Raw genomic sequence first — 72,089 nt, 5'->3', positions numbered from 1 at the left:
CATAATTGAGACTTGTCAGTACATACACAGAGAGCTGGTAAGTAAAGAGAGGAAAGTCAAGGGTCTTTAAATACACTAAGTTTCTGTCTTTTGAAGGCTCAGTAAACATCAGTCTAATACAAACACAGCATAACCTGTTTGATGCATTCAAGACGCAAGCCTCAAGCTCAGAGTTCTTTGCAACCTTTCAATGTAAAGTCAATGTAACCTAATATTTTTCACACAAAAGCATTGTCACTTTTAAGAAGAGCTTAATGTTTTTAAGAAAAACACATTTGTTTTTTTTTAAAAAAAGCATTTTTACAAATCGAATCTTCTTAAAGGACATGTATTGTCTTATGGAACATGCATTTTAACTTATACATAGCCAACAGTCAAACACCTTGTTATTGTTGGCTTGTCTTTCTTAGTACACACAAACACACTTTTTCCTGATCTTCATATATCACTGGACAGGACTTCCTCAGTCCGGTTAGGCATAAGGAGGAGAAAAAGCTTTGAAAACAAACGAGGGGAAGAAAATAATTAGGCTACACACATTATACTTTTACTAACTTTAACTGCAGTCAAACAACTGCAGTTTCCCTAGGGAAGGGAATTGAGGGACTGCCATTAGTCATGTTAAGAATATGACCAATGCAATACTTGAAGGACTAACACAAGTTTGGGGGACAGGGTGGGGAGAAGGGAGCAGACATGGAGAAAAAAACAGAAAAAATAAAAAACAATCCACACTTCTTTAGTTAAAGGACAGATCAAATAACCCAGGAAATGGAGAACAGGATCTGGGCCTGGAGTCTAAAAATATAGGACAGCGTTTTTATCTAGGGATAGGAAAGAAACCAATACAAAGCCAAAAACCACTAAAGCTCACCTGGTGTTAAAGGCAAAAAGCAGCAGTTATTTTTGTGTTTCTAAATGCCCTTAATGCATTTTCTAGTGGTTCATCTTCTAGCAGTGTGCTTTTCATGCACTGTACTTCAAGTGACTCCACTTAAATAATAAGGTCTTTCAACTGACCTTGTAAAAGTCTTCCCTTAGAAATGCACAGATAGAAATGAACTTTAAAGGTCAGTCTTATAGAGAAGAAAAAAAAACACCCTGGTTTCCAAGCTGCAGCTTATATGTGCAGGTAAGGGATGACTACATTATTTGCAAATGAGAACTATAAAATGGAAGCAGATTGATTTTCACTTCAGTTAAGGAAAGCTAAACCAAAAGTCCTAATAGACTCCTTACCCTTTAGCCACAAACAGACTTTCCTAGAGAAATAATCCACTGGAAGTGCACTTTTAAGCCAAATCAGTCATTTCAGATTCACATATAGAGCTGACGTAGACTTTCATGAGAGGACACCAAAAGCACCTTCCCTCTTAAGACCTACATCTTGTCCTAAACAGGATCACTCAGGGAGTTGCCTAAAGCAATGCTTTTGCCCAACTTTTCCATAGGCAAAAGGGATGATTTTCACAAACCAGGGCTCATGACACATAGTACCAAAAAAGGTTTGCAGAGCAAATACACAGCTTTTCATCTGCTGGTTGCAGACTGTGAACAAGGGAGAGCTACAAATACCCTTCCTTGCCTCACAGCACAGCTGGCAGTAGGATCATCAGTGGCACAGAGGATGCCAGTGCAGTGGCTGGGGAGATGGGGTACCACCAAGGCCTCTTCACAACTTCCCCATTCAGTGCCACATCCGTCCTCCTCTCAAATGTCATTGGCCCAATTGAGGAGAAAAATAATTAGTTTCACTCTACTTCCTGCTAATTACAGAGTGTATAATCTGCCAAACGATGTACACGCTTGTGTTGGCTATGGCCTGCTGCCTCCCCCTGCTATCACAGGCACATTCACTCTGAAGCAGGCAGCGAATGGCTTACCAGTGACAGCTGGCAAACCAGCCTCTGGGAATAAAACATTTTAGCACTTCATAAATTTCTAACAAGGTTTCAAATTGCTTCAGTTTCCCTCCTCTCAGCTCTGTCAGCCTAGCAAAGGAGTTGAGGGGGGAAGGAGGTGAACACTAATTAAATCTGCAGCAAAAAAGTACAACTAGTAAGATAGTTCATTATTTTTAATAAGCAGCAATTAGACCACAACTCCAAGGAAAGTTGGATTCTTAGTGCGATCCACTGGCAGCATGGAAAAGCCAAAATATGCTCTTCTGCCTCAAATTTTTAACATAGGAACAAGTAAAATGCTTTAAAGTGCAGCTACATGACATGTTTAAACTTAATGGAAGGTGACACACAACGCACTAAAAACTTGAAGGGAACATGCAGCACAGTCGGCGTTAATGTTAAGGTTTCATATCACTATTCAGAGAACAAATGGTTTCCAAATTCTTCCATGAAGCTGCCATCAGGATAAAATGCTGTATTACCATTATTATTATTGATTAGACACCATACTACATTACACTGAATCTGACATCCTGTCCATAGGAATATAGCTAAAGATAATAGAATGCAAACAGTTATTGATCATATTTATAGCACACTACCTCACAGGTGTAAGCTAGCAGCTCCTCTTCAGTAGGAATATAAAAAAAACAGAGGAATCGGTTAGAAGCCAAATGTCCCAGAAAATCAAATATTTGTGCACTTGACAGTACAGAAAAGGTAGAGATTTAACACAGAAAACAGAATTATGTGAAAGAGGTAAGTAGAAGCAGGTACTACGAGAAAATAGAACAAACGTATTTAATAATAAACATCACAGCAGAATAATGGTGCCACATTATTAGAATGATACTTCTCCTTTGGCCAAAAATGTCCCTTAGTACATGTAGTATCTGTGAACAGATTGATTCATTCTCATTATATTTAGTTCCGCAAAGTCAGAATGGTGCTGCTTGCAACTTGAGAGGGGAAAAAAGGCAGAAAGGCACCAAATCTGGGCTGTACCACGTAAGAGTCTTCTGTACAATGTAAAATCCTGCAGGAGGGAACTTAAAGATAAAAAAGAATATCCAAACTCAAAACGAATGCACAGAATAGCAGATGCTTTTATTTTGCTAGAAGAAAGAATTTGCCATCGGGACCACCACTTGTTGCATCCTCTTCTCAGCAGAATCTCTAAATAGATGTGTCTCTCAGAAAATGATGTTTGCCTGAAAATATGTTTACTTTTAAAAGAAAGATGAATATTGACAGAAAAAGGCATCTCTCAAATATTGGGCATCTTCATTAGAAAAGCCTAAGGCAATGAATGTCTTCTTTGCCCCACTTTTTACTAGCAAGACCAGCCTTTAGGAATTCCAAGACCAAAAGGCCAAGGCTAAACACAGAAGCAAGGAAGATGTACCCTTGGTGAAAGAGGATCAGGTCGGGGAATACTTAAGCAAACCAAACATACATAAATCCATGGGCCCTGCTGAAGCATACCCATGAGTGCCAGGGTGATTGTCTGGCCCCACACTGTGAGGTCACACTTCATAATCTTTGACAAGTCAAAGCAATTGAGAAACACAACTGATGAAAGAAAATGTGACTACTATCCTCAAGAAGAGCCAGAAAGAGGATGCAGGGCACTACAGGTCACTTAGCCTTATCTCCATCCATAGTAAGGTGACAGAGCAGCTAATCCTGGAAAGCATTTCCAGATACAGAAGACAAGAAGGTAATGAGGAATAGTCAGCATGGATTTACCAAGGGGAAGTCTGCTTTACCAGCCCGATAATGTTCCACAGTGAAATGACTGGCCTGGTAGACAGTCGAACAGTGGATACTCTCTGCTTGGACTTCAGTAAGGCTTTTGACACTTTCTCCTGTAAGATCTTCACAGAGATGCTGATGAAGCATGCACTGGATAAGCCCACATAACAGTGCCACGGCCTCCTTTCAGGGGAAACAAACCTCAAGTTCAAGGCCGTATTCAAATTAAGTTACTGCATTTTGTCTGTAGTTTTACCTTTTTCTTACATCAGAAGCAGAAACTAAACAAACTTTTCATCTTCATTTCTAACATTTCATTTTCTATAATATAAAAACTCCCAACTCATCCAATTTTATTCTGTTGCTGCTTCATCAGAGACAGATACAAGCAGGAGAGGTCTTAACAAGCAGAGAAGAGACAGAGGGTAAGGTGAAAGATATGAGAGAGGGAGGAAAAGAGGAGGATTAAAAAAGGGGTACAAGGAAGTGAAAATGAAAACAAAGCAAGAGAGTAGTTGCTATGAAAATGCACACAGAATTTCTATCAGATTTTAATTCTAAGAGACATCAGAATTACATACTTAGGCCAACTGAACTAAATCCAAACCTTTACTTCACTGTCATTTCTCAAGTATGGACCCAAGTCCTCAAAGACATCTTCTGAAAAACATCACCACCACCAAGCATGATCACTTTGCTGTGAAAACAAACGGCAAATATATTTTAATCTCACTTTTGTTCTTAGTTTATCTTACCCAAGAGACTGCTCCAGCAATAAATATGGAGACATTCAGTACTAAGCTGTGATGGAGACCTGGCTGCTGCACTGTAAGTTTTCTAGCTCTAGGATTTCAAGCAGAGAAGGTGCTAGTCATTTCAGCCACAGTACTGAAAGTGCAAGTCAGAAGAACTCAAGAAAGAAATAAGCATTTAAAAGAAAGAAACAAAATCAAGATTTGCTAGCCATAAGAACAATGCACCAAACTGGTTACAAACCGCTAGGCTAATCGCTTGGAGTCTTTAAAAGAGTGGCTGTGCAAGTTGGGCCACTAATAATCAAGCATCAGTATTAGGCAAAAAAAATTCCAAACCCTTACCAAAAGAAAATATTTTTTTAAATGTTCATAAGACCTAAAGCTGCTCAGGGAATAAATCTTCTATATTATTAAATCATAAAAGAGACAATAACAATTTTTAAATGCTCTCTTCTTTTCCCCACATGGGGATATAAAAGAAAAAAATTTATTTTGCTTACAAGCAGGAAAAAAACAAAACACCACCAGAATATTTTTATTCTGAACTAAAGAAAAATAAAAACAAAAAAACAAAACTAGAAATCAAACCTCACAACTTTTCTACTAAAGATGGCACATTGAAACCTGCTGTCATGGTTTAACTCCGCTATCCCAGACAAAACGAGGATAACTGCTAACTTTACTCCAAAAGGATACATAAGAGTTCATCTGCATTTTTATTGCATTTATTTTAAAAGTTATATTTTTTAAAAGTCACTTTACTGAATATGTTGTTTCATTAAAACTATGTTTTTAATGTGGAAAATCATTTTTACAAAATTTTGACAAGTTACACCTCAAGCAAGTCTCAACAGCGAACGCAATTAAGTGATAGTGTATTAAGGAGGGTGGAAAAAGGACGCTTTGGGTTTGGTCCAGTAAGACCAAGATTTTCTTTCCCTCAACTTTTGCATTTGCCAAACTAAAAAACCCCATATAACCCAAAAAAAAAAAAAAACCACCCACAACAAAAAAAACCACCACAGAACAAGTAAAAAAAAAAAAAAAGGAAAAAAAAACCCCACGCTAAAAACCACAACCACCACCACAAACCACTGTACATCACAAGAGTGATCACACCACAGTGTTCTTCCAAGGTTCACTACTGAGCTTTGATGAGGCAAGCCCAAACTCCCTCTGCTTGAGTATCACACATTATGGGAAAGACAACTTCAACATTGGCAGTACTTCATGCATGTGAGAAGGTGGAGTGTATTCTCAACATTTCTCCTCATTTCTCCTTACACCTTCAGAATGGGCACCCAATCACCCCACAGCCACTCAACTCATAGCCTCCAAGTACATACACATGCCTTCTCCACTGCTCCAATTTGGGATTCCATGTTTGTGCACATTCCACATTTTCATCAGCCTCTGAGCACAGATGGTGGACACCCAGGCACTGATCCTCATCCACCATCTCCTCCATCTATCCAGCTTCATCCCCTGCAGTCAGCACTGCTGTCATGCCCTTGACCAGAGATGCAGATCTGGGCTTAGCAGATCCCAGGAAGACTGAAGCGTCACTGTGCACAACATCACATGCATCTCTCCATATTGTCAACTCACCAGAAGCTCTTGCCTGAGCTGTCACTCCATATCAGTTTAACCTAATACAAGGGTATATGCTACATATATTGGTACAACATGCGTTGCTTCTTCTCTTTATTAAAATGAAGAGGTATACAAATAGGTAACAGTTTTGTTTCAGTCTATAGACTTTTCATTTTAGAACCAAGAGGTTTTGTTCCAGAGAGCTTCTCCTCTCACAGAATAAAGTCTCACTTTGCAAATAACAAGTCAGTACAGATGTTACAGGTTAATATCAATGAAAGTCCATCTTTACCTGAATATTCCAATCACTGGTTAAGGTCACAAACTATTTATGGGTCAGTCCAAAGCCTTTTTCTTTATTCTGGAACACACACTGCTTCTAATTCCTAGTCTCATTATAGCCAACAACACATACATAGGCTTAAGTAACCTGCATTACATAATCAGAGAGATACCGTCCTAATAACTTCCTGCCGAAGCACCAAGGAAACATACCCATTAAGATGAGCAACACGCATCATCATATCATCAGAGCAAATCAAATAGTGGGACAAATGTGTAATTGGCAATATCTTATTTAGCACAGTCAGAACAAAAATATAATTGTGTCACTCTTGCCTAATCTTCCCAGGGCAAGCTGCAATCTTCTCTAGTGCAAGTCCTGTATGCTCGGGCATGACCCGAGTCTGGCAGCACTCCCGCAGCCAGTTTAACTTTCATCTTTGACAGGCAGCAGGGCTGAAGAGATTGATGGGTCTGTCTACTGGCTGCCTGGTTGCTGGTGCTGGCTGCACATCAATGTTGGCTCAAAAGGCATCTGCCCTCCCTGCATCCTTCCTCTTCCCTCCAACCCTTTACCTTCCTCTCCCACAGCCATGTATAACTGAGCCAAACAGCCACAGCCGGAACAATGCTCCGACCAGGTACATCTCACAGCTCAGCCCTGCCATGTCTCCCCAGCTGCCAATACCCCTGGACACACATTTATAGCTTAGCACAACCGTGTTGCTCAGTCCCACAGCCCCACATGGAGGTTAAGTGGAAGGAAAGGGTGGGCAAAAGGCATCCAACCTGGTCATCTGGCACATTAGCTTACAGGCAAGTAAGACTGGGGTGCTGTGCCACAGTGCTGCATTGGTGAGTACCTCACCTTTGGGTTTATGGGTATAAATTGAATTTCTCACCAGGACAGGAAAATAGTAGTGGAGGAAAGCAGTATGGCTGAGGCCAGAGCCTAATAGTAGCACACAGTACAGGTGTCAGTCTGAGATCAGTTATTGCACCTACATGGCAGAAACAAAGACTGAGGGTATCTCATGCTCGCTTTATGTGTAAACCAGTTGCTTTGCTGGTCCCAGCTTTTAAATGCCAAAATCAACGTTCATTCTTTCCCTAGGTGTTTTGCCTTTCCTATGCCCTGCCCTCATAGAATGAGGTTTTCCATCTGTTTTTTATTGCATATAATAATCTTTAATTCCTTGACCTTTCCTTAACTCAAATTTTCCAGATCCCAAATCTAATTTCTTACAAATCATTAGCTTAGAAAATTAGAGTGCATTCCCATAAAATATACTAATAGATTTTACTGCTAAACGTTAAAAACACAGCAAACTCTTCTTCAGCACGCAGATTAGGCAACAACATTTGTAGAGAGTCTCATAACATTTTGCCAAAATATAAACAAAAACAAACAAAACATCAAACAACCAAACCCTTACTTTTTCTTATATTGTTCACTAAATGAAATGCAAAAGCTTTAATTTCGTACCAGCACTGCACACAAGTTACCAGAATAAGTATGCAATGAAGTATATTTACATCAGGTTAAGTCCACTTACAGGCAGCACCCTTCTAAGAGACATGTCTGTCTCATCACCCTTGCCATTACACCTACCAAGAAGTTTAAGTCCAGATGAACCATTTGTGAGTTCCATAAGTCTACGTACCTAGGGCTTTCACTGTGCCATCAAACATTAATAAATGCTTTTAGGTTATTCCAAATGCAAAGACAATGATTTAGAAGTATAAACCTACTAAAAGATGTTCATTTAAAAAGCTTTCATTCTGAATCTTTTATTCCACATGAATTCCTGTCACTTGGAAGAACGCGGGACTGAAATACTACATGCCGATCTAAAACAGAAAACTGGGCAACCTTAAAAATGTATGCTTTAACAGTGCCTTCAAACTCCACAGGCAATTCCAGCAAAGTACTGGCCCATGGATGAACATGGCAGATGTACAGTGACATAAATTTGATTACCACAGAGAAGGACACGTATATAGGTCAATCAGAATCTCATACACCATCAGAAATAGTCATAATACACAAAATAAGCATCTGCTCGTTACACGGTTTACATATAGATGCCAAATGTTAGATACTTTACTATGGTTTACAAAGTAGTACTATACCATTATGCTTTTGCATTATGAAGGTGAGATAAGTATTTTATTTTGATACGAGTATATATTTTGCCTAACATCTTCATACAGAGTTTTAAGCATGGCCATTACTTTGAGTGTCCCGATCTCACTAATCTTTGAATAACAGAATTAACAACAAAATTTATCAAAAATTTAGCTTCAGTTTAATGTAGGATGTGGGAAAAAAAAAATGCTGGAGCAAGCTAAAAACCACCAGAAAAGAATGTACACCAATGGCTTGTCTTAAAAGAGTATACAACTTTTTATATTCATTTAAGTAGTAGTTATACATTTTTCCCTGATGTTAATGCTCAGTGCTAGCAATGTTTTACAATATTGTATTTTACTCTGATGAACACATATATTGAGGATTGATATTAAGGGAGATGTTACTATTACATTTACTACTATTTTAAAACTGAAGTTGAGACACAAGAGAACAGAGAAGGATGAGGGCATGTTTCCAAGATGTGAAATGATCTTAGCAGGGCAGCTTTTGAGTGATAATTTTACAACATAATTTTAAAATATAATTTTTTATCTTCAAGAACATTTCCATAGACTCCTGAAGCACCTGTGCCCTTCACAGGATGCAAGAAGGCAGAGAGAGGCTGTTGTAGATTCTCTCAGTGTATGACAAACAGTCATATCAGGGACAGTGCTACTACAAAATAGTAGTGGGCTGACAAAGGAACTAATGCAGCTGTAAAACTGGTAAATTTTTAGGGTAAAAATCAACCACTACCTTAACACGCACTGATGAACTGCTTATGTGATTAGAATGTCAGACAATACAGCAATATAGGCAAATTTTCCACTCTATTTCCTGAGGTTATATATTCATTCCTGCACTAAAAAGGTAAGCCCCAATGCCAGAATAAGCATTAGAATCATTACAAGGGCACTGACAGATATCTTTGGAAACCAAAACGATATATTACATACTACTAAATGAAATGTGTATTTGCCTTTGCATTTTGAAACAAATGTTTAACAAAGGATCTTAATTGTTATAAATAAAACCAAAAGGGTTGATTATTTAAAAGGTATGACTGAAAGAAAGCAGAGAACACTGTTTTATCAAACAATTTATCTTTCAATATAGAACTTAACAAAATTAAATTAAGTGTCAAAAGGTGTCAAATACAACAAAGAACTAAATAAAACCCTCGATGATTCATTTTTTTTCCTCTATGATAGTCTTTGGGAGAAAATGCATCTAATTTTCTTCAATTATGTTTGGATCTGATTTCTAATGCACACAAGTCAATGGAGATATATAAATATTGTCCTCCTCTGAGCATAATTATATCAGAGAGGTGTACACTGGAGAAGTAGGAGAGACATTTCAGTTGAAGTAGAATATTGGTAGAACAAAGCTGGCTGTGAAAATATTTGGGGTGGAAATTAGAAAACTGATTTAAATCCAAAATAGAGCAAATTGTATCCTTCCAACTAAGAGTAACAACCAACCCAACTAGTAAACTCAAGAGGGAGATTACATGATGATAATATAATGCCCTGCTGTCACAGCTGGAGATAAAGAAACAGGAGTTAGTACTAGTTTCATGTTCTCACAAATACCACAGAGTATGACACTACAGTCATAAGAGAAACAACCACTCAAATCAAATCCCTGCATCTAATGCAAACTAGAGGAACCTGTTTAAAATTCAGTAAACTCAAGTAGGCAAAGTTTTGTGTGAGTGACATAGGCTGTACTATTCTAAGTACCAAGCAAACTAGATTCAGGCAAACATTTCACTACCAGAAGAACTAAGCTATTAGTACACTGACATAATTCTCAGACAGAACACAAAGTTGAAAAACAAACAAAAGGAAATGGACAATGAATGTATTCCATTTCCAATATCCTAGAAGGTTAATGAGGACTGGCCTATGCTGAACTTGTATTTGAATATGCAATAGTATGCAATCTATCTATGCAATGCAATGATCTGTCAGGCTGCACCTAGAACCTGCTAAAGTACTCACCAGAAATCTGTCTGACATTTAACAGCCTCACATCAAAGTTGTGACTATAATTACTCAAAAGGCATTAGGAGCTCTGTTCACTGCCTATGGAAGAGTCTCAAGTTAGAAGAGTAAAAATAACCCTTCCAAGTATTTAGGATGCTGCAGGGCCTGAGACCAAGCACAGAAGGACTAATATACTAACCTTAGGTATTATTTAGTAGATAAGCATCTATGTTTCAAGGGGCCCAGAGGAAAAAACTTAGCTGTAATTTAGAGTTTTTCTCCCATACACTATTACTATTTGCTTTCCTGGGGAATATTTATCAACAACTCATTCCCTTTAGTCCAGCAGCTCCTGTGGATGCAATTGTTACAGAGAATATTCACCTTCATCTCTTAAAGTCCAATTCAGTACAATCCTACTGTAGTACTCAGAGGTTATTTTATCTCCCCATAAACAGAACACGGTCATAAGAAAAAAAAAAACCCTAAACATAATGGGGATGGAAGTTATAGCAGTGATTAGAAGCTCCATGTAGACTTTAACAAAGGTCTTTGATATCTCCAGGCACTCAAAGTTTTCTTTGTACCATCCTTGAACCACACTAAACAGATAAGGTAAGAAAATAAAAAAAGTAAAATGTTCTTGTTAGCAATTTTTTTCTCAACATCTGTAATCTCCACATCATTTTATTTATTCCTATACCTATCCCCAGCTTCCTGAGTGTTTTGATTTGATTTGGTCACATATTCCTCCATTCTGATTTCATCATTTCATTAAATGTTTCTTATAGAAAAGATTCTGGCCTAGACAACTCAGTTCATATATTTTGCTCAGAACTTTTTTGTTTCTGTTTCCATTCTCATTTCCAAGTTGCCGATCCAAGTCTAGTAGGAAGAAGAAAAAAAAAACCCGCAGATTATTCAGATTTCTGTCTTATCTGTTAGTCTAACCTAGTGTAACCAGTACTGCTGTTTTTCTTTCAGTCACCTGGAAATTTTACAATATCACAGTGTTTCTTATTAAGATTTCAATATATAGCTACAAATCTGTAGTTACACTACATTTGGAAGTGATCCTACTTGACTACATTTTCAAGACTGATGAGCATTAGTTTGTGTAAACTAGCAGCTGATGCTCATTTTTAAATAGAGCTAATACAAAATTATTATTGAACCCAAGATTGAAGAGATCAGCTCTGTATCTGGAGTACTTGTTAGGGCTGCAAACAATCCCCAGTCAGTTCAAATTCACAATAAACAGTTCAACTGCATGATTTTGCATCTTATATATTTTATATATTATATATTTTGCATCTTAAATCTTCAATGAAGATTTCTTTCTCCTTTTTCCCCATTTTCCTTCCTTCCCTCCCTCCCAAAACCCTGAAAAACCAAAAAAACCAAGCACACCCAAACAACCCTTCTCATCATGCAAACAGAAAAATTGTTATATGAGGGGAAAACTATTCCCCAGACAGTTTATCACACAATAAAAACAACATCACAGTAAAGCCTGTTGAGATGTGGGCCTTTGAACAGATGATCTGAAGTGGTACCACCACTCAAGAGAGACTTTTGCAGCTTCTCATGAACCACCTAGTAAGAGTGGCTAATATGATTGTCAGAGGACATTAAAGCAGTTGTTGAACTAGATAAAAGTACAGATTAACTTACCATAAGTGGCATTTGTTTTATTGGATACAAAACAAAATATATGTATCATTAATAGATGAACCATGAGTCTGTGATACAACCTTGGGAAAACACTAAAATCTCAGACCTCCATATAACAAAATAAGTGCTTAGAATTGAAAGCTTCAACAGATGAGAACTGAAGGACGTCGAACAGCAAAGAGCTTTATTCTTTAGCACTTCTCCTCCAGTACACCTTTAGCCTCAATTTAATTCTGAAACCTTGTTCCTCAATCCCCCTGCCTCCTACTCCCACTCCATTCCCTGTCTGATTCTTTTATAAGCTGAAAATTAGGCTTCCCAGATCTGCATAAAAATGTACTTTGAATGAAGGGAAAAAAAAAATCACAATGCTTTTCCATCAAATGCTTCATCACAAATGCATACTCACAACCTTTTCTCAGGAAATTCGGAATAGAAGAAGGTGGAAGAGGCTTATCGTATCATTAAACGTAGATGTGCACATCTGGCTTGTTGAACATCAAGACTTCCATGTACCATAAAGAGACAGTACCAGACTTAATTAAAATGGAAACTGGAATTAGCTCTTCAGTGCAGATATGGAGAGATGCAGCTGACTTCTTCAGAATGGGAGAAGACAGAAGGAGACAAGGGGAAAGAACTCAGCCACCTAAAGATCCTCACCTCATACTCTGTGAGACATCCACATCGAGGATGGAAGAACTCAGCCGCCTAAAGATCCTCACCTCATACTCTGTGAGACATCCACATCGAGGATGGAAGAACTCAGCCACCTAAAGATCCTCACCTCATACTCTGTGAGACATCCACATCGAGGATGTGGATCCACATCTGGAAAATAACTACAGAACCTGCAGGATAACTCACCCTTTTCAGGGTAACTGCTTGTGGCCAGCTGGAACATGGCACAGAACAGACATTAACCATCTATGTTTAGGCAACTGAATCCCCAATATGAGGACTACCTCAGGACAACTAGGGAGTTCCCTGGTCCTCACTGGCTATAATGGCTGTCTGTCCCCAGACTATAACCAGAGCTTGCCCACCTGACTACCAAATGGCAAGACACAGATAGATACCTAGATGTCTTTTAATTTTCATCTCAGATTAGCTCTCATCCTTTTCTAAGTGTAGGCTTAATCAAACCATCGTACCACCAAAGGGTCTACAGAAACTGGTACCTTAATTTTAAAATATGTGATCTTAAATAAAAATATATAGATGAAAATACCAAACCAGTCATCATATAGCAAACAGCAGGAAAGAGATGTCCACCCCTCTGGAAAGCAACAGAAAAACTACTGCCCATTTATCTGACGTTAAAATCCCACTAGAAGTAGACATCTGTATGCTAATCACTGACTGCCTTTAAGACAGTTGTATAAATAACTTCATCTTACTTTCCCAGGTATCATAGTTACACATGTCTTCCTGTTCAATAATGATCACCGGATGATTCTGCTTTGATTCTATCTGTTAATTTTGGTCTCCTCTTGGCATTATTCAAATTAAGTCCCAATAAAAACCTTTGTTTCACACCATATCCAATATATCTCATTTGCAACTGCCCACGGATGTAAACTTGTATGTATTTTGCGTATCTCATGATGATAGTTCATAGTGAACAGGAAAATTGCACAGTGGATACCGAAAAACAAAACAGGAGACAATTTACTGAAAGGAAAAGCAGTAATTTGAAGCAATTAAGCCATATTTTGTGCTTGAGAAAAGAGTCATCAGCATGTAGATACTACATATATCTCTTTAAACTTGAGAAAAATAAACAGAAAGGCATAAACACATAGGTCTATGGTGAAATATGGTCCTAAATGTAGCACTCTTTAAATCATTAACTGTAAGACATAGGAATAGAGGGGGGAAAAAAAATCTCCTCATCAAGGATTTGAGCATCAAGAGTTATTTTTGCAGTTACAGACAACAGACATGTTTTTCAAGGTACAAGACATTTCAGTAGAGTCAAGCAAGGTCAGGTATGTTTGGGTACTAAGAATAGCGTGCAAGGTGGTATTCACTGAGCAGAGGGGACAAAAGTCTGCTAGTTCTATGCTCTCAACAGTTCATCATGACCGAGTCCAACATAAATAGTTTCACAAGGTCAAAAATGGAAAAAAAACTCTCATCAGTAATACCAAGGAGCTAGTTAGGGCAGGAGGAAAGGGATGAATCATCTTCCATTACTCTTGAGGAAATGGGATATTATAATTAATGGGGAAAACTGCATCTATTTCATGCATATAACATGAATACCATGGGAAGCAAGACTTTTCTGACAAATTGGACATCACATACAACATACTTATTAATTAATAAATTAAAAATACGTTCTGTTACCCTAGCAAAGGAAGCTTTGCCTGTTTTTGTCTCTCTCAGTAACCTTTTTCTTTTTTAATCACCTAAGTTGTAAAAAAAAAAAAAAACACACACATTTTTGAAGGAAAATCATAAAGGACTTCACATCCATCTTGAACCATCATGCTCCTCTGCACTTCAGATTAAGCTGAAATTTCTAATTGAAATGATTTTTCATGAGTTAAACTATAAAGGAGAAATAAGTGATACATTTAAATTATTTATTAATCTTATTTATAATTAATTAGGTTTTTCTCTGTGCAAAGTCAGGCTATACTAGAGTGTTTGATTTTTAAAACCTTCTCTATCATCAGGCAACAATGGATGACTGCTTTTCTCATGTCACTCTTGTTTTAGTTTCCTCTAGAGATTCAGATGGCTCCCATCCACATCTTGGTTGACTTTAATGCATTAACCCTCTGAAGTCATAAACCACAGCCAGAACCTTTTCAGTGAGAGGCGTGAGGCAGATCCACGTGCCAGATTGCATGCGCACAAGCTGCTCTAGCTGTAGAAGTGAGGAGGGCAAAACTAGGATCAGGCACGGTTAAAAGTAAGTCTTTCCTCCTCCTCACCAGTGAAGGACAAGAGGATAAGTTTATTTTACTGTGAGAATGAGGAAGCCCTGGCACAGGCTGCCCAGAAGGGTTGTGGAGTCTCCTTCCTTGGAGGTCTTCAAGACCTGCCTGGACATGTTCCTATGTGACCTGATCTAGGTGAACCTGCTTCTGCAGGGGGGTTGGACTAGATGATCTCTAAAGGTCCCTTCCATCCCTACCATTCTATGATTTTATGGTAAGTTTGTCCCCAACACACTTCTGATTTTGACCAAGGTGAGGAATTTCTTTTCTTCACCTGAAGAGCAAGAATAAAGAAAAGGAAAACTGCTTATAAAAAGCATGAGAGGCAGGAACTTCTGAAGTAAAATAGCAAAAAGAAGGCTTTCCAGACCATTATTCTCCCAAGACAGTGATCTGGGGGCAGCTCTGTTCCACGCTGCACATGATGTGAGGAGCAGCTGAGAACTTGCCCATGGCACTGGGAGCTGCTCCTTGCAGCTGCCTACACCCAGTCACTTCCAGCACGGCCAGAGCACTGGGTACCATGCTTGTTGTCCCACTGTGTTTTTCCTAGCTGGAAGGAAACAGGGAGGAGGATGGGTTAGGTTTTTTTTGGACACTGATGTTGACAAAATAACTGGTGGGAGGGGAAATTTCATCTCAGTAAACTCATCTTAACACACCACATACAAAAAAAACAACCAAAAACCAACCACATATACACTAAACCACATTTTAAATATTTTATAAGGTTTCCAGTTTTACCTTTTGCTCTTAGTTAAAAATATTATCTTTAAATCTTAAGGGGAAAAAAAAGTATATTTTTATACTTAAAACATGAGATCACATTTATAAATTTTGTTCTCTGGCCTCAACGGTCAGAAACACTCCTCTTTTCAAACAAAGGCTGACAGGCATATGTAAAGACAGTGCTCCAGACACAGGTGGGCCTTGTCAAGTAAAACAGAACAAGAGAAATACTGAAAAAAATTAAGCACTGAAAAAAATTAAGCACCAAAAAAAATGAGGACTGGGTAACTTTCACAAGTGTGTTATACTTAAAGAAAGGTTTAGAAATTGTTAAAACTCATTTTCTCCTAAGCCATGTAGTGCAACAAAATCTGCATTTCTCCTATATAAATCACTGAACTTAGAATCTGAGGTTTCAAGAAAGCGGCAAGTATTGCAAAGTTGGTAAGACCTCAGGATGCAGTAATACCCTAGTTCTCCGGTATAGGTACTTTAAAATTATCTAACATTTATACTACTATGCATAAGTTTTACAAGTCACTTAAAAACAATCAGATTTTAATGGGAAGAATAATGGAAAGGCCTATTAAAAGCTGCACAATTGAATTGAAAGGAGAAGGAAACCAGGATTTTATGATAACCATTAAAAAACCAATAACAGCGATAGCCGTGCCTTACAGAAGCTGGAGAAGAGTCTATGGCAAGAAATACCAAGCTTTACAAAATAGCACAAGCATCTCCCACTCTAACAAAGAGGAGCAGCAGGAAGAAGTACCAAAGCTTCGCAGCTTAAAGGGTGCTCACTGAGCTGCAGTGTATCCAAAGAAGGGAAGTGAAGCCAGTGAAGGGTCTGGAGCACAAGTCTTATGAGGAGTGGCTGAGGGAGCTCGGGTTGTTCAGCCTGGAGGAGACTGAGGGGAGATACAATCACTCTCTACAGCTGCCTGAAAGGGAGTTGTAGGGAGGTGGGGGTTGATCTCTTCTCCTGAGTAAGAAGTGACAGAGCAAGAGGAAATAGGCTCAAACTGTGACAGGGAAGGTTTAGATTGGAGATTAGGAAGAATTTTTTTCACTGAGAAGGTTGTTGAGATGCTGGAACGGGCTTCCCAAAGAGATGGAGGAGACACCATCCCTGGAGATATTTAAAAGCTGTTAGATGAGGTGATGAGGGACTTGGGTTAGTGGTGGGCTTGGCAGTATTAGCTTAGTGGTTGGATTGATGATCTGAAAGGTCTTTTCCAACCAAATAATTTTATGATTCTAGGAGCTGGCACCTGCTATTTACTTCTTTGCCTCAGGAGGTGAACATGCATGCTACTGCTCTGAGGAAATAAGTCTACCAGTTATGTAGGCAAAATAAGTGTATGGGATGTGATGGAAAGCACATTACTCTGCTGCAAGCATGCAGTGAAGAGGTAGGATCCCCTAGTCAGCGAACGGGACTGTGGTACACAGGATGGTTGCACTGCTGCAAGAAAGGAGAGAGGAGGATTGAGCTTCTTGATCCTAATTAAGTTGAGCAGAGGGGAAAGAAGCGGCGTTCCCATGCACTCTCAGCTCGAGGCAGGCTGAAAGCAGGTATCCCGGTATATCTGGAAGGTGACTTTTGCAGCCCCAGAAGAGCATGCTGAGTTCTGGAGGACAGAGCTTCATGTGGGAAGTGTGGGGAAAAAAAAACTGTTTGGTTCAAGGGGCTCAGCTTCAGATTCACCCTGCTGGCAGCAAGCCCAGAGGGATCCTAGCAGTGCAAATTCAGCCAACAGCCAAAATAACCTGAGCACACCTTATGCCATCACTCTGATCCCATCAAATTACTCTGTCTGTGAGAAATTAGTTTATTTTTCCATCTGCTGGATTCAAGCATTACCTACCCACACAGATCACTTCTGCGTCAGCTCAGTGAGATCACACATCCCCAGCCTTCACCCCTGCCACATCTGACATCATTCCTGTAAGATGGCAGTGGTCCCAGTTCCTGAGCTAATAGGAAGCAATTCATGGCAAATCTCCTTCAGCTTCCTCTCTCACTGCCTGCCTCCTTCCTCACCACAGCTCACCAGCACATCAGGGCCCATAGAGGTGCTCTCCATAGGAACTCACAACTGCCAGCACCAGGGATCACTAGGTCCTCATGAGGTTTTGTTGCTGTCCACAATGGCTCACTGCATCACTGTCTCACACACATAAAAGAAAAAAATACTAAATTACAAACCTCACCTGTACCCTAATACACAGGAGAAAAAGCTCAGCTTTCTCTCATCACTTTTTCAATATAGCTCCCAAACACATATTGAAAGTAGAGTGAACCAGTTGAGTGTCAGGATGCTAAAAGTCAGCAGTCAAACCAAATATAAAATGATGGACAATGAAAAGAGACCACTTAAGATCTGGGGTCCCACCTTTCCTCCACAGTGTATATTTTACTAGCACAGCAAGCTCAGAATTTTCAGCAACCACAAAACTGTGAGGGACAACTCTGTGGGACATCACTAAATCTGAATGCAAGATGAGTAGAACACCACACTGCCATACCTGACATGCAAGTACAATTCAGTTATTCTAAAAAATAAATATGATTTTTAGCCCTTCTATGTAAAGCTGCTGTATTGCACTGTTTATTTCTAATGTGAAAGTTATATAGAATTGCATGTGGTTCTTCCTTCCCTTAGGGGGGCTTTATTTCACCTTTTGATGTGATCTTGTGTGATGTTTTCCTCACCGTATTAGAAATGTTTGCAAAAGAAGACCATCTCCTTTTGAATCTTCCTCCTAAAATAAAGGCTTATTATGGTTGATGCTTTATGTAGGTCAAGAATAGTTTTACAGATCCTCATGTAAATAAGACTTGAAGCAAACAACCCATAGGGATTCCTGTGCCCTCAGGTACTACAATGTTTAAATTCGGTTGGTTACACAAACTCTACCTTTCCAAAAAACAATTTTTTGTTTTCTTTGTTGGAAGCACAAACTTTCTTGTTCTGTGGCCTCAGGGCTTCTTTTGTTTGTTTGTTTAGTTAAAAAGCTGTGGTTTTGGCAGTCTGCCTGGTGACTGTGTACAGCACTGGAAGGATTTCAAATGCTCTCCTATCCTCTGCAGGTATTTTTATTGTCACAGATTTAGTGTTTGATTCTGAACCCCACCTTCCACTAGTAGCTGCAGGACTCACCCTGAAACACTGAAGATCATTCTTTGTTGAAGGAGAAGACTTAAGCTTCCCTCTCTCACAGTGACTCCCTGGCAGGTAGCCCAATATAGTGGATTACGGTTTTATAATGACTTGTATGCGATGTGTAATCCTGTTGGTTACAAGGGGACAACTCAATGTGATTGACCACTCCTGTTTGGCCTGTATTTTTTTTTTTTAAGTAAAATAAAGGAGGGCAGTATGGAAAGACAGGAAAAGAAGAAATTGTCTTGTGATATTGGCACCAGACTTCAGCTTATACCACATCACAGTTTTCTGTTTTTAAAAGACACTTTCAGACAGAAATAGACTAAAAAAGCTCTGTGCAACATGAGCGGTCATGAACAACTGGAGACTCCCTGCACAGTACCTTTTGTGTCCAAATAGGTGGAGGTATCTTAGATCTGGTGCCTTCTGAGTTTCAAAATGTCCGGTAAATGTTGGGGCAAGGCTCAGTTGAACTGCTATTGCAATCCTGCTGAATTTTGAGGAATGATGAAATGGATAATAGCAATAATTAACAGAACAGTGTAAATCACACTAGAAAGCAAAAAAAAAAAGTTAACACTGTTATGGAAGATTAATTTCACCTAGAGAGTTGACTTTTAAAAATACTTGAAGATGATGTGAAATTGCATCACTGTGTCTAAATATTGACCTCAGACTCTGACAGAGACAACTCTCCCAGTCGAAAAAATAAGAGGGATTTTTCCTTGGGAAAGAGGAGCAGGAGTGGAAGACAATGTCCTTTTTTTCACTGTTAACCTTTTTGTTCATGAAGTTTGCAGAACACAGGCCAGGGCTATTAAGAAACAAAAGCATCACTAGAAAGGACGGACAGCTCCCTCATGTCTGAACACCTTCACTGGAGAAGTTTAGAGGAAAACAAACCCATTTGTTTGTTTGTTTGTGGGTTGGTTTAGGTTTTTTTAATTAGATCATACAGTTGACCTGCACTACAAATAGATACAGATGGGACCACAACTGGCAGTTTTTAAATCTTCTCACTGATTTTTAAGTGTTAAAAAAAAAGAGGAAATCTGTCATACTACCTCAAACTCTATGATTATAAGGAGAAGAAAGTGTCAGAGTGAGATAAGAAGAAAATTCCCCAAAAGTCAATATATCTTCAGCTCCTTCCCCCCAAGTACATTAAAAATATCACAACATTCCCATCAGTCACTTTCCTTGCCTCTACTTATGAGCTCAAATCTCCATTGTTTTTAAGCCCAACAACAGCATTTAAAGCAAAACAGTCAAGTTTCTTCTTGATAGACGGTGTATTTGTAAGCACTTATGATGCAGTCATTCTAGTGACACCAACAGCTTCCTCAAACATTCAATCTGCCCAAGAGCCAGATTACTTGATGAAAAGAAGTACTTTTCTTTATTCACTAGGCACAACTTCCTGATTGTCCTGCGGTTTAGGATCCACCCATAAAGGCACACAACAACTGCGTGAAGACCACAAGTAAGGATCCAGAGCAATGATTTTCCATCACTCAGTAACAACTTCAGGTTACTAGAGTCAGACTGGTAATATATTAAAGCCTCCAGAAAAATTATCTATCACTTGCCCACCCTGTCATTTTGACATGATACTGCCTCTACAAATCACGTAATGTACATCTGAAACATTAAATTATTTAAATGTATAAAATGGAGACTGTTCTTCCATTGATAAATACACTTACCTCAGCAACATTAAGAGGAGCTCCAGGCAGCATAATTGAACAACATATGTAATTTGGTTTAGCCAACAGAATCAAATGTATGGTCTAGTTTTACCCCATCTTCTTCTCTCTGCAGCTATCCATATACACCTTTTTTTTGCTGCATTTTGAGACTGGGAAGTCGCAAAGAATTTTTACTGGTATAAACTTCAGAATATTTTGCCCTTTTTTTTTAAAAGTATAAAACCATCAGTAATTTAGGAAAAGATACCATTTTATTAAAAGGATATAAAGATTTCAAATAATTTTTTCCACGTCTACCAAAATACTTGTCAAACAAGCATCACACACAGGAATATGACACCAGAGACAGTGCATAATTTTGCAACATTCACATAAAAACACAATAATGTTTTAAAAATGCACAGATTTAGATATGTCCCCATTTAGTACCAGGCAAATGAAAAGTTGGAAGATGATGTTGCACAGAAGCAAAATCACAGAGTTATGCTGGTGGTAGCCATGGCTGCCGTGACCTATCTGGGAGAAGTCTCACTGTGATTTGCTTCTTGGGACAGGACCAAGTAGCCCACCTCCTTCCTCATCGCAGCACCTGCCTGTGTGCTGGGCTTGATCATCACCGACTAACCCAGTAAACTCAATCAGACAAGTCAGCTGACCAAAAGGCATCTGAGCAACTGCTTGCATGACTCGTATCACCCAGAACTGGTAAGCATGTCAGTCCTGCATTTGCTACTTAGGTGACAAATACACGGGTGCAAGTTATATTGGGTTTGTAGGTCAAAATTGATGACAGAATCATATAGCTACAGGATTAAAAACTTAAGGACCCAAAACAATGGTGCTCTCTGGAGATCTGTGCCTGTTGAGGGTGATGAACTGTCACCTTTCGTTCTCTGGACATCAAGAAGTATCACAGCTTCAAGTTCATGACCAAGTTATTCCAACTCTAAAGACTACTTTTATTCATTTCTACTGATATATAAACAAAGTTTTCTTTTTAGCTCATCCAGTGGTCTCAAATTCCATTGGAGTGTCCTCTAACTTCAACTTCAAGGTTTTATCTTTCCAGGGAAGAGGTCAAAGAGTGGAAGAAAAGCACAAAAGAAAAATAGGTCTTTTGATAAATAACAGAACTCATGAGAACTGTATTTTAAATAATAAAATCTAGTTTTATTGGAAATGTATATGTCCTGAGACAAAACTTGAAGTATAATAACTGTCAGCTCTATTACAATTGTTTACAACAGCTAACAAGAAAGCAGAATTCATCAGTAACAGATAAAGTTGCCTAGCACTTGCATATATTGCAGAGTGCCTCAAGACTTCCATATAAGTAAATAAAAAATGAGGATTAGGGTGTTTATTTTTCCTGTCAAGAAAACATTCCAGCAAGAAATAGATTCAGATATCTATTTCAAAATACCAATTTCTTCTCTATTATTTCATAACATTTGTATGCCTAAGTAGTGCAGTCAGTTATTTTATACTCTGAAAAACTGTTTTCTCCCTTTTATTTCCCCATGTTAAAAACGTTTTACTTAACTTGGCAAACTGATCAGATATGTTTGGCAAATGTACTCATTTTGCATCTCCCAAAGCCTTCTACTTTTTCAATTAAATAAACTGTTGAGCTATATTAAGGTCTATCGGAGGCTACTGTTCTCATAAGCTGTTGCTACTGATTAATTATATTAAACATACATTAACTGCACAGGTGATAAGTCAAAAAGCGAGTAAATCTTAGTACTGGTGTTTCTGCGCAAAGAAATATCTAGATTCTGTAAAGAGTTTATAAACCTCAATAAACATCACTGGGTTCAAACTTGACAGACCACCAAGCTCAAGTCAACCATGAATTCTCTCATTGTCGAATTTAATAGAATCTCAGCAACGGGAGAATCCTCATTCTGTGCTGCAAACATTCAAAGTCACAGCCTGCTGCTCATTTCTTAATTATGTAAAAACCTATTTAATGCTTATGCTCAGTATGTCATTTTCATCTGACTAAAACTTTTAGAAGTATTCTTAAAATGGAGGGAGATAGTTCTCAGTCAGGAATTAATAACAACAGGAGGCTTTATTTTGCACACACCAAAGAAAATTCTTTAATTAAATAAAAAGAGTGACAGAATTTTTCCAGATTAGTTTCCTTCCCCCTGCCTTTTTTTTCTTTTTAAGGCAAGTTCTATCAACATTTTCCTTTAATCAAAAAGGAATCAGAACCTTTCCTTAATCCTGTCTTCTAGTCACATGCTCCCATGTTGTGCTCAGTATAGGCAGATTCAGAAATAAAGGTGTTTGTCAAAGTAATCAAGGAATAAAAATTCACTGGAAGGTTTTTTTTGCCCCCTAGCTGGTTAAAAAACAAAACCAAAATACACACAACAACCACCAAACAAACTTGACCGTGGGCAAACAGGAAAAAAAAATACAAGCAATCTACATAAAAATCACAAGTTTTAAGCAATTCTGATAATGGAAAGGGCTAGTTCACCAAGTTTAAAAAGTTGCAAGGGTTAAAAATAGGAACATTAATCTATATATTTTATTTAGTCTTTGGCTAGTGCTCCAACCTGTCTCCATTGCCAGCCTTAATATCACACACTAATAGTAATAGCTCTACAGTCTATGTTAGCATTCAGTCTAAATACGATGGAAGGGATTTTTTTTCTAGTACACATTTCTACTAAATCTTATAACAACAATACAGGTCACCCAGAACTAGAAACATGCTGTGCCTTATTATGCATTTTAACTCTCTCTTCTTGTTTTCTCTTTTGATGTAGAAAAAAAAATATCTTGTGTAGGCTTTCTTATTTAGATGTACCATACTACAGCATTTTTGCAGAGCCATGATGCCATAAAATATTTATAAAGACAAACAAAAACAACATAGCCCTTTGTAAAATCATTTACTGCCATCAGCTTTTCCCAACTTCTGTAGCAGCTGATTGAAAGAATCCTGTGAACTCAACAGAACTAAGACCAAACTAACAAGGCACATGTGCTGAACATGCTCAAATTAGAGTAAGCAGCACAACAATGCAACCTCATCGTACTTTCTTCTCAAGTCTCCTTACAGTTCAACAGATATGTCTAAACTGCAGCAGCACAATGAATAGGGTGCAATCTAGCAGGAGTTTTTCCATAGTATTGGAATTTCCTTTGGTTCAGCTGGCACTGCCTGGGAACAATAAGGATTTAAATTTTATATAGGACATTCAGAAACCTCGGGCCAGGCAAAGTATGTCAGAACTGAGCAACCTTGCGTTAAAATTGTTAAAAGGTAACAAACACTACTCTAATTAAAAGGAAGGAAGAAAACATTTTCAATTACAGTACTGTCCAGAAATTTCCCATCTATGAATATTGCTGTATTTGCATTCAAAGACAAGTTTTGATCTTTCAGAAAAACTAGTTGCTTATAAAGCTCAAGATAAAGTGTTGTTGCATTTAAATGTGCTCCTTTATTATTAGGAGGATGCCAACAACGACAAAAAAACACAAAACCAAAACCAAGTAAAAAATTGATCCATTTTTCAGAATGAGAAGACGAAATGGTGAATGTCAGGAAGTTGAGGCATCTCTTTTTTCTATTGTTTCTAGTAACAGGACAGGGGGTAATGAGATGAAGCTGGAACACAGAAAGTTCCACTTAAACATAAGAAAAAACTATTTCACTGTTCAGCTGAGGGAGCCCTGGCACAGGCTGCCCAGGGAGGGTGTGGAGTCTCCCTCCTTGGAGGTCTTCAAAACTCCACCTGGACATGTTCCTGTGTGACCTGATCCAAGTGGACCTGCTTCTGCGGGGGGGTTGGGCTAGATAATGTCTAAAGGTCCCTTCCAAACCCTACTATTCTATGATTCTATGACATGAAAAAGGCTTTTCCAGACATTCTAGATATAGGATAGAGCTGTAAGTGATTGAAAATACATGAGAGGAAATAAAGGTCTATAAGCAACTGATAACTGGGTCTTAGAGCTCCACTTTTTTGCTAGCCCAGCATAGGTGAGATCAGGTACAAACATCTATTTGTCCTCCTGTTGAGCATAGGCTTCCACTTGCTTCCCTGGCAGCAGACTGCATAAACATTTCCTGCTGCTGAACAACACCACTAAAACATAACACCAAAGATTTCCTTAAATTTGGGCAGGATGGGGCTGGGAAGAGGAGTCTATTATCATATTGTAACACAAAAGTGAAAAAAAAAATCCAGGAATAGTGAATATAGAGAGAAAAAAAAAATGAACAGACCAAATTCACTTTACTCTTTCATAGCAAAACCCCCACACTGTACCCACCTGTTTCAGCCTGGAGGTAGATTTCTGTTCCCAGCTGCAGAGCAAGAGGCAACACCACCACCCCAAACTGAGCAGCAGCCTTTACTCTGATATAAGCACTCGACTTCACAGCTGAAACTTGGTCAGTGAAAATAACACCATCCCTCTACTAATATAATGCATTCCTCGGCAGCAGCCTATATGGAACCAAGGCAGCCTTTAAAACAGCATGTACACAGGGAGAATGGAATACGTGGGTTTGGGTGGGGTTTTTTTTCCCCTTTAAAAAAGCAGGGTGCAACTACCAGCCAATTAATTCTGGTTATATGGATGGTGGGGGGAGCACAGATTTGTGACATCCCTGATAAGCATCTCAGGAAACAAATGCAGTTGCCAATTGTCTGTGGGTCACTGAGCAGTATCATCTTTAACATCCTCAATGACACTGAAATTTCATTTACCCAACCCTCAAATATGAAATATTGTATTCTCCTTGCCTTCTGGGGAAGCACAGTAATATTTTTTTTCCTGTCTTTCAAATCCACTGCCTGCTGTGACTCTTTAAATATCTATTCAGACTTTCCCTCTCTCTCTCTCCCATAATTTTTACAGGATGCAGCCTAGGCAATCTCCATGACTATTAAAAAAATAGGTTTTATTAAAGAAATGAATGCACAATTCTCTCCTTCGTTCCCCTTGTACTTGCACAAAACCTAAATATCAAGTTAGTTTCAAGGGAAAAGCAAATGTTTACTTGGCAGCAAGAGGAAGAAAAAGCAGCTCTAATACTGAATCTATTGTATCCCATCAGCTCTTTACTCTGTCCCGCTACCAATTTATTTTTCAGAAATGTGTATGCCTGTGTGGGAAAAACAAGGTAAAGAAAACAAATTATGAGCATCAGTAAGCAATTTGTAGGTGGTTTCAAAGGAAGCAGGGCCAAATACTCCCAGGTTTAAGACAGCAACATCCATGTTCTATCGTTCTTAGTTTTTAACATGAGTTTGTTACCCAGCTTACCAGGAGGGCACTTTTGGAAAAAAAACTCAAAAAAACCAACAAAACAGATGACTTTCCCTTGATGACTACCAGTCAGCTAATTATAAGTGTGCTTCCAAGTGCCTTTTTAAGTTTGTTCATCATCTCATTTCCAAGTAAGGCAGAACTGAAATTCCTTAGAAACAGAATATGACATCATAAGAAGGTTTTGCAGAAGCTCTCCCTGTATGTCCATTTATATTAATCTCACCATCCATAACAAGTGTTTAAAAAGCAGAAAAACAACCATGATGCATAATGCATTGTGTCATGATGCATAATAATTAAAACCCCTCCCCCGGCTCCTGAGGTTTTAAAATCTTTCCAAGTAAGCATTTCAGCGTAAAGGCTTTGACAAAAACGCCATTTAGGGACTTTGAAATTTAGAGCTATGCAATTTGTCATCATTTATATTAGCAAGAAGGTTTAAAATAAAAACAACAACAACTAAAGGCAGATAACACGATGCAATTCTGCACTTGATGAATCTTCTGTTGACTAAAAACCCCTATGCCTGCCAGTCAGAAAAGTTATTAACCTGCCAAATTACAGATGGAATCGGTGTATTTTTCCCCCAGAATTCTTTAAGCAGATGAATATAGAGTATCCCATATTCAAGTATTAGCAAAGGTTACTTGCCTTTGCAATATTGATTAGCACAACCCTTGTGGGAATTATTTCACTTTTCCAAAGCAAATTAAAGATCTGAAAAGCAATTCTCAACTTAACTTCAAATGCAGTTATTTAAAAATGGATGATTAACACAATTACTGCCTGGCGCAGAGAGCACGGCTTTCCAGAGGCAGCCAGCGGAATTCACAGTTAACGCTGAAATCAGATTACCTTGAAAGAGCTCCCTTGATCCAGAGAAGGGGAAAAAAAGAATTATACCTGGGAGCTTATTTCTCACCTGAGTAATACACTTTTCCTTCAAAACCATGAACTGTGTTGCTGTTAGATGTGCGTGCACTCTAGCTTAGGTTTTCTAGGCTTTTTCAGACTAAAAAACACGGGAACAATCTGTTTACTTGCATCCCTATGACTCATTCTTCATTCACCTCCAAGATTTCCAAGCGCCGGCTGAACAATGCTAATACTGCTTAAATTAAGCATTTCTGAGGGTTATTTTCTTTCGTAAGGATTCACTCAACAGTGAATTAATTTGTTTCTTTTGAACTTCCATATAGCAACCACCAACATGGAGTATATATGCCCTGATCCTGAGTACAATTATACTACCATCTTCTGAGGAAGAACACCCTCTTCATTGACTGGTGAGGAATTGGCACCTATACAAGCCAAATAAGTTTCCCTGACATCACATCTGAAAACACATCGTAAAGCAGGGATTTGAGCTGAGGTCTACTAAAGCTCTAATACCTAGCCACCTAATATTGTTCTTCTGCCTAGCTGTGGAGCCATTAAGATCAAATACAGTTTCAAATCAACACAGAAATATTTCCACTGAAACTTTATGTCAACTGCTATTCAGTTTTAAAACACCAATACATACTTCTGCTAAAATAAGGATTTGATAACACTAGTAATGCACATTTCAGAGGTAATTATTTTAGTCACTTTTTTTTCTATTTCAGGTTTTGAAAATGTACCAGTTTTAAATCTTTACCAGATAGCATAAGCGATAATGAGCTGTAAATCCACAGAACTAAAATGTTGCTGGGAGCACTACTTATGACTTGTCAATCAGTATGCCTAAAAGTATATCAGTAGTCTATGAAATGGTGGGGTTTTTCCTTGAGTCACATAAATGAGGCGACAGACTATGAACACAGAATTGAAAAAGCCTATATGCCTTCTTTTTTAATAGTTCTATTAAATTGTTATATAACAACTTTGTTTATTGACCAAATGTGATGACTCAATAATCACTTTTTTTTTTCCTGAATGAAGAAAAGGTTAGGAAACATGAGTCATTATTTAATATCATATATGGTATTTCATATTCATGTAATTTTCTTTATGAAGTGTGTAATAGTAAATGCAGCTGTTAGCCAGACCCAAAAGCAAGGAGCTACAGTCAAGAATAATAAATTGCTTGTACTAGATGTACTAGAATATCTAGGATTTTTTTGTAAGACAAAAGCACAAAAAAATCAATTACTTCTATTAATGTTTATTACTTGGGAAGTTCACAAGAGGCTAGAATGCTGCCTCAATTTTATTTCCTGAGTTCTGGAGCACCACAGCTTTTTATGACACGGAATAAACCATGTATTGCCCATTCCAGGCAGAAGGAATTTTGGCTTATGACAGGTCAGCAGTGAAAATTCACAAAGAAGACTTGAAACGCATTTCCAAATGCATTTATTCCTTAAGGGTGAAAAAAGTATACATAGAGAGACCTCTTTCCAGAAATGCAAATGCATGTCCTTCAGGTGCTAATAGCTGCCATAGCATCACCCAGAAAAGAGTCTTGATTATTGCAACAGCACATAAGAGTTTGTTAATCATGGTTACAACATTCTTATCCTGGAATAAATCCCAAAAGATGACTTAAATTAAAAAGTGCACCACCACCAACTGCTCATAACCAGTACACACAAAGCAATCGTTATGCCCGAATGGCTACAACAGAGGAAGACAAGCTTAACACAGTTTTTTAGGAGATGATTCCTCCTGTGGTTTAGGTCAAATTGCACAGGGTTTGAGAGCTAATGCGGACACTTTTAATCAGACATAATAAACTGTCTAGGATCTCAAAAATTGGGGATTAAAATGGTAACACTGACAAGGAAAAATAATTCAAGACAGACATGCATTTTCACTATTTTGCTCATGCATTGCTGTGAAATGTGACGTGTCCCTTGACAGCTTCAGTTGTAAAAGGACGTGTTTTCTCAAACATTTGCACATTATGATCATGTACCACAGCACAACTAATTAAACATCACTTTGCTAGGACCATCACATTTGTTATAGCCTGTCACAATCAAAAGTCATTCATGTTAATGAACGTACGTACTTCTATAAAATCATTTTGAAATTGCATGCCAGACTTTGTTTTTGAGGTTTTACAAAATTATTTTTCTATGATATTTTCTCAAAGAAGTTTATTTGCTAGAGTTGCCAGTAAAACATAACTGGTCCCAGATGTAAGATTTCTGGTTGATAAAATTAAATCACTTCAATTCTCTTTTCTGTGGAAATTTCATTGATCTGATCTGTGATCTCTTCCTTTCCTAGAAAGCATTTTTCTGAATATTCTTTCTAACCATTCCCCCACATACAAACCTCAAGCTGATGAAAGCACAGGCAGAACTTGAAAGAAATATTGACTTTGTAGAGGCACATTTATTTTCATTAAGTCCTTTTTTCCAAGAGGGAATAAAAGTAAGGCACTCCAGGTGTTTGAATCCAAGCTTCTTTCTGGCAAAGCTAAAGCAAAATTTCATATTCAATTTTAGTCATCTCTGAGGATGGATCATCCCTGAATTTCTTGTGGGACTGGGGAAGGACAGAAAGGGGAACAGTAGCAGAAAAACAAGTTAAAACAGATAAATCGCTGTCCTAACTTTCAGACCAATTTGTTCAGACTGTCAAGTGCTATGAGATGGCACCAGGGACAGCCCTGGGCAGGAGAGGGGAGGACAGCAGGAGGAAGTATACTTTCCTCCTGAGGTGAGAGCTAGTACTCCACTAGCTGTTGCTAAAGCAAGAGGAAAAGGCAAAATACAGGAAAATTCAAATTTCTGTACCCTCCAGACACGAAATCTTCCACACATGGGTGGTCCAGAGTTCAAGTGCATACAGTAGCTACATAGTTTTAATTCACTAATCCCACTTTGAAAATACAGCATATGGGTTATCCAGTGGTTTTTGTTGCTTTTTCCTCTCTCCCCAGACGATCTTATTTCTGCTCTGTTTAGTTGTTGTTTCTAGGCATTACTAATTGTCATTTGTGGTAAATGTAGTCAGCTGTTCATGGAGCTAAATCCAAGAATTAGCTGCAAGCTTTTCTTCTTTTTTTTTTTAAAGGAAATGGCCAGGTTTGTGCCAGAGGACCATTTTCTCCATCTAATACCGTCCTGTACCTCTCTCTCAAGAGATAGATAGAGAATAATTATCATAAATAGCAGAGAACTGAGATGTCTTGCAAAGTGCAAGAGGTTTTCAGAGAGTGAGACTGGATAGGACTCGGACTGTATGTACTTCTTCCAGACTAAGCATTCATAGGAGTTGGGGGCAGCCTGAAGCTGCACCTGATATAAGCCATACTTGCAAGCAAGAATAAGACAAGGAGGGGGTTGATAATGTTTTCCTAATGATGCCACACACCCCAGTGTCCAACACAAGTTACAATTCCTAAAAAGATAAAATTTTTAAAAATAATTACTGAAAAAAACTTTTAGCAGTGAATGACAAATTAGATACACAGGCAGCCTGGCAAGTGTGGTAAGGGTAACAAGAAGAAGTCTTGGGGTGATGTTCTCCCTAGTGTTGGCAAAGGCTTCAGGCCTCATGAGAGAAAAGGGGCTGTCCCAACTTCTAGACCTGTTCTTTCTCTTCTCCTCTCATCAGGTGCAACCAAGCTGATACTAACTTTCAATCAGTACACTCAACTGTACTCAAACAAACCAGCCAGCACCAAATACACTGAGAAAGTGAAAAGGTCAGGGAGAGAAACCTGAATGAGGGAGAGAAAAAGGTTTACATCCATTAAAAACGGTCAAGGAAGCATGACTGTTTCCCAGAAAGGTCAATATGTGCATCAGGCAGAATACCAACAATGTGACAAATTTGGTAGTGTTGTTTCTGCAAATGCCTGAAGCAAAGAGTATGGAAATCTTCAATACCAAGTTTTAAAAGGAAGAGAAAAATCATTTTCTGTGCAAGACTTAGTTCAGAACTACATGTCGACCCATATGTTCTGTTGTTCCCACATCCCCAAAGACAGACCTTCAGAATAACTCTTTACATGTCTGTAGCTACATGAAGATAGAAAGCTGGACTAACTACAGTCCAGATACATCTGAAATAGAGCTAAATATATTTAGGAAAAGGTTATATGCCTAAAGTAGCAACTGCTTATCTCGTGGACCTGGAAGCTGTCATCCTAGCCACTGTTAACAGTTTTTACATGAAGACATCACAGGAAACCATAACTTAAGCAGGTGATTCCAGTAGCAAAGAAGGGTGTTGTGGTTTTGCATGCAGTAAGTTTGGAGAGGTTGTCCCTTCCCTCTTAGTTTAGGTCTGCTTCTCCAATGCAAATCAGTACTGACCTCTGCTGATAGATTATCAGCATGCTTACTTACCAGGGAACGAATAAGCAAGTATACAATCACACAGAGATGGTGTTTGCAAAAGGGTATTCAAGCTGCAGAATGCAAATTCTTTCACATGCAGAAGTCTGAAGCTCTAAGGGTATTTATATTACCCCAAAAGAACACTTGCAAGGTGAGAATACACAGTGTCCCCATTACATAGACAGAGAAGTGAATTAAATGGGAATAGTTTGGATTACCTCATCTTTCAGTCATTTTGCTAGTTTCTGACCTAGATATCCTTCCTCTACTCCAGTATCTCCTTTACAAAGCTGACTTCTGTCTGCTGTGGAAGACCATACAGAGGACGTTTACCATAAAGACTGTGCATACAATTAGTTCACATAGAATATCTAATATGCTTCCCACACATATTTTAGCTTATTTTGGAGTAACGTCCCCAGGCCACAAGCTTAAGTAGCTTACCCAAGGCTAGACAGAGTCTGAAGACACATCCACATGGGGATACTCAGGAAATGAATTTGAAATTAAACTTTAAAAAAAGAATGAGCTAAGCAGCATCCTAAGCTAACACTTTCATTTAGAATTAGAGTCTTAATTCAGCTTAGCCTAATTCAGTTCTAAAACAGGGATGTTGACACAAGCCTACTACCAGATCTATTTATCTGAATTGGTTGAAGGCATTACTGCCTCCAGCTAGTCATCACCGCTTTCCAGATGGAGGTTTCTACCCCACACAACTCTGACAGCAGAGTGATTCATGTGAGCAGTTCTGCTTACAGAAAACTATATCAGCTGCAATTTAAAATAGATCTGCATTCATCTGGCCTCTTAAATAAAGGGATAAGGGATCGCTCACATAAATAAGTACTCTTGGAGTAACCTGCAAGGAGCAATTACCCCTCCCAGACATGTAGCAGAAGCAGTGTTTGCCCTCAGTTTGGTTGGAGGGAGTGAGCAAGTGGGACAACTGACTAGGATATGTGAGACATAGTTTACTGGTGGACGTAGCCGTGTTGGATTCGTGGTTGGACTTTGCAATCTTAAAGGTCTTTTCCAACTTAAACAATTTCATGATTCCACGAATCCAATTGCAAGGCATAGATTTTCTTAAACTATAATCTTGATGAGATCTCAACATTCAATCACTGCTGCACAGCTGCTCTTTGAAGACCAATAGTATGAAGGTGCTTTTGGTCTTTATGACCTTAATCATGGAGACTCATTTACCCCATGTCATTTTATAGCCCATAATAGATCGCAGCATGCCAGTCCCCTCATAGGTAAAATTGTTTCCTAAACAGTCAGAAAGGAGTGAAATAAGATGTCACAGAAGCTCTGTGAATCTCTGACAGCTTTTCAGGTGAACAAAGGGAGGGAGAAGGAAGAAAAAATATCCTTTACATCCCTATTCCCTTGCTCTACCCTCCTACACCTGAGGTACGGGAAAGTAAAATCCCTCTAAGCAGGTCTTGGCAACTCTGTGTTCAATGTCTCACACTTCCCCTGAGATAAATTCAGGACAGTGAGAGAGGGGGAAAGGGAGGGAGGTTGCTGCATGATGGAGGGCTTTTTTTGCACTGTATAACAGAAACAAATCAAAGGATTTATATTTAGTGTACTCTATATGATAAACTTGGTAGTTTAGACAGTAATATTGAATAGTCTCTGACAGAGGAAGATACTGGTGTCTACGTCCACAAAAATGGAGAAGTCAGTTAACACATCGAGCTATGTAACACCTATTTATATTTCCTATTCAAAGCCAAAGTACCTCCTCTTCAAAGGTGGGGGGTTATTTTTTTTCTCCAAAATGTAGAACCTAGTTGCATGAAATTAGGTAACCTAAAAATGCAGGACCGCAAAGACAAAGAAAGAAATGATGCAGCTAAGCATTAATCTCTTAGCAGCACCAAGGTTACAAATTCAGTGTCTCCATTCTACATCCTTGCCAGAGATTATCTCCTACAGATGACATGCAAAAGCAAACCTGGGTGAAAAGGGAGGAGACAGCAGGTAGCAGGAGGAAAACCAACCTTCTCTCTCTCCCTCTCTCACATACACAGAAAACAATTTGTTCTGAAAAGAGAGACTCTGGACCAAAAAGTAGCTCAGCTTTGAAAAGGGAGAATTTTTTGGGAGACAACACCAGTCAGAATCAGAACAGGCAGAGGATTTAACTGTAATGCATTTTTTTAACATAGTGAGTTATGAATGGGATGTGAGGTGTGTGTATATTAACAGGAAAAATAGCTTTCCCCCCTCCTTTTTTTTAATCCCTGAGCACATTCTGATCACCTAAGGGAAACCTATATATTTCTTTTTCCATTCAGTAGCCTGGGAAAACAAAAAGACCTTTCCTCCATTTCCCAACGTCAAAAGGAACTGCAGTGTTTTTAATATAGAAAATCCATTAGATATGGGAAAAGGCAAGAGCTTCCTATCAAGCTGCAAACAGGAACACTTAAGCACAAGGCATTCAGGCGATGGAAATGCATTCAGAGCGTTTAGCACATAGGATTAATCGAATTATAATTTAATCATCTGATCAAACACTAATTAGCATAATCACTTGAGGGGAAAAGCTGCTAGAAGAACAGACGAAGAAACACCTTGGGCACCCATCACATTTTAATGACACAAGATCAGGCACAGATTTCTTTTTTTTTTCCTTAACAAAACACAGAGATTGAGGATTACAGTGCTGAAGAAGCAGTTTAAATATCTCAGTCCTAGATCACATACAGTTCTCCAGCATGGAAGATGTTGAAGCTGGGTCTGCAAACTATAGTTTATTCATTTTTAAGGAAGAGCTGTAAAACCACAGGAACACTACACTACTGTCGTTTGCCATATGAAAACTTGAACATGAGCACACATTTTAGCCCACAATGTTTCCTTACCATTTCCCCCAGAGTCTCCCACATGAATGTTTAACTATAGATTGCTTAGATGACCTTCAGGGATACAGCAAAGTATTAGCATCCTTTTACAAACTGCATTTGAAGTAATTAGTCCAAATCAGTTGGGTTTTTTTGGCTCAGGGAGGAGTAGAATAGGAAAGCAGGAGATATTAAGGGAGCTTTTCTGTGTAAAAATTGCCTAGCTTTACGGGTAAAATCACGCCACTTTTCAAAAGCAGAAATCTGGAGACACCAGAAAACCATGCCTGAGGTTTGCACATAAAATGACACGCCTGGAAAAGTGGGCAATAAGAGATGTATAGACAGAAGGATGCCTGGAAGACTCTACAGGAATAAGGAAGGGGAGAAGATGGGTTTTTGGGGCATAGGATCTTAGGAGGTGTCTTTTGTTTTCATTTTTAAACAAAATAGTGTAATATAATTTTTCTTAAGTGCATATCTTTTAAAATTGATAATTCTTCTGGACGCTGAAAACATTCAAATGTAACGCAGTGCAACATTTATAGATAAGATTGGACTTTGGAAATGTTTCCTACTGTATTATGTAAGCAAGTAAAATGATGAGCTGCTTACCTACATTTTAAAGACACCAGATCATACAGGCTCAACTGTGAGCTAATTTAAATTGATTATATCCCTCTTACCAAGCTATTACCAATAATCCTTTTGGCTTCTCAGAATAACTGTACATTAATAAAATAAGGTAACCTGTTACAACATAAGGACAATTTACCCCAGGATTTCTCCTTACTGGGCACCCTGCTATGTGCAATCAGTATGCACAGTCTGGAAACTCTTGGGAGTGTAGCATGCAGGTGACAATTCCAGACAACATCCCAGCAACAAAGAGCTGTATATCACTGTAAAACATCGCCACACTTTTAATAAGTGACAGATAGAAAAGGCAACATATTAGTTTCTCACTGGCATAAAGGTACAACCACCATACTGCATGCATTTCTACCTCAAAGAGAGAGATTAGTATACATAGAGTCCACTTAATTAAAAAGAGTAATTTCAATTAAAAGCTGTGGAGTTTTTAAGGATCTTCCTTCTTTAAAATACCAAATTTCAAATTCTTGCTTGCATCTTTCCCAGCAAATGCTTAAAAGGTGGACATTTTGCATCACCTCACAAAAACTTCCATATGGCAAAGTGAGAGTGACATACAGCTGGTAACACTACTTGAGACTGCATAATGGTCAGAAATAGGCTGGAACACGATTCATCAACTACCATTCCCCCCAAACCCATCCCTAAATCTGTCTTTTCTTCCTACCCTCCAAGAGGGGAGCAGTCCTGAGCAGCACTGGATGTACAGCTCCCCATAGCTTCCACTTTCTACCCTCCTAAGAGTAACAGTACTGTGTCATGTCATAACGCCATTTTCCACTTTCTAACTATTTAATATGTGCTACTTATTTAAATAAAATTATCTGAGCAGAGGGTAAATACACATGTTTTAGGAAATGCCAGAGATAAGGCAGTTAACCAACCTTTATCCCCTACTCCAAGTATTGCAATGAGCATCATCCAGACTGAGAGTAGCAGACTGACAGTAGCAGAGACCATATGGGGAAGAAGAGTTACTGCATGACATAAAAGCCTTGTTTGCCCACTATCTTTGAACATGACCAAGACAGAAACATGAAGTATTGATCCAAAAAAATTTTTTAAACTTCTTGAAATTAAGTAAAAGTTGGACTGCAATTATCTAGCTGTGGAAAATGTTTTAAAACACTCATTAGATACTTTTGTAATTACTTAAAAAATCCAAAATTTAAAAAAAGCCAACATTCTTCTCTTCCATATAAATGCATTTTGAGATGTGGTAGGAGAATTGTAATTGCTTTCATCCACTAGGGACTAACTTTTTAACACAATAAACATGCACTGAATTGTGCTACAGCATCTTCAGATGGGCATTTCTTTTCCTCTGCATTGCTTTCACATGTGACACCGGTTAAGACATTCAAAAAGGCCTCTAGCTCTGTCACTAGTGAAACAAACGCAGCTTGAGTGCATGTAGCAGGACAGCCACATCTTTCTGAGGTTGCACTGCTCCTTCTCAAGCATGAACATACTAGCTAACAGCAAAATAACAGTGAAGAAGTCTGAACAGGATTTTTACTCTAGACCAGGATAGAAAAAGTAAAACTTCCTTTCTACCCCAAGAAATACACACACACATACAAAAAAACAAAACAAAACATAACAAAAATAATATTCCCTACTCCAGGATGTGTTTCCACCATATCTGTACAGTTTTCAGGACTTGCTAAGTAAGCAGCTCCCCATTTTGCTGTAGATAGCAGCAAGAGCTGCTCTCTGAGGGGGGCAGCAACCTGGTGCATTGGAGACATCCTTCTCCACTCAGGACTGCTCTCAGACCACATCCAGAGAGGGCTCCAGGAGCAACGGCAAGTGTTCAGGTGCATGTGCTCAACAGACCCCATTGCACCAAACCTGCCACTTCCAGCTCCCAATAGCTGAACAGCAAATCAGGACTGCCAGTGCTTCTCTCAAAGCCTGACAGCTCAGCCTCTTTTTCCAAGGATTAATTATCTCCCTCCTGCCCAATAAAGGAGCTCAGTTCCTTCCTTCTTTGCTCAAACAAGGGACTCACACATCTTACTGTACAGCCTTGCTGACATTCACAGAATAGCTTTCCGTCTTTGATCCCCCTCACCCCCAAATCCATTCATTGCTTCAGTGGGAAAGCTTTTAGGGACAGGAGAAATAATTTTGCTACCAAAATAAATATAAGTAACTGTAAGAATAAGATGGAGAGAGAAGGGTTTGTAGGTCTTAAATTTAGTCTATATCACAGATGAAACAGCAAGAGCAGACACAAAAGAAAAATATGAATGCAGGCAAGTGAAGGACAAGGACAGTTGGGAGTTTGAGCTCGCCCTCACTAGGCACAGGACTCATGCAGAGCACGAGCTTTCTCCCTGCCACAGATCAACAGACAAGATGAAGTCTCTGAGACCAGCACTGTGGAGTCCCAAAGCCACATGCTGTTTTATTCCTCATCCACAGCTTCCCCACTATAAACTGAAGCCAAGACTTAGATCCTCCTGCCATAAGCTGTCCAACTCAGACTTAGCCTTCAGAGACTGTCCTCCTGCTGTTCCATAGGGCTTCATGCTCGTTGAGTGCCCATCCTCTTCTTGTCATACTTTGCAATGATGTCTGGATACCCATGTATCCATCTTTCAGACACTCTATTTTCTCTCCCTTACCTTCTCCACTAAAAATCCTGTTCAAACCTCCTTCCCTCCATCTCTCCTAAGCACCCATTTTGTATTTTTAAAGTAAGTATTTACAAAAAGCTGAGAACAAAAAGCTCTAGCCACAGCTGACAACAAAAAAGATGGTAAGTATTACCTGTCACTCAAGTCATCAACTCATAGAATGGTTTGGGTTAGAAGGGACCTTAAAGACCATCTAGTTCTAACCCACATGCCATAGGTGGGGTCACCTTCCACTAGACCTTGTTGCTCAAAGCCCCATCCAGCCTGGCCTTGAACACTTCCAGGGATGGGGCAACTACAACCTCTCTGGGCAACCTCAGTCAGTGCCTCACCACCTTCACAGTAAATCATTTCTTCCTTATAGCTAATCTAAATCTACCCTCTTTCAGTTTAAAGCCATTGTGCCTTGTCCTATCACTATATGCCATCGTAAAAAGTCCTTCTCCAGATTTCTTGCTTTAGGTACTGGAAGGCTGCTGGAAGGTTTTCCGAGAGCCCTCTCTCCTCCAGGCTGAACAATCCCAACTCTCTCATCCTGTCCTCACAGGAGAGGTACTCCAGCCCTCTCATCATCTTTGTGGTCCTCCTCTGGATTCACCCCAGCAGGTCCCTGTCTTTCTTATGCTGGGGGCCCCACAGTTGAACACAGTCCCCCAGGGTCTCATGAGAGCAGAGTAAAAGAGGAGAATCACCTCCCTTGACATACTGGTCCCACTGCTTTTGATGTAGCCAAGGCTATGATTGGTTTTCTGGGCTGAAAGCACACATTGCTGGATCATATTGAGCTTCTTGTCAACCAACACTCCCAAGTCCTGCTGCTCTTAATCCATTCTCTGCCCAGCCTAAATCTGTGTTTGGGACTGCCTCAACTCACATACAGGACCAATGAACATCTCCTATAACGAGATTAATCTTACTCTTTTCCCTTGTGATGGTATAAGTCTGGTTTCTAGAACCTGTACATAGCAGGACTGTGGGAAAGGTTATCACGGTGAAAGATAAACCTTCCGGTCAAACAAAACTAGGAAAGAAGGTACAAAAGAAAACTTCATAAATATATACAGCTACAAGCACAAAACAGGATACAAATCGTTACCTCAGATACTTGGGAATCACTTTACTGCACCAAAAAACCCTCAACATTAAATGTCTACAGACACATCCAGTAAACTTATACTTCAATGAGTCTCCCAAGTTACCTCCTTCATGTTATGACATGGCAAATTCTTCACTTTATGCTTTACAGCTGCAGTTGCAACTCAAACTATAGTTAACTGGCCTAAAAATAATATGTCAACTGGCTTTTAAACTGCCCACACAAAAGCCATTTAATGAGAGGAAAAAACTCAGATGGAGAATATGCAGTGTATGCAGGACCTTCTGGATGGTGAATCACTGGACACCTTTTCTGTTTAAACTAAGGGCCACCTAAAGCCTAGTTTTCTTGAATGATATCTTTTCCACCAAGATCTCATTCCAGGGACATCAGAATCTGCTTCTCATAACAAAACAACAACAACAAAAAAAAAAACAAAAACAAAAACAAAAAAAACAACAAAAACAAAAAAAACCCCCCACTTTGGCAAGGTCTTCCTCTGTCCTTAGTTTAAGACAGAAGTGATGTAACAGCATGTCACGTGCTCACCTCTTAGCTTTCAAGAGGCTGACTTTGTGCATTCACAACATCTTCCTGAGTCAGGGCCAAAATTCCAAATAACAACATTCCCACAGAAAACCCCAAAGACTGCAGAAGGTACTACTGTAAAACTATAACAAACAAACTTGACACACAATGATTTCTGGTAGGGGAAAAAAAAAAAAAACCCACATGAGAGAATTTAGCAATAGCCAGACATTTTATGCACCACCTCTCTACAATCGGTGAAAGAGCAACCAATTAGCTTTTTGGTTCACTCACATCGTACCATGTGATTTACGTAGTCCAGTTACACACTGTAACAGCAACATATTGGTTCCTTCAAGTCCGCACATTTCCATATCCCAACCTTCTCTGTCGGCCTAAACAAGAGCCATACATCAAAGACTTCCATTTGGTGTCTGAACTCCATTCAACTACTAATCCTCTAGGAAAGTCTATGGAACACCGACATAGAATCATAGAATCAGAATCACAGAATGGTAGGGGTTGGAAGGGACTGTTAGAGATCATCTAGCCCAATAGTGGAGATGCTTCTAAAGAATAGAACTGAAAACAAACACTTCCATCAAGTCCCTTAATTCCATAGCACTTACAGACCAAGGCCATGGGGGGCTGCCACTCCAAAATGCTGAGAGACAGGCAGGCTTAGCAAAAATCACTAATTTGCAAAATCACATGGGAGGATTCCATGCCAACAAACATTTATATAGACAAAGCAACCCTACAATCTTGCCTAGATAGGCAACTATTTGGAGCTACCATGCAATGTCATTATGTTATAGTTGTACTGAAAGACCCCAGTCCTTTCAAGAATCATATTTCCAATATACTTAAAACACTGGAGGGCTCCTCAAAATTTACTCGAAAAATTGCCTTGTATGGCAGGAAGTAACCAAGAATATTTTTTAGCCTAGTACAAACATAAACCATAAATCTTCTGCATGGGATTACCCTGTAATTAATTAGAAGAAAATAGCATCGGTATACTTGGACAGCAAAGCAAGTGCTGGATTTTCACGCAAGGTAGCTTTTAAACAAACACAAGCTAAATAAATTTACATGTGTGTGTGTGTATGTACATATACTAAAAAAAAAAAATCAAATCTCAGAGGAAACCATATCCCTGATCACACAAGATTAAGAGCCACATAAGCAGGGTGGTTGGCCTTCAGCTCACAGTGGCATGCATATACAGGCTTAAAAAATGTTAACCAGACAGAACCAATTCTCAAGTGGGCCTTGGCTAAATGCCTTTGTATCTGCCACATCTTTAAGTATCAGGGTGCTATTTTCAGATGTGCTCTCGTGCTGCCCCATGACCCATAACCCTGTGCTCATGCAGGACCTGTCCTTCTGGAAGCTTCGGTAGAGGCACATCAGTGATTCAGCTCGGGTCACCAGGCTGTTCACTCTCTCAATTACTAGGAAGCTCCAGGGAGACTGGTGTTTAGTATGGAGGTGACTCTTTCTCAAAGCCTTTGCATTTAAAAATGGCTTTCTATAAATAGGATTGCTGGCTCTCTCTTAAATCTTACTCCCTGCTTTCCAAGTAAAAATAGCTGAAATAAGGATGCTGGGAAGACTTGTTAATCTCTGTCATCCCGTCTGTCCATCCATTTCCTCAGTATGTATCATAACATTTGTTGCCCACTCCACTATGAAAGGGATATACTGATGTATCTCTCTTTGTCTTTTTATGATACAATGCCCTAATGGAAAAAATTAAAACTACTTATGAAATAATACAAATTTGTTTCTTTTTTTTTTCAGCAAATGGCAGTAGGAAAAGAAAAGCAATGGCAAGAAAAGCCCACAGAGCTAATATGTACCCAAGGAATCTGTGGCTTATTCTTAAAGAGGTTCTCTTAAGTGCTCAAAAATATTGTGCTGTAAAAGGCTCTTATTAAATGCCTCCCATTTTGTGGGGTTTTTTTAAACGCCAATTGCTTGATGAAAGACTTTTAAGAGACAGAGAGGTTAAGTCTGAGAATAGAGGATTTCTTTGAAGAATATAATAATTTGAAATCTTAATTTCATTGGTAATGTAACAGGTTAAAGGAAAAGGAAATGCTGATTAAACAGGATTGTAAAATATCTCAAACTACACTGTGAAACAAGTAATTTAACTGCATACACCTACACATTCACCTTGAAATAATTAAGTATTCTGATCTATAGACCTGTATTGCCTAAACAATTTTTTTAGTACTTTTAGGGTTTCAATGATTCAAAAGAAATAACATTTAAAAACCAAAATCAAGTAATTGTACCTTAGAATAATTATGTTCAATATAATGTTTTCCTGCCTTCTCCAGCTTTTAAAGTGAAAGCTGGAATTAATGTCTTTTCTATGGCAAATCTGAAAGAGTCCTAGACAGAGAGACTGATAAATGGCATGCTCCAATTAAAATCAAAGGCTAAATGAGTGGTGTGTTCAAACAGGCCTTGATCTTACACATACCATACCTTGTTAGCAAAAGCAAACTTTAAGAGGAAAGAGCTTCATCTATTTTGCTCCTCAATTCACTATCCTGACCCCTCTCTCCCTCCCTCCTCCCCTCCCCCCAAAGACATTAGTTTCATCGCTTTTTTGGTGACTTCAGTGTTTAATAAATACATAAAGGATATTATTTTCCCACTCCAAACAACCCTTACACCCAAGAGAGCAGCATATTTGTTAAGGCACTCTTCCAGGCAAAGACACAAGTTGAAGGCCAACCAGAGCCCAGCTGCTCCTTGTAACCAGCAACTTGCACAGAGCTGGACGAAGTCTCTAGATGAGCTACCTAAATCTACCTAAAGATTTTCCAAAATAATATGATTTTCCTGTATATCACATGACAGCTTACTAAAGAACAAACAAAACAACTTCTAAACTTTTCCGGATGCAGCAGCACTGGAGAGATGCCACCAAAATCACAGGGCAGAGCTGTAAGCTATTTTAACAAGCCTTATTGGTTTGTTTTGACCCTTTGTGGAAATCAACTTCACTTAAAACTGTTAACAAAAAAAAACCTTCACTGCCACGTACTTTTGCTAGTTGGTGCTATAGAAATAAGATGGAGCATCCAACAGTTAAAAGTTGACTGAACAATGCATAGGAAAACGCAGCTGAAATGCCTCCTTCGGGCAGGGGCCGTTGCCATGGCTTTGCGGAGCAGTGGCCAGACCGGTGCGGTTTGCTGCCCACTAGTGTCCTGTGACACCGGCTCTCACAGCCCTGTGATGCCCACTCCAGAGGGAGAGACCCACAGGCGGCGAGCCCCAAAGCCTGGGGACTGGTACACCTCCAGTAGAGGAGAAACACTCCTTTTGAAACGGAAATAGGTATTTCCAGTGTACTCGGATTGCCTAGCTGTAACTGTTTTTCTCTATTTGGCATTTGGTAATTAATTAATAGCTATTCATAGCCTAAGTAACACCAGATTAAAAACACTATCAGCTGTGCTGTGCCATCCATAAATATATACCAAGCCAAATGCTTTCTGCACATGCACTAAACTTCCTAAGGTAAAGATTTGGTTACACAATTCCACATAAGCTGTGCATGTATTACAGCATCTTTCTACCAAGAGAGCTATTTACTCTTTTCCTTAAATACAATCATCCCCAACACTAAGTCAATGTTTTCTTTGGAGGATGTCGTCGGTACCCCTGTGTCACTTTCACTATTCCTTCTCCATCCTAACCCCAGTTCTCAGTTCAGCACGGTCCTTCTCAGACTTCTAATACGATGCTGAATCTCATAGTGATGGATACAGAGCAGGGAAAGGATTCATACAGGAAATAATTTTAATGGAAATTTATTTTTAGTGTCATCTGTACTGTACAGGGTGCCTCTGGATGCTCCATTGATTTCAGCAGAACATCTATGGACAACAGGCATAGAAGAAATGCAGCCAGAAGCCTGGAAACAGGTTCGGCATACCTAAAGCAGAGGATAAATGATACTCAAAATATATTAATTTCTGGGGGAAAAAAAAAAGCAGCATCCTATTTCTGAACTAACTTTAGGAGAGTAATTACAATAATGAGCCAGAATTTTGAAGGAGGCCATGCTCCCCTCACAGCCTGCCCCCCCAAAGCATAATTAGTGAAATGCCCTTTAAATGATTACAACCAGGCTACAGTAGACTTTTGCTGCTAATTTTACATCTTTGCTTCTGAAATACTTGGGTATAGCAACATGGAAGGTAGTACAGATGCAGTAATCCTGAAGGTAGCTCAGAAGTACTGCTCAGGATTGTAATGGCATGACTCAGGCTTTCAAAGTGGTGAATTCAGCTGCATAGCTCTCACTGATGTCTGTATCGTCCCACACACTTATTGAGTCTGTAACACATTTATGGTTAAGAGTTACCTGTATTTTTAAGAAGCTCACAGCAATGAGTGTTTAAAGTCTTTACAAAATCTAGAAACTTCAACCAGGTATTTGGGAAGTTTTGTTTCAGGCTTCAGAAATACTAATTGGATGTAACAGCATGTCAGTATTTTATTGTACCCAGAAGGAAGTTATTTCACAAACACAAAGCCTACCCAGCGACACTGCTCATATCTAATTTGACAAAATGTATTTGTGCTGAGTGGCTGTAGGGAAACACGGGGGCCAACTTTGCTGTTGTTATTCAGATGGCTTCCATTATCTTTGACAGAAATTTAGTCCAAGACAATAACTATAAGGTTAAACCCATAACATGAGAGTTTATTTTTCAAGTTATTTCTCCCCTAAAAAAAAAAAAAATCAACACATAAAAACAAAAAACCAAATCCAACAACAAAAAAGGAACAAACATGAACAATCTTGCACATTTTAAGTTAAAATTAGAGTGAGATGCAACATATAATTGAAAACTACTCGTAAGTGCTTCTGTTTTAAGTAAATGTAGTATGGTTCCACGAGGGCTAAAGAAAAAGCAATGGCAGAAGCCAAGTAATCTTCAGTAGCCTTCCCCCACACACACTCCCCAGATACAGTCATAAAAGAATACTGCCTCATATGCAATGGAGTTCAGATATATAGATAGAATAATGAAAATAAATGGGTATGTGACATATCTATTTATATATGCAGTCATTTCCTTCAAAGTGATACACATCTGATACGACATGGCATTAAAAATCTGAAATCCTTTTAAAAAAACATTATTCTCTGACTCCTGACTCTGACATGATAGTCCAACTAAGTGTTAATAATAAACAAAACCAAGTGTTTCAGTCTTAACATGAAGATAGGTGCCACTTTCAAAAATTTCCTTTAAAAAAGACCCTAACTACATAGGCATTTTTACATCAAGTATGATGTCAAAAACAAACATACTTCTTAAGTTGCAAAGAATTATCAACTACATCCACTACATATTTCTATAATGCTTTCAATCTTAAAATATTGCTGTACACAAAAACATTTTCTTTTTGGCATCTAGATTCATAAATGTACGGATGTTGCTCTGTGAGGGTATAGAGTCTATGCAGATGCATCAGTCATTTAGATGTTATACTAGTAAAAACTAGAAAAATCTTTGGGATACAAATTCATGTTTGACTGTGATCCAAAGCCACATGGATACTGAAAGTGAAATTGCTACCGACTTCATAGATCAAGTCATAAATGAAAGGGGTTTTCACGATATTTCTACCTCGTAAAACAAGAACTGTTCTGTTCTTCAAAAACCCCTGGAAAGGGGACTAACTAGCAAAGAACATATGATTTATAGCCCTCATACAGTAGACCAAAATATATGCCTCTTCTTTTTTTAAAGGGAATAAGGTTTCTGGACAGAAACAGGGTTCTATCCTTACACACATTTAGTTTTGAATGAGTAGCAACAGTAAGAGCATATATTTTCAGCCTGATTCTGTCTTATTGAGAGCAAATCTCTCCCTCTGAGGTATCTTGCTGAAGAGGACAGAGAGAAAGGCATAGCGCTGCCTGTCAAAAACCACTAACGAGCTAAATAATTTCTTAATGTTACAACTTGTTGCAGTTGTCTTACTGCGGGGGGGGGGGGGAAGACAAAACGTTCAAGTTTACAGATGGGGGGGGTTAATCATTTTGCATACTGTGACACTCAGAAGACAAAAACATTTTACGACAGTCCTAAATACACAGTTAAGATTCATCTCCTAATTTGTGATCTATCCAGCTATTTGTACTGGACTGGTCATGCTTGTCAATGTATTTTCGCATCCAGTATATACCCAAGACTTGAAGGCACCCTCATCCGGCATTCATTCCTCACCCTCTGCTAGAGGTTCAATTATTTGTATCTTCCAGGAAAATGTTACACTTTTGCCCTCCACTTCTCTCACATTCATTCAATACAAGAAACCTTTTTCTAGTCTACTTGCTTTGCCTGTTTTCAGAACTGTGAGTTTTAATCTTCCTGATTTAACTGTCAGGATGTGATGCATTACAGGCAATGCTACGCTCCCAAACCTGAGAAGGAGACAGCACTGTAACAGAATAGCCATAATCCCAGACTACAGCACAATTTGTTTCCTATCCTTAAACCTGCAATGCTAATATGCATTTTAATATAAGTTATGCAATTTAAACACTTTCACAAATGACATGGGTTTCAATCTCATATATCTGAATGTCCAACATACTCTCCCATTCACTATTAAAAAAAAATCTAGAAAGTACAATAAATGTTTGTCAAAGAGTTGGCAGAATGAAGAGGGAGGGGAAAAAAAAACCAAAACAGGTTTACCCTTATTCTATCTCCACTCTAATTTCCCCTTCCTAACTTTATAATTGACTGAGTCTTCCACATTTACAGATGATGTAATGCTTATCCGTGCATATTTTTACATAAATGAGGGGGGGAAAAAATACAGAGCAGATACCTTTAGGGTGAAATGATGGAAGGGAAATAATTTTAAAATATTACTTCTTAAATACATTTTTAAAAGAACTGTTGGGTAAAAGCACGATCCGATTAAATAAAATGCAATTAAAAAAGAAAAAGAAAAAAAAAACCCCACACACCAAAAGGTAAAAGGAAGCAATATCTCAATGCAAAAGCTCAGGATGAAAGCCCTTCAAATTATCCCCGTACACTCGGGCGAATTTATACGGCACTTGGCAAAATTCTGTACTTTTACAGCTAAGAAAGAAAAAGCACCTCTATCCCTATCTCTCCAAGCACCGTCTCATTCCGAACGAGGCAGGCATACAGTAACGTGGCTAGGTTCTGGGCTGTCACTTTGCTAGGTAAGCTAGTTTAAATGATTACAGAGCAATCTCGCCCTTCTCCTCACGGCTGCCAAGAGCCAGCGCGACGCTTCCAGCACAAAAGGCACGACCGCGACCCGCTCCCCTTCCCGGCCAGCTGCGAGGGAAGGAGAGAGGGAAGGAGGGAGGGAAGAAAGGAGCCCCGAGGTGGGGACCGGCAGCGCTCACCATGCGAGATGCTGTGGAGCAAGGCGACGGCCAACATCCACATGCCCCCGCCGCTCGCCCGCTCCCCGCTCCGGGCTGGGGCTCGGGCTCGCCCTCGCCCGCCGCGCCCACGGCCGGGCCGGAGCTGCCAGGCAGCGCGCAGCGGGTCCGGCCGCCGCCTCCTCCCGCGGCTGGTGGCTGCTCGGAGCCTGCGGGGCCGCTCGTCCGCCCAGCGAGCGCTCAGCCCCGCCTGCAGCCCCGCGGCTCCGCCGACACTCGCCGCCCGGCGCTCGGGCGGGGGCAGAGGCGGCCGGCGGCGGGGGCGGGCGGCGGGGGCGCGGCGCCCAGGTGTGTCCCGGGCTCGGGGAGGCGCCCGCGGCTCGCCGCGGGCAGGGCCACAGGTGACACGAGCCGCCGGCGCCAGCGCGGGAGCATCCCCGGCCGCGGCCGGCCCCGAGCCGCGGCGAGACGGCTCCTCACACCCCTCCCGTCGGCGCGGCGGCGGCCGGGCGCATCTTCCCTCTCCCGCAGCTCCGCTCGCGCTCAGACCGCCGGTCACCTCCCCTGCCTCCCGGTGCGGCGGACGGCAGCGCTAGCCACAGCCCCCGCGTCAGCCCCGCTCGCTCCCAGCCCTCTGCAGTCTTAAAGCACCACAAAGTCTCCACGGCGGAAAAAAACAAGACCAATAGAAGAAGGCAGCGGAATATCCTGCCTCTCAATAGTTGGCTGAACTGCGGCCGTTTGGCATCAGCTAAGTTGTATATGACTAATGTGTTGACAAGTCGTGTGGGGGGGACTGGAGGAGGGGGCCCTTCTGGAAGGTCACAGCCCAGATAGGCGAGCGCATCGAATAATTGACTAGGATTATGTGTGAAACTGAAAGGAATGAGGGGGGAAAAAAATAGTATATCTACATTTCCCAATGCTTGCGCAGCTCCAGATACTATTTGGCCTTTCATGTGTTTCTTTTTCTGCAGTAACAATTTTTTTCCCCCTGTAGTGAAAGAGTAAATTACAGTCTCTCTAACTAAAAGCAATTTCTACATCTATTCTTTCTTCACATCTATGATGTGAAGGTTGGTCTGAAAAGGAAAAGGAAAAAGGGAGGAAAAAAAAAGAAAAAAATCAATATTGTGAAATACATAACAGCATTAGGGCAACTCTGAATTTAAGCTGTAAGATGAAAAGCAAACACAACAAAGCAATAAGGAATCTCAACTTGCTGAATACCCAGTGTGCTATCAAACTGGATCACTTCACATTTGGAGGTCTTCACAGGAATATTTTTTTTTTATTATTATTTGCTTTATAGCACCAGAGGTTGCCATGCTGCCAACCCTCAGCTTATGCTCACGTAACCTGAGAAAGGATGTTGCCCTGAGAAGAGTTTGGGATGAACACGGATAGAAAGCTCCACAACACAGCTGGACAGGAAAGTACAACACCTGTTTGGAGGTATTTCTAAAGCCATACAGAAAAAGACCAAAATACCCTCCCAAAGCATTTGATAAGGCCCTTCATTCTAATTCATAAGAAAATCAAAGTCGCAACTGAAGCACAGCCATCATGCAAGTGCTTAGTTTTCTGCACCCCATTTTGGCTGGGATGTCAGACAGGAGAGACTGACGCCCTGAAGTGAAATTAGGAGAGATGGGACCGATATTGGGCTGGGACTAGCTGCTCATGGTTGCCCTTAACATATGGGTAACCACTGAAGCTGTTCCGTGGAAAATAGCATCTGATACTGTTAAAGAAAAATTAGAGAGAAGTACAAATGTCTTGAGGGAGGAAAGATAAGAAGGAAGCTTGCTTCTTATTGGGAGTGAAGTCGCATTAAAAATGACAATACTTTAATCTTTTTATTTAGAAGAGAGCTAGTGACTAGCAGAAATGCCTAAGTATTCATTTGAGAGCATTTTGGAGAAGTTCATGACAAATTTGTTCAGGCAGCTCTTTCAGAAATACTTTGTTTCCCAATTGGAAGCCCGGAACATGTTTGGAGCTTAAGAAATACAATGCTATATAGCACAGCACATAGAATAAATATACTTTTCTACCTTCTTTGCTGATCTACGTAACTCTGGTAGGCCTTAACAGATTTCAGTTTCATTTAAAGCAATCTCAAGCAAATTTCTGTACATTTCAGTTTATTTAAAACAACAGCAGCAGCTTCAGCCTAAAAAAGTAAGCCTTTCATTTGTTCTTCTGTGGCACCAAAAGGCAAGAGACCAACTTTCAGAGGCTAAAGAACCTTTTTTTAGCAATAGCCAGCCAACTAGGCAGCATAATCATAGTCCTGAGCTAGGTTTAAGGAAGGGAGAGGAAGGCAGGGCATAATTTGGCATAAATGGTTTGCTGGTTCCACTGCTCAGAGAATAACTTGACTGAAACCTCCATTAAACAATCTGTCAAAGTAGAAAAACAAGACTATATGATAACTTCCACACAGAGTACATGAAATCAGTCAGAATGCTGTTTTTCAAGTCTGAAAAATCAAGCATGACCAGGCTTCAAATGCAATCAGGGCTAGTTAGGGTCATCAAGCAAGGAAAATCCCTTTTTATGTTGTTTGTTTTATTAAAATAGAATATTCTGGACTAAGTGGCTGAAAATTATTCAATTCATAGAATCCCAGAATAGTAGGGGTTGGAAGGGACCTTTAGAGATCATCTAGTGCAACCCCCCTGTCAAAGCAGGTCCACCTAGATCAGGCCCCAGAGGAACATGTCCATGTGGGTCTTGAAGACCTCCAAGGAAGGAGACTCCACAACCTCCCTGGGCAGCCTGTGCCACTGCTTCATCACCCTCACAGTGAAATAGTTTTTTCTTATATTTAAGTGGAACTTTTTGTGTTCCAGCTTCATCCCATTACCCCTTGTCCTGTTGCTAGAAACAATAGAAAGAGGGATGCCCCAACTTCCCAACACTCACCATTTAGATATTTGTAAATATTAATAAGATCCCCCCTCAGTCTCTTTTGTAGACTAAACAGCCCCAGATTGCATTTAAGATTGCATTCTTAAAACAAATACAGTCGTTTTCCAGGAAGATACCTCAATTAGAGTTTGCACATAATTATATCTTCTCTGGAAAAAGAAAACCAACAACAACAAAAAACACCAAACCCCCATATCCTATGCAACTATTACTGTAACTGTAATTACAGGTCAAAAATCTTAGAACAAGGTTAAAGGTTTTAAATTGAGCTGAGATTTTGTACTAGCTGGCTGTATCAGATTGATCATCCGTGTTTTCTGCAGCTACCACACAAACTCTATGAGGAAGATCTCTTGAGATATGGCTATAGTACACAACAAGTTAAGATTCTGTGATTCTATGATCACCCTAAATGTCTTTCAGACACTTGACATTTCAGATTACATTATACTGCAGGAAGCACAAGGATAAGACCTCACTGAAACCCCAATGCATTTAAGCCATCTGATTCCTATGGAGCACCTAGAATATCAATACATTTTCTGACAGTTCTGGCCACATGCATTGAAGTTGTCCCCTGAGTCACCAGCATGAAGTACATAGAGAAATACCACTAGCATGATGAGTCAGATGACAATTCACCCAGCCACCGGCTGTCAGTTGAGCACACATGTTGAAAGTCTTAAATGGCAAGGTCTGCAAACTAGTTTTGCAACACATGGGCATCATACTCTCATACTAAGTTGAGTGGACACACAAGAAATGACCACAGCAGACCCATATACCCAAGAAAAGATGGATGCAAAGTGCCTTTGTGAAAATTAAGTAGGTTGCAATGATCCAACTGGCTTAATATTTCACAGTCGTTTACTGGAAGATGATGTATCTGGTCTGTAACTTCTGCAACCAGTCTTGCAGGAAAATTCTTTTTTTTTTAAACAACAGCAATAAAAGATAAAATGTTCTGTTTACAATAAGCCTGCATTGATTTGGACTTCTAAAAACAAAGAAATCTTCCAAGGAGAGACTGGGCTGGGAGCAGCAGCAGTAATTTGTTCTATTCAGATCATGGATCGTTTCATAGGCTTTGGGCTTTTCGGGACTCAAATATCTACCATTGAAGCATTCAACTATTCAAACAGAGCCCTTCATTGTCATTCAGGACGCAAAAAATCTCATTTGCAATTTCAGCTTTGAAAATGGTTTTAAAAGTACCTGAGGGAAGAAAGAATGGGAGGGAAGCAGAGAGGAAGTGAAGAGAAAGCATGGTGAAAGAGGAAGTTCTCAACAGTCAGAAGACCTGGGGAAAAAAAAATAATAATAAATGAACATGTGTGAAACCAGAAGCTAAATGACCAATCAGCCCAGTTTCTGGAAGAAGTGATACTTTGACTCAGTCATCCCTCAATTTCTAAATCTTTCTGCCTCCTCATTATTGACCTCCTTCCCTGACTATACTTTTTTGACTGTGTTCTTTCCAAATAGTTACTTGAAAGAAAAATATTGGTTATCAGATGTAACTTCGGTTGCAGATTTAGTTATGATTTTCATTTAAGTAAGACTTAATGTTTTCAATTCTACTGAGAAAGGAGTTCTAGTCCCAGTTAGCTTAAAAATAAAACCAAACCAGAATCATACCACCCCGACACAATAACAATAAAGAAATAAAACCTGGAATACTTCAGTAAGCAATTCTTTTTTTTCCCCTTTTTTTCATGAAAATATGCAAAGATGCGTCATGCAAAGGATTTGTGAATATCTGGCAGAAATGAATACCAGTCCAAAGTATTAAGATCTCAATCTTCTGAATCTAACATTTTCAGTTTCTCTTTCTGATTCAATTTTGAAGCTGAAGATGATAGGTTTGAACAACTATTCTCCAAATTTTCAGGTAAACCTAAGCTTTGTCACAGTACTCATAATGAAGGTAAACTCAAAGAGCGATAAAGGGGCCAGAGGTTAAAAAGGGAAGAGGAGCAGAAGTGGGAAAGCTTTTCAGTAACTTCCATCAGTCTGGAAACAGGAGAATCAAAAGCTTTGTGAGAACAGGTTTTCCTCACAAGACTTCATGCCTGATTTGATACTGGAAAGATTCAGATAAATGTTGAACGCTTGTCAAAACCAATTGCTAAACCTTCTGATGTTCACTGGCTACCAAGCTTAATGCTTATATCTATAAGCTAACAGTCAGCCATTTTTATCAGAGCAACCTGCAAAAATAAAACATTTTCCATGAGACACTTAAGAATTTAAAAGCAATTTATAGTTCTAGACATACCATTATAAAGATAAGAGTTGAAATGCTCTGTTTGTTACTATAAAGCTGGAAATAATCAAGATAGACAAACAAAATCTAAACATCTGCATACAATTACTTGTGAAAGCATCCATTCTATTGATACCTATCCAGTCAACCCCTAAAACAGAAGGGAATAAGTACCATTTGCTTCCTATACTTCAGCTGAAGCCATTGAGTAGTACAAGCTGATAATGTGCAAGAATATTGTTATCTGGCAAAAAAATGTGCTCTCTCGCATGACCTGTCCTTACAGTATACACACAATTAACCATTCGGTCTTGGTATGTTCATGAATTAAAGCAGCAGCTTTCAGAACAGTGTAGATGACTTAATACACATTTAGCTTGAAAGCATAAAATGGAGTGGGCCTGGTTTTTTTCCCCTGCCTGAAGTTACTCTTTTCTTCTGCATCTTTTTCCTGGGGTTCCAGTAACATCTGGAAGACATGAATGAGCAAGCTTACCCCATCAGGTGGTTCTGTGAACACAGAATCAGTGGGAAAAAAAATCATTTACTCTGGATATTTAGTCAGAAGACTGAAGATCTATCATATGTCTATTAGTTTTTTGTCAATGCTTTCAAGAACTTGGAGTCTATCTCCTCTCTGCCCAGGTGAATGTTTATGCACACATAAAAGCGATGACTTAACTATATTCTACTTAGACCCACCTAACAAATTGATTGAAACTGGTCAGAAGGTTAAAAAGTTGTTAGAGAGAAGGGAAGAGTGGACAAAGATGTTTCTTAGAAAACCATGCCAGAGTAAGGCATGGAAAAATCCAGTCTGTGAGAATGATTTTTAAACCCTGTGTATGATTCATGTTTTCTTGAGAAAATACCAGATTTGTTGTTGTTTTAAAACAACATCTTCAAAACGTAGGGCAATGATTTTTTTTTTTTTTGGTGCCATAAACTTTTTTGTATTGCACCTTGCAAAACAAACAGAAAAGACAAGATTCTTGTCTGTTTAGAGATCGACTGTGAACTAAAGGAAAAATACTCCTTTTCAGAGGAGAGAAGCCAGGAGGAATATTTTTTTAATTTTCACATCTTCATACAGACAAGCTTGTTCCTACCATAGAAAAGAGAGGGTAAGGGGCATAGTGTATGTAAAATAGCTGAAGAAGGTTAGGCACACAGCCCACAATGTATCACACAGCTATCTTGGCTACAAGAAAATCTGGGCTCACAGAAGGTCTTCTCCTGGTGCTAAATGGTTCTCATAAGAGCAACTAGCATAATATGACATATAAGCATTATGAGACCAAAGATATCAATGTAAAAGTCTCAAAATAAAGATGAACTAAACCCCTTTGTGTGTCTGATGTATGTATAAAGACAAGACATTAAAGACCACTAGCACGAAATGATTTTAATGCCAAGATATGATGGAATGAATTACATATACTGAAATCATAGGCATAGCTATGCCACAGAGTACATATCATAATGTTGTAACATCAAAAGGCTGAGTCAAAAGTACTGTTTCATTTCTAAATCTGTTTTTTCATTATTTGGTTTAGGAGTCAGAGCCTTTTAACAAGAGATCTAGGACTACTCTGGGTTTGGATACAGGTATACATATATACACACATAGCTGCTTCTTATTAAAAAGTAATGGATAAAAAGGGAAATTTGAAGGAATATCACAGCTTCAACAAGGATTTTCTTTAAAAAAAAACAAATGATGGTTTCAAAACTCTGCAGACCTCCCTTTAATAATTATTACAGTGCATCCATTAAGTACTGTAATTATGTAGGAAGAAGGTTACCCCTGGTCCTGAGCCAAATTCTGCTGTTACCTGCTCAGGATGCCAGCAGCTTACACAGAGTAACAACCACATAAACACAAGAAGAATCGAACTGTTGGGAGCCAGTACCCACCCTGACCAGAGTCAATATGCAGAAAGCACCAAGAAGAGCTGAGCTTGCCATGCCTCAGAAAACGCACAGCATTTTCCACAGTCTCATCTTCCTTGTGTGGCTCCTACCTGTTTCTAAGTACTGATGAAGAAGCAATATGTCTTCTTGCAGATTGCTGGGAGCACATGCTAGTCCCAACCCCGGGGCAAAGGAGGGGGCCAGGGTGGGGTTGGGGGGGGGAGGTGGGGGGAGCAGCAGAACCGCAGAGGAGCAGTGCAGCAAGGAGGCAGGGTTGCCAAGCAACAGCCTATCATGGGGGAAGGGGCATTAAAACGTGGAAAGGAAATGGATATAAATTACATTTGCTCATGTGGGGCAATGGTAGCCCTTCAATCTGCTTTTCTTCCTGCTTCCATTGAGTTATACGTGTGGACTGCATGAGAGAATTTGGTCACAATGATGTTTCTTGCATCATAAGCTCCAGTCGTCTCCTCAAGGAGGTTGCAACAGTGAGAACCGTAAGGAATACTTTCTTTGCCAACTTGTTGTCATGGATAATACAACAAGAACAGCAGCAGGCTGTCATAGGTTCCCCAGACAGACTACCCTATGACTCAGGAATACAAAGTAAAACCAGACCTTCTCCATTCTCACTTCTCATATGTCATCATTTGCCCATATAGAAGATTTTTTCCTTTGTAGCACATAGACTTTGTATGTGAAAAGTAAAGCCTCTGTATTATTTCCAGGTAAAATTCTTGTTTCTACTCTGTGAGGCCATAAACATTTGATGGCATGGCATCAGAGGAGGAGACCTTAACAAAAGCTTTAGGCAAGAGGTATTCCAGTGAAGAGGGACTAACTAGAAGAGAGGATGGAATATACAAAAATAAAAACTCCTGACAGCTCATGGGGCCAGAGAACATATACTGGAAAGACTTTAGCAGAGGCTGATCTCAAGGATCAGAAGCCTCTGTCTTCAAGGACAATCTACTACTAAGCCAACACTACTAAGCCTCATGGCCATGCACCACATTACAGCTCTCACCAAATCTGGCAACTGGTTCTACTTGCAAAGCCTTGTAGTGCTCTGCCTCTTTCCTGGTGCAAATGGATGTTTTCCAGTGTAGTCCCAAAAATTAATAGCAATTCCTCCCTTTTTTTAACTCTTTCTTGCCTGCCCATAGTTTATTCACGTTATCATAAATCACCAAAAAACTGTATGCTTTCACACCACTGTGCAAATAATTTTGACTCCATAATGCATTTTCAATAACCTGTCATTGTCTATATTTATGAACAAAGGAAACAGAAAACTATGAAGGACGCCACATTTGCGTTTACTTTTCAATACAGAACATAAATTTTACTAATGCAAATTTTTCACAGATAAGATAGATACATTCTTCATGCCTTTTAAGTCATTAAGTCATCGACAGAAGCACAAAGGTTATGAAGCAGACTCTTCTCCATCTCTCAACCAGATATGTAGGTCTCCTTTAATAGTGAAAACAGAGGAATAGGCATGGTTAAGAGATGATTTCTCCCATCTTAAAGTGGTTGCCCAAAGTAGGAAAGAAATTGCACCCTAGAAGTCCCTGAAGTCCCTGTTCCTCTCTCTCCATTCACTATATGGAGAAGCTGCAGTGACTCACACCATAAACACTTCAAATTAAGCGAGATGAACAATGTCCACAGCAGCCAACTATTGCCAAGTTTTCAAATAGCAGCAAGCTCACAGGCAGGATTTGAAGGCAGCTAATGGAGATCTTGTCTTTTGAGGAGGAAATTCTTATACAAGAACAGAAAAGGACTGAGTCTGGCAAACAAAAGGAATTTGATGCACTGTTTAGAGACGACAAATGGCTCCAGGTACTTCATGGGAGAAGTTTGTTAGGGCAGAACTATGAAGGAAGGACTTCAGCAGTAGAAGAGAGCAACATGTCACAGAGAAGCAATGAGATATCCTATCCAGTGAAGAGTTTACACAGTAAAATGAAAAGCTGTGTAAACATGAGTGACAGCAGTATGTTGGTCTGATATCAAAGGAGAAAAGTCACAATTGTCATGTCATTACTGACAAGAACACTGTGTACCAGTTCTGGGCTCCTCAGTCCAAGAAAGATGCAGAGACACTCGAGTTAGTCTAGTGAACAACCACAAAGACATAATTGGAGAATCTGATACATGAGGAAAGTCTGAGAGAGATGGGACTATTTAGCTTGGAGAAGAGAAGGCTCAGGGAAATCTTAACAACACATAAAAATACCTGATGACATGGTATAAAGATGTAGCCTGACTCTTACCAGTGGTACCCAGTGAACCAACAAAAGGCAACAGATACAAACTGAAGAGAAGAAGCTCCATTTAAACATAAGACTTCATATATATATTTAAATATATATTTATTTTTACAGTGAGGGTGGTCTAACACTGGACTAGGTTTCTCACAGAATTTGTGGAATCTCCATCCATGGAGGTATTCAAAACCTGACAGAACACAATCCTGAGCAACCTGCTATAGTAGATAACCCTGCTTTCGGCAGCAGGGTTGGTCTAGATCTCCAAAGGTCAGCCTCAGGGATTCTGTGGCAGAACCACTGACTTCATTCTCCACATAGAAGCTGATCTGGGTACAATGAAGACTGGTGCTGTAGTACTTCATTTTCCTTGGAGAGTGTTTTGTGTTTTCCCTCTCCAGTATTCTAGAATAGTTCTTCCAAAATTACAGACAAAAAAATCCCTACATGTCACCCCACACCTCAAGATACAGAGGTGGCATGCAGGCTACAGTCTTATGGAGGTACTTGACACATAACACAGAACGCCAATGTTTGCCTCCAGAGCAAATGGGGATGCTCATTTTACACATCTTGTTTTATATACAGTTATCACATCCTTGCTGATTCATCTCTTTCTTAAGCATACTATTGCCTCTCCCTACCTTATATTCATCTCACACAGTATTCCTTCCTGCTTCTGTCACTTCTGTCATTTATGTTTGGATCCTGTCTGTTTCTGCTATCTCTTTCTTTGAAATTATATGACCAGAACACAATGGGCTTCAAGCATCTTTTAGCTGAAAGTTAAGCTATGTCTTAAAAAGATATACCTATCTCACATAACATCTCCTGTCTTTCTCACACAGCAATGCTGAGAGAACAACTTCTTACTATTTTGATCTCCTTGCTTTTGCCTGAGACGTCAATATAAAAATCCCCAAAGTTATGCTTAATTGGTTAAAAGTCAATAAACAGATCAAGAAGGATTTCTACTAAAATAGATTAAAAAAAAATAACCCAAAGAAAATGCCAGATGCTGAGGCAAGAAAATATTCCCCAGGAGCAACATATGCATTATTATTCCATATATGATATGATACGATATAAAACAAGTATTTGCTTTCACTTGACTGAGTACTGTATTATTTCTGTGATCTGCTAGTCCTCATTTCTGTTACTGTTGCAAAGGTATTTCAAAGCCAATTCACAGAAATTCACTAACTTTCATATATAAGTTTAAGTTTAAGGCCAATCAAAAAGTTAATTGACATAATATTTCCTTTTTGGAAAAAGAAAAATTCAGTAGATTTGAAACATTCTGCTGTATAAGTTCAATATTTCCATACAGTTTCTTGACTAGTATATTCAAATTACAATAACAAAGCAATTGTATGAGAATAAGGAAACCATAACGATCTCATCTCTTTTTTTCCTGAATGGAAGTTCAGGTTCACTGTCAATTTAGAAGTGAAGAAAAAATTATAGCACATTAACAATTGTCATTTCTTTTTTCAAAATAGTTTTAATTCACATGCCAAAATCTTCATCTAACACTGTAACGACAGGTTTTCATTTCTATACTTAGATTTTCTTTCATATACCTCACTTTCAGCCCAACAGGTAATTATCATAGACCACAGCATACAAAGATCTCATCACTTGGAGCTTTCAAAAGTGATCAGCAGCTGTTTCAGGTCATGACTGATGGGAGTTGGCAAAGCTTTATGGGAAAATGGCAAAATGCCTACACGTCTATGTCCAGCTGAAGTGTTGTAGGCTTTTCACATAAATAATAATCATTCCCCCAAACAAGCTTTACAAGATATGGGGGTAGGGTGATGGTGGTGGAGTTTAAGGGAGCTCTCATTTGTCTTCAGCAGTTAATATTAGAAGATGAATTCTCAAGAAGTCAATATTTCCTAGTGACAAAATGTTATTTTCCTCCGTGCCTTGGAAGTCTGCCCCAATCATTATTTTCTACACTTCCACGACCACAATAAATATTTTTAAAACCTATGTCTAAACTTGGTTTCTCCGAAGATATATACTGATTAATAGGAAACTGTTAGATAGAAGCCACCAGAAATAACACACACAGCTACCGCATACAACCTTTTAAATACATCAGAGAGCACAAACTAAGACCTTGCAAATACCACATGCATTAATTTTCTTTCCTATGCAAGGTGACAAACAGCACAGAGTTAGTTATTCCTTCTGTTTCAGAAGAACCTGTTCTATTGCAAAACGGGGACGAGGGACAAGGGGGAACCACGAGACAAGGACGGACAACAAGGGTACGACAGGGGAAGAAAACGTCCTTAGTACCTACCCACCCCCCTCGAAGGTTTTCCTGGTGGTTGTAGAAATACTGTTAAGCGATGGGGTGTCACTTTGCTAGGTAAGCTAGTTTAAATGATTACAGAGCAATCTCGCCCTTCTCCCCACGGCTGCAAACAGCCTGCGCGACGCGTTCAACCCGACAGGCGCGACCGCGACCCGCTCCCCTTCCCGAGGAGGCGCAAACGAAGGAGCTCCTGAGCGAGCGCTCACCATGCGAGATGCTGTGGAGCAAGGCGACGGCCAACATCCACATGCCCCCGCCGCTCGCCCGCTCCCCGCTCCGGGCTGGGGCTCGGGCTCGCCCTCGCCCGCCGCGCCCACGGCCGGGCCGGAGCTGCCAGGCAGCGCGCAGCGGGTCCGGCCGCCGCCTCCTCCCGCGGCTGGTGGCTGCTCGGAGCCTGCGGGGCCGCTCGTCCGCCCAGCGAGCGCTCAGCCCCGCCTGCAGCCCCGCGGCTCCGCCGACACTCGCCGCCCGGCGCTCGGGCGGGGGCAGAGGCGGCCGGCGGCGGGGGCGGGCGGCGGGGGCGCGGCGCCCAGGTGTGTCCCGGGCTCGGGGAGGCGCCCGCGGCTCGCCGCGGGCAGGGCCACAGGTGACACGAGCCGCCGGCGCCAGCGCGGGAGCATCCCCGGCCGCGGCCGGCCCCGAGCCGCGGCGAGACGGCTCCTCACACCCCTCCCGTCGGCGCGGCGGCGGCCGGGCGCATCTTCCCTCTCCCGCAGCTCCGCTCGCGCTCAGACCGCCGGTCACCTCCCCTGCCTCCCGGTGCGGCGGACGGCAGCGCTAGCCACAGCCCCCGCGGTCTTAAAGCACCCTCAGGTCGCCGCAGAGGGAGAGCAAGCCCGGCCAAGAGGAAAAAAATAAGTGTAGCCCGTTTCACTGTAATAATATATAACGGCATTAGCAGTGCCGACTGTGCGTGCACAGAAAATGCGTGCTTCGTCGTGATACAGTGCATTCTCGATGGCACTCTGGAGGGAAAAGTGTTAGACTGGATTAGATGTAGGACGGTGTTTCCTCGTTTTTAAGGTCGTTTGATCAGCCGTACAAAATCGTTTTTTAAAGGAAGTACTGCAACTGCTGACCTTTTGTACCCGCAGTATCCTTGCCGAGTTATAAATCTTTCTGTGAATGGAATAGCTTTATTTACCACTAACACACGAGTCAATGAGAGAGTGCTACAGCTCTCCAGAAAGTAATGTTTTCTTCTAGACAGGTGGCAGTGCTAGTTTGGATTGAGATCCAAACCACAGAGCCTAGACCTGTATCCTATGGACACTTAGCTCATTCTCTGCATGGGGAAAAGCAACAGCTCTTCTCCTTGGGCAATCACACACCCGAGCATCAGGTTAAGGAATATTAAAAAACTATTTTCCCTCTAAGGCAAATGTAGTCACACAAACAACAAAGCAAAATGAGGCCTTTTGAGGTAGACTCAGAGGTCAAATGGAGACAGGGCTTTGGAACATCATGACCTGCAGAAGAGGGCACATGAAAGAAAATCTGAAGTGGTTATTTATGGAGCTGAACAAGAGACTGTGATAAAGGCACAAAACTCCACTGCAAAGCAATAGCATCCAAAAACAAAGGAAGTTGTAATACTTGAAACAATGACTAAGACAAGAGTGTAGAGGCAAAAGCTTTGAAAGCACAGAATTTGTAGGTTTTTAAACTTTTGGACTAGTAAGGAAAATTATCTTCTGAGTTGTCTTTTGCAAGAAAACAGGTGAGTACATGTACTTGGATAGTCACAGAGTAAGCACTTGCAGTGGTAGAAATGGCTGCAGCAGAGAACAGGACACACAATGTGGTTATGGGAGGAAAACAAAAATGGCAGATCATGCTTATGCTCAGTAAAAAGCAACAAGTTCTGGATATGTGAGGTGTGAGAGAGACATATGTCAAAAGCAAGCTCCAAAGTATGTCTCAGAGTAGCTGTAAGGATAGAAGTGTTGTTGGCAGTGACAAAGAAAGGATAGGGAAATTAGAGACAACTGAAAAGATGGATATGGTCTTGGTGTCAACATAGTTATCTTCCCAGCAAGATATTTAGAGACTAAATGATTTGTATATATTTTTGATACATCTCATGGACATATCTGACAGGACTGGGGCGGGGGGGAGGGGTGGTTTACAAAATGTCCTGTGTGGGAGGGAGACCAAAGTAGTGCCTTGTGATGGTGACAACTGGGTCAAGCCATCTTGGAAATAGGCAGCACTGACCCATCATGCATTAATACTGCAGCCAGTCAGAGCAGCTAACAGTTCCATCTCTTCAGGCAGGTTTAAGAATGGATAGTAAGACCTGACACAGGACATACACTCAAGGAGATGCAGGATGCCCAACAGGACACCCAAGAAGACAGTTTGCCTCTGAGGATGTTGTGGCCACTGAACAAGTCACACCAGCGCAGGGAGACCCCCGAGGAGAGTGCAGCCCATGGAGGAATGCATGCCAAAGCAGAGGAAATGAGTAAGAAAAAAGGAGCCACAAAAGAAAAAAGAAAAAAGGAGCAACAACAAAAAAAACCCCTACTACACATTGACTGCAGCCTCCTTGCTGCCTATTGCATCTCTGAAAGGACTGAGTGTATCCTGCAACAAAAGGAGGGAGAATAGGGAGTTGGAGGAGAGGTGTCTGGACTGAACTTGAGCCTTGGGAAGGGGAGGAAAGGTGTTTCTCTAAGTGGTTTTTTAACTAATTGTCTTCTTTATTTCTCAGTACTCAAATCAGTAATTAAAAGTTTCTTCCCCTTGACAGTAAATTGAATGAAGTGGAAATCTGTGTAATGCCTCATAATACCTGCTAGAGAACTCTTCAGAAAAAGAAGAAAAGGAAAATAAAAATAATACATTTTCAAATTAAGGCAAACTGCAAAACCACTGAATTAATGATTTGTTAGATTCTGAACATGGACTTGGCTTCCTCTTCCTTCTTACATAAATTAAACAAAAATATCAGCAAGCCTTCTAGAGAATAATACCATTTTCTTTATTATAGGATGGATAGCAGGAATCTTGTATCCAGAAACATTTTTCGTAGTCTTTTACATATACTTTCCTCTAAAAGGAATAATAGACCAATGAGACAAATATTCTCCTCTTGATTTGAAATTATCAAAATGGCTTGTTAAACTAACAAAGGGAATTAGAAAAACTTGTCAAATGGTTTCATTATTGGTTCTTACATTACGGGCTTTTGCTGTTACTTCCTGGTTGTATAGCTTGTAAGCTGTACTGCAAATGCTTTCATGCAGACAAGTAGTGAATGTCTAGGAATGTATCTTAATACTAAAATGTGAGGATGCTGCACAGCCTTTTTTTAATGAAGAAGTTATCCTTCCAAATTCTCACTGTCTTTGTATCCACAATTTTTCTTAGGAGAGATTTCCCAGTGGTCTTGAAAGATTCATGCTGAGTGAATAACAACTGTGTATGTGGAATCCAGTCACAGTGACAGTGCTTTGGCATTCCTCAGGGTGGACAGACAATTGTAAATAGTACTTCTAGTATGAAGAGATGGGATTCAGACTCTTCCTCGTGACTTCCTTGGCTACTTCTGTTGCCTTAGAACTATGCCTCAACTCATGACAGTCTTACAGGCATTTATCTTCCACAGCATCCCTATGAGTTTGTAGTGTGGTGTTATTCCTATATGAAAGAAGAAGTACTGAAGCACAGGGAAGGCAAGGGATAATCCACTAAGGGATTCAGGTATTGAAATGATCAGTGTTGCCAAAGCCAAGTTGAAGTGTTCTCATACATGCTAGAACTCAGAACCCAGTATCCGACTACTTCATATAGAAGGATTAGGTACTACAGAACAAGATTTGAGGAAACTAAGTGGAAAGGCACATCAACTGATGGGAAAGACCTAAAAGAGAGATGCCCTAACATTCACTGTGCAGTGGCACAGATGTGCTTATTGGCTGAGTGCTGACACTGTCCTCTCTCGGAAGCAGAAGAGGAGACAATTGACTTCTGCACTTTTTCTACACCCATCATAGAGCTGGGTTCAAATTAGTCTCTAGCAAATATCAAAGAAAAGGTGCACTCTAGTTGCACTACCTTCTTCATGGTAGTTCATTTGCCTAGGAGACCTTGCTCCTATTTTTTTTTCCCAAAGTAGTACTTTTCCACACTTTCTTCATATAGCAAGACCAAGGATACTTCCAAGGTGTCATATGCCGTAGTAATCTTATCTTCTCTGGGGCAACAGAGTTAACGTCCTTCTCCAAAGCAAGCATAGATACACTAGAACTTGGATCTCCCACTTTCAAAGTTAGTGCTCTCAGTAGTTGAGTATGGGGTGACAAAGGAAGGCAAGAGGAAGGATACTTCCTCTATTCCATTTCCATACTTCTGTTTCAGAAGTGCAACAGACCACCATGTGCTGGGGAGCAAGTCAGGATTTTCCTCTCTCTGTCACCCTCCAGACAAAAGCATCTTCACACATGCTCTGGGGCAAGAAAAGACAGGAGGTAACTGTAGACATATCTATAGTTCTACAAGGATACTCAGCTGCTGATTTTTTTTTTTTTCACAGAAGCATAGAGCAAGACATACAAGAACCTGAGAATTTATAGAGATTCTTCCATTCCCTATGATTTTCTGAACATAAAATTTAATTTCTAATTCATGAAAACCTCTCAAGTCTTTCTGTTGATTGCCTAGGACTTTCTTTTTTCTGAAAGTAACCAACTCATTACAAATGCAAGTACAACTATATATATCTCTCTAATACTATATATATTGTTATGGAGATAGTTCTCAGAGATAACATTGTGAAGAATCTTATGAAAGATCTTATCTTCATGTGAAAACTACTTTAATATTGTACAAAAGGTAATTGGGGATCAGTTTTGCCCTCTGTAATTACATCAAATTACCTCAACCTTCTCTTCAGGCTGGATGAACAACACGCACTACAGTTAACTGAGGTATTCTTGGTTCTAAATCTATGAATGTTAAAAGGATAAAATGTGAGGAGCAGGGAGGAGAGGAAGAAAGAAGGCACTAGAGAAGGATAGGCCATATCCAGCTACCTCCTCCCAGCATCTGTATGTGTTACAACATATTTTAAGTGTCTAATTACAGTTATTCCTCAGGATCCTTTCTGAGAGATTGATGCCAAGATTCCTGGATTCAAGTCCTCTTCAGAAGGGTAGGAAGATTTGAAACCTGTAGACAGTTGGAACAAAAGCTAACTCAGTACGTGAACAAGGCCCCCTCCCACCCCCAAATAAGCATATTTTCAGCGACCATTTTCATGCTCATGGCTGTTATTTTTCCTGATCTCCCTAAAGCATCTGGATATAGTTAAATGTGTCTGAGCATGTGACGGGTTATGCCAGCTGAAGTTCCTCACATCCAGGCCGGATGAGGTTCCAGTCTCATGTTGAGCCTTGCCATCCTGCATTTGGAAAAAAAAAATGGTTGCACAGATGATAAAACACAATCTTGTCAACAGCTTCTAACTAAATATGCAAAAGGAGCAGGTGTAATTTAGAAAGACCTGAGTTATAGACCTGAACAAGTGGCAGGTGCACACTCTCAATCAGGGATGCTAATATAATTTCTGCCAAATCTTCCAGTTGTTTCCCACAGTCTTCATCAGACAGAGGATCAGCAAGCTGGCATTTATCCAAGCACCAACCTCACTTAGGCTCCAACCAAATTGCTCATTCCAAATATCAGAGTTGGATTAGATGAAGATCAAAGCTAGGTATTGCAAGCAAGCTTAAGGTAGCACAGACTGTGGTGTGGTGTTTTGTTGGGTTTTTTTACTTACCGACTCAGCTGTCTTAGCTGCACATTAAAACATACAAAGTGGGGAGATCACTTCAGGCCTGTGAATGCTCATCAAGAAGAGCCTCAGGACAGGTGAGGAATTGCATAGTATCATTCCCTCTCATGCCACAAAGCAGCAATGTGATTTCTGCTAGCATTTCCTATATAAATAATAATTTTTAAAAGGCTTCATCAGTTATACCAAGTTGGGCCAAGAAGTCTGAAAACTCCCCAAACCTGAACAAAAATCCCTCACTGTCATCTCTACCTGGCCACGGCTGACATGCATAGCTCAGTTTCAGGTTCTATCTAAGCCCAAAATGTGGGAAGGCTATCACAGCCCAGGCAATGTTAGGTATTTTGCCACTGCTTAGGTGCTATTATTGCTCCAAATTAAAGTGCAGGGTTCACTTCCTGAATATGCCTCATCTCCACTTCCCTTTATCATCTCAGAGAACTCCTCATTTATTTCATTTTATTTTTTGAGATGTATCTTACCACAGTTCATCTGTGGAAAAGAGAAAGAAAGACTCAAAAATAGGGTGAGGCATTTTGAACAGAAGACAACCTCTTGAGCACATGTTTAAATAAATGCTTTCTAAAAAAAGGCAGGCCTCATTCTCCTGAAATAAAACACAGACTGCATCAACTAAGAGCCAATCCACAGTGTTTTATAGTGATTCTCAGTAACTGGAAACAGTGGGTGGTACCAATAAGGAAACAGCATGACTGAACGTCTAATTTCCTTTGACACGGCAATAATCTCAAATAAATCTGTTTTCTCTTTAAAGAGGCAAAGCTCAAGATAGTACTACATGTGGGGAAACCCTCACTGGTGTCAGTGGTTTCATATTGAACAAAATCAACATGTGAAGGCTTCACTTCACAATAGCTCAGTAATAAATTGTTGGTGTATCGGTAACTGATCCATGAATGAGGTCTCCCTTTATTAACATTACTTTTTTACAGTGATGCTGTTAGTGTACAGTTTTTCAGAGGAATTCAAAGGACTTTGGGTTACTCAAGTGAATACATTTCTCCATAGACAGATTTCTTTTGGGCTTCTCTTTCAGCTCCATCTGCCCTCGCCATCCTGGTAGTGTCTTAAAGCTAAGAGGGCTGTGAGCTGACCTGCTCACTTTTTCTTGGTCAGGTGGCTCTAGAAGAAGTAAATTGTTCAGAGGACAGGCATCTCTAAGTGATTAGCTAACAGTCAAAGTGTTCAAAACCAGAAATGCACACATACACACACACAGACCACAAAGGAAAACAATGCCATTGGTCAACTTCAGATGAATACTCTCTTTAGTTGACTGGCCAAAATATTGCTGGCAGGATGCCAGTCAGAATGAAAGCTGGCTTATAATGGCTATTACCTGACCATTTCATAATGTTTTATTGTGCCTGAACATGCTCAGGCAGGAAAGTACCTACTGGCATGTCTTTACCATCTGTCAACCTATGATGGACGGTGAGGGACCTTGCCTCTTATTTGGTTCCAATTGTGCAACTGTAATTTCAGCCACTGTGTACCCCACAGAGAGATGTTAGAACACCTATTTACTAACAACAGAAAAGAATCTAACTACTAAATAAAACCACTTTGAATGAGTAGCATGGGACCAAAGCCCTAGGAGGGGTTGGAACTAGTAGCCTGCAGTCACACATTTCATGTCTCTGTACCTCAGTGGCTCTATTTACAGAGTTGGAGGAGAAAAATGTCTCATTCTCTGCAAAACAGTCAAGCTCTCCTGATAGAAAGACCAAGGATACTTGGGACATGGCACAGGCTGACACACACTGAAGAGAAGAATTAGGGAAGGAAGTCTGCTGAGACTGGGCAATTGCTCAGGCAGGCAAGGCTCGCCAGCAAATGTGCCATGAATGTGCTTGTCTTTCAATTTTGTATGAACTCAAGAAAAGGTTTCTCTGGCGAACTTATAGCCTTCAGTTCTGAGAAGTAATGAAGATTATGGCAATGATCAATAACTCTGTAATTTTGTAGAAAAACAAAAACAACTTAATGCATAGAATATAGCAATTTCATAGAATCATAGAATGATTTGGGGCATACAAGGGACCTTAAGTGTAATCTACTTCCAATCTCCCTGCAGGGACACCTTCCACTAGACCAGGTTGCTCAAAGCCCCATCCAATCTGTCCTTGAACACTTCCAGGGTTGGGGAATCCACAGCTTCTCTGGGAAACCTAGTCCAACGCCTCACCACCCTCACAGTGAATAACTTCCTAATATCTGATCTAAATCTACTATCTTTTGTTTTGAAGCCATTACCCCTTGTCCTACTACTACATGCCTTTATAAAAGTCTCTCTCCAGCTTTTTTGTCAGCCTTCTCCCAGCTGTCTCATCCTGTCTCCATAGGAGAGGTGCTCCAGCCTTCTCATCTTCATGGCTCTCCACTGGACTTGTCCAAACAGGTCTATGTCCTTCTTAGGTCTGAGGCCTCAGAGTTGAACACAGTACTGCAGGCAGAGTCTCATGAGAGCAGAGGAGAAGGGGAGAATCACCTTGCTGCACTTGCTGGCCCCACTTCTTTTGATGCAGCCCAGGATATAGTTGGCTTTCTGGGTTGCAAGTACACATTGCTGAGTCAAGTTGAGCTTTGCACCAACCAATGTCCCCAAGCCTTTCTCCTCAGGGCTAGACTGTATTTTGCTTGGATTGACTCAACCCTTGCAGGACCTTACACTTGCCCTTGGTGAGGTTCACACAGCCCCAACTCTCAAGCCTGTCCAGGCCCCTCTGGATGGTATCTCTTCCCTCCAACATGTCAACTGTACCACTCAGCTTGGTGTCATCAGCAGACTGCTGAGAGTGCACTCAGTCCCACTATCCATGTCACCAACAGAGATGTTAAGCAGCATCTATCCCAACATCAACCCCCGAGGAACACCACTCATCACTGCTTTCCCCTTGGACATCGAGCCATTGACCACAACTCTATGAGTGGGACCATCCAGACAATTCCTTGTGCACTGAGTGGTCCATCTGTCAAATCTCAGAATCACAGAATCTTCAGGATTAGAAGGGTCCTCGAAAGATCATCTAGTCCAACCCCCTGCCAGCGCAGGCCACCAAGAGTAGGTCACACAGGAATTCATCCAGATGGATTTTGAACATCTCCATAGAAGGAGACTCCACAACCTTTCTGGGCAGTCTGTTCCAGTGCTCCATCACCCTCACGGTGAAGAAGTTTTTCCCTGTGTTTCTTTGGAGCCTCCTATGTTCCAGCTTGTACCCATTGCCCCTTGTCCTATTATTGGACATCATTGAGAAGAGTCTGGCTCCATCCTCCTGACACCTGCCCTTTATGTATTTGTAAACATTAATGAGATCACCCCTCAGTCTCCTCCAAGATGAAGAGTCCCAGCTCCCTCAGCCTTTCATCATAAGGGAGATGCTCCACTCCCTTCATCTTTGTGGCCCTGTGCTGAACTCTCTCCAGCAGCTCCCTGTCCTTCTTGAACTGAGGGGCCCAGAACTGGACACAATATTCCAGATGCAGTCTCATAGGGGCAGAGCAGAGGGGCAAGAGAACCTCTCTTGACCTTCTGCCCACAGCCCTTCTAATACACCTCAGGATGCCATTGGCCTTCTTGGCCACAAGAGCACATTGCTGGCTCATGCTCATCCTGCTGTTCACCAGGACCCCCAGGTCCCTTTCCCCTATACTACTTTCTAAGAGTTCATTCCCCAACCTCTGCTGTTCCAAGGGGTTATTCTTTCCCAGATGTAAGACTCAAATCTAGGTCTCCAATTTAGAGACCAAGATGCCATGCAAGAGAGTGTAAAATGCTTTGGACAAGTCCAGGTAGGCAATGCAGCTGTGCTTCCCTAACCCACCAATGCCATAACCCTGTTGTAGAAGGCCACAAAATGTTAGGCACGATTTGCCCTTAGTGAAGCCATGTTGGCAGTTACCAATCACCTCCTTATTTCCCCATGCTTTACCATAGTTTCCAGGAGGATCTGCTCCAGGATTTTGCTGGGCACAGAGGTGAGACTGACTGGCCAATAGTTCCCTGGGGCTTCCTTTGTTCCCGTTTTAAAAATGGAGGTTATATTTCCCCTTTTCCAGTCAATGGGATGATCAAAGGACTGCTGCAACTTCTCATACATGATTGATGGTGGCTCTAGATACCTCATGTGCCAGTTCCCTCAGGACCTGAAAATGCATCTCAACAGGTCATATTGACTTGTACACCTTCAGATTCCTTAGATGGTCTCAAATCTGATCTTCTCCTACGACGTGCAGTTCTTCATTCTCACAGTCCCTGCTTTTGTCTTCTGTGACTTGGTTGGTGTGGCTGGAGAACTTGCCAGTGAAGACTGAGGCAAAAAAAACCTCACTGAACACCTGAGCCTTCTCCATATCCCAGGTAACCAGTTCTCTCATTTCTTTCCAGAGAGGGCCCTCATTTTCCTCAATCTTTCTTTTATCACTGAAATACCTATAAATCTTTTCTTGTTGTCCTTGATGTCAGCAGGGACATCAAGGGCAGCCCTCCTTGTATCCCCTTCCTCTCCTTCCTAAAGATCATTTAGCCTTCCGTTTCAACACTCTAGTCACCAGAGCCATCCCAACACATCTCTGTGATGCCAGGAAGATCATAGCCCTGTGGGTGTGGGCAGGTCCCTAACTCCTCTTGTTTATTGCCCATGCTACATGCATTTGCATAGAGGCATATAATTTGGGCCCACGATGCAGCTGAGTTACTGGCTGGAGTGTCTGGAACCCCTTTGTACTGCTCTTCAGGTGCTCTGCTGCTGAGCTATGATCCTTCTGCAGGCTCTGTGAATCTATTGCTGACACTGGCATGTAACTGACAGGAGTGGGATGGATTGAGATTCCCTTCCTCAATGAAGGTTCATGGAGGTTCATGCCAGAATATGGAACCTGCTCCTCAAGAAGTACCACAGACTTTGTCACCTTCACCTCTAAGTACTGGGGGGGTTTATTTTACTCTACCTTATCTGAAGTGAAAACAAAGCATCAAGCAGAGATATACATGACACAAACTTATAATACACACAGAAAGAGCATGAACAGCACAGAACAGCACTGACTCCAACAACAATCATGGCCACAAGGATGAAGACTCAGAGTCTTGTGTTGTGCAGGAGGATAGGTATAAGCTATAGAACAGGGAGTTTTGGCCTGTGACACATGCATAAAAATGGTTATTAAGTAATTTCATTAAAGAAGTGGGTTTAGTTCTCTCAGCTGATGCAGTTTCTTGCCTGCAAGAGGGACGTGCTTTTTTAATGTTATTTGTTTTACTGGCCTCCTTAGTAAAGAACTGATGGAAAGGCCTTTTCCCTGACCTAATTAGGCAAATCAGGTCTTCATATCTGCTGTTTTTGCATGGCTCAGGTTTCTAAGTGTCCTGTTAAGACCCACAGTAGGAATGTTGTTCTAAAGCATCATCCAAGACTGAAATTTACCTCAGCAATAAAATCCATGGGAAGAGACAGCTAATTCTTTTTTTTTTCTGTTGCCTGATTGGAGCAAAACAGATTATTAACCCTCATGGAATTGCTGATTTACCAACACCGCCACTGAAGTGGGTATTCATTGCTCCAGATAGAAGGTAATACCTTAAAAAAGTATCAGTTAATAAATCAACACCATATTTTAATATTAATCTCCCCTTTGAAACTGATTCTCACCAAATATCAGTTAGTGGCTGCTTTGCTAACATGTTAATGGGTCATTAACTAAAACCAGTCATTAACTGCTGCTGTTATTGTTTCCATAAGGATTTGTTAAGGCAACTTCATGTATTATTAAAAAGAAAGTTTGTGGTTCTAATGTCCCGAAACTTTGTCTCCCTCAGTCTTCCACTGATGTTGCTTTAAAGATAGAAACATTTGCCAAACACACAATTGTGTCACTCAGTTTAGTTGTATTCTTTAAAATAATATTTCTTGCTCTTAAAATTTCTTTTTCCCACGTTCTCACTTCTTAAGGAGAAAGTGGCTGTGCATAAAAGAAATGTGAATGTATGAAAGAATTGTTCATTTTGAAAGAATAGTGTTTTTAGTTTTCCTATCTTCTAAAGCAAAAGGAGGTGGGACCAATATCAAAAAAGAACAACTTGAAAGGTTGGATCTGTCACTATGATTAAAACAGCTAAGAGGAAACTGTCTCACAAAACATGTTGCTAAACTATGAAACTCACTGCCACTAGAAGTGCAGGCTGTTGGCATCAAGCATTAAACATTCAACTTCCTTCAATAATATAAGTTTTTTTAATTATAAGGTCAGAAAAATTGGCAGATTTTATTACAGACAGTTTATGTGAATCCAAACAAATCAAGCTATCAAACTGCAGTAATTTACATTGCTGATAAAAAGAAAACTCTGATTTACAGGCTGCTAAAGATTTGTAACCTGGCACTAAATGGTTCAAATTACATCCTGTATTGTTATCTGTGAATAAACTGATATTATTTATGAATGCTGAGCTTTCTCCAAAAGCCCTGGATTTATTTCATCTCTACAAGGCAATGCTGTAGAGATTCATCTATGAGTATTGCAGTGATAATGTCTTAATTTATATCTCTTGGGGAAAAACACAGAACCACGAGGCTTGTGAATGATATCTGATGATAAAACTTCATGACTTCCTGGTTTTGAGAAATCATCTGTGAAATGCTCTGTATATTAAAAAAACCCCTTCAGTGCTATCTCTAAAGCTATCCCTTACCTTTTCCCAGTGAGGTTCCTAAAGCTGAACACTGATTCATGGAAAGTCTGGTTTTATGCCTGATTAATTATAACATCTATGGCAAGAGCTACACTGCTTTTTAAATTAGGAACTGCTGGTTAAATGGGTAACTGATTGCTCTCAAAATGTGCTGTACCTTTGTAAAGAAAGAGTTCTACAACAAATCTACAACAACGAAGTGAACATGTGGTGTATACAACTGCTAAACTTATATGCAACTGCTTTTACATAAGATAATATGTTTTTCACATCCAAATGAATCCTTCAAATTAGAAAGACACATATTTCATCATTAGAAATACCTCCTAGCCTCACTAGACACAAAAATTTCTATCCCAAAAGAGGAGTCCTGGATCTAAAGGCTTGAAAAAATTCTGAAAATATGGGCTTAAGACAACTTGTAACAAAAATTACATTTACCATCCAAGGCATTATGGAAATTAAATTTAAAAAACCCTCTAAACTCTGAATGCATTTGATTATATGAAATAATGTCCCACAAAGGATGCAGGAAAAGATTACAAGTTTCACAACAGAAAATAGCCCTCAAGTGAATATTCCAGTTTCATGGTCCATCAAATACAGATCATAGAAGCCTACTTTGTTTACATCCATCTATAACTCTCCACTACAAAAAAAACCCCCTCCAAACAGATAACCCCCCCCCCACATTCCATTTCCAGTAAGAATCCTGACTATGAAGCCATCTTCTCACTTCCAGTCATCAAACCATCAACTGCTAGTTTTCATGCTCACCAAGCTGAGTTCAGCCACATATGATATCATATGCTTGTGTTGTTATTCTCATGGTCTCCTTTCTATGGAAGAAAAAAATATCCTGCAAGATTTATTGAAAACATCCTCTGCTAAATCTGTTCTCAGGTCCCTTCTCTGTCATAATACCTCCACGATGCCTTGGTGATGTCATGATGGTGTTGATTAGTAGTTAGGAAAGAGATAGTCTGTAACTTTTAGTTAATTCTTTTCTAGGCATTAACTTATCTTTCCAAAGCACCCTAATATACTTCGGGTTTTTTGTGTCTACCAACCCTTCTATGTCTGGAGCACATCGTGTGCTCTATGAAACCAAGAATATAGTTTTCTCTAATAAGCTTAGAATAACATGTACCAGTTAGGGCTCAAAGATACAATACACTTTTGCAAGCCTTCAGGAGCTTACCTATACATGTGTAGCTTTGAATTATACTGGTAGTAATGAAAGAAAATGGAAATGAGTGATTAACAGGAAAAATATATACTAATAGCTCCTCTTGCAAAAGAAAAGTGCATTTGGTGCTTTTCATGTAGGTAGGAACCTACCCCATCTTGTACTACTTTGTTTTTAAGACAGTAGCAATTTCAGACTGCAGTGAATGCTAGAGAAA

The sequence above is a fragment of the Colius striatus genome, chromosome 1 (assembly GCF_028858725.1).
Source record: "Colius striatus isolate bColStr4 chromosome 1, bColStr4.1.hap1, whole genome shotgun sequence".
In the NCBI taxonomy this organism is placed as follows: domain Eukaryota; kingdom Metazoa; phylum Chordata; class Aves; order Coliiformes; family Coliidae; genus Colius; species Colius striatus.
This window is presented reverse-complemented; position numbering follows the sequence as displayed.